Source organism: Humulus lupulus, chromosome 5 (assembly GCF_963169125.1).
Source record: "Humulus lupulus chromosome 5, drHumLupu1.1, whole genome shotgun sequence".
Classification (NCBI taxonomy): domain Eukaryota; kingdom Viridiplantae; phylum Streptophyta; class Magnoliopsida; order Rosales; family Cannabaceae; genus Humulus; species Humulus lupulus.
In genome coordinates, this window is record NC_084797.1 from 184,030,909 (window position 1) to 184,102,997 (window position 72,089).

The window sequence follows — 72,089 nt, forward strand, 5'->3', positions numbered from 1 at the left end:
TAGAAAATGCAAGTTGGGGTTCCCGTTGAGAAACAACCAGTTGGTTGGCCGAAGAAGAAAAAGGTGGGAAGAAGGAAGACAAACCGCACTCCATCGAATGGTGAAATCGTTCGCAAAGAGCGCAAGTGTAGTATGTGTGGTGGTATTGGCCACAATAGGGTTACATACAAAGCCAGACTATAAAATTTGCTTCCCATTTGGACTTGTTGTATTAATAACTTAGCTTGTTTTCCCTTCTTTTTTCTTTTATTTTTCTTATAATTTATGTTAAGCTCAATGTAAACTTGATGAACTCGATTGTAGCTTGACATGAACTCGATGTTAACTCGATATGAAATCAATAATATAGTTGTTAACTTAGCTTCTAAACTGACTTCAAATCTTAGCTCGATATTAGTTTGATAATGGTTCGATATAACTCGATAGTAGTTCGATAATGGTTCAATATGGCTCGATATTAGTTCGATAACAGCTAGATAATGGATATGAAAATGATATTGCTCGATTAAAGCTTGATATTAGTTTGATAACAGTTTAATATAGCTCGATATTAGTTCGATATAGCTCGATAACAACCATATGAAAGTTACAAAAAAAATGTGAACAACCGAACCCAAAAACAAAAAACTGCTCATGTACCCTGTATATATACAATCATCAAGGTAACAAATTTTGCTACCACAAGTCTGTGGTCCACTTATTCTTGAATAGCTCTATATTTTCATTGTAGATGGTTTCAAATAGAAGGTCGGCCATGAGATGCTCAATATGTTTGACAACATACACACCATAATCCCCACTGTAAAAAAAATATAAACATTAAGTGTACAATACTATAATTTTACTTAGAAACAAATATAGTATGAAGATGATGTTTGTTACATTCTCTTTGACTGAGTGAGCTCGTGTTTCTATTTGGGACGCCATGTGAACTGATGCGGCCTCTTTCCTACTGCAGGAATTGATAACTCCATTTTAGTGTTGTTTTAGGATGTGTTTTTGTGGTAATCTTGAGTATTTATGTTTGTTTTGTGCAAGATTATGCTTTTTTGTTGTCTATGTTGTAGGTTGGTGCGTTGAATCATGAGATAAATGTGAAAAGAAGAGGAAATGGTGAAAAAATGAGCTTTAAGTGGTCGCTTTAATCAAAGTGGCGCTAAGGACGAGTTATAATACGTTTTTGATGGAGGAAGGATGTTGAAAGGCTTAAATTTGAAAATAATGGAATTAGAGTCGCAGCATGGGCTTAATGGTCGCGACTCTAGTCAAGTCAGAAGCTCAAGGTTGCTGAAGGGAATTAGAGCCGCGACTTGCTCGTATAAGTCGTGGCGCTAGTGGAAGTCAAAGGCGAACCCAGGCGGGCATCAACTCACGGGCCACGACTAGGGTTTAGAGAGTCGCGGTGCCTGAAGACCTGAATCAGAATTTGAAGGGCCTTAAAAATGACATGGGCCGCGACCTAGGAAAGTCCAAGTCACAGCCCGCCTATAAAAAAAGAGGAATTCGTGTTTTCTTTAATATAAATTCAGACTTTATGTTTAAATTAGGGTTAGGTCAAATTTTAATTACGAGTTTAGAGATAAAATTTGATTATGAGATTAGTTTTTCTGCACTTTCATATTTTTTATTTCTTCTTTAAGTCTTTGAATTTTATGTTTATGAATAATTATTTTGTTGTTTTAGTCATGTCTAATATGAACTAAACACTTCTATCTAGGGTTTAATGTAGTCACTTGGATTTCTATTTAATCTTATTATGATGTTCTATTGATTCTTCTTCTTTGCTTTGATCTATATAATGTTTGCTTAATGCTAGTAAATACCTAATCAATATTTGCTTGATTTATGATTTTGATTCAAAATTCGAAAGATGAGAATTGAATATGCTATCTTTATATAGACATAGGTTACATATTGGACGAAAGTACCTGTATGGCTTATGTAGTAATTAGGTTTCTATGTTTAATGTCTGCTATATGTTTAAGTTTATCATAGAGATGTAGAAAACCTGCATATAGGTTGAGATCTTATATCTTGAAAAATAATAAGAATCGATTTTTGTTAACCTGCTATTAGAATAGGAAGAAAGAAATTTAGAACTGATTAATAAAATTAATAGAATGAAAAGTTGATGCAATTAACACCCTAGATTTTTAATTACTGAATCAATCTTTATTCTTGCAAAGTTTAATTTAATCTTAAGTCTTTGTTTAAAAATCACTCTATTTTCGACAGCCAAATAGAAATTTAAAAGCATTTATTGGTAACTGGTTGACAGTCCTTGTGGGAATGATCCTTTATTTACTATCTATATTACTTGAATCGATTACGTATACTTGCATATCATATTTTCACGATCAGGAATCTTCAACATCAAGCTATCAGTGAACAGTTTACTCTGCATCAACAGAGAAGGAAGCAAAAAGCACCATGTATTCATAATTTCCTCCATCTTTGTGTCACTAATCACCGAGATGTCATAATGATAAATAGTGAGAGTCAAACTAGAAATAGAAGCCTCAATGGCAAACCAATGTTGTTGTTCATAGTTCTGGCACCAATATACATTCTCAACTCCTCCTTAAGATGCCAGAAACTGATGCTCGATGCTAGTCAACATGGGCATAACGTCAGAATCCCACGTGTACTTTGTTTTGCCGAAAATTTTCTTGTACTAATCATATCGGGCATGTATCACTTGTGAGAAATAAATGTTCATCGTAACAGCATTCTGGCGATATGTGTTGGGAAAATACTTGCGACTCATAATAAGCATGTGTTGTGTTGCATCAATATGCTACAAAGAGAGTACGGTATGAAAAGTTAGCAAAGACCATCATAAATGGCTAAAAAATAGTGCATAAACGAATAAATTGAGTTATAATCGAGCACTATCGAGCTTATATTGAACTAAACATCGAGCTCATCAAGTCCATATCGAGCCTCATCGAGCTCATATCGAGCTATTCTCAGACAGTAAACAATAACTCTACAACACCCCCATCGATCTACTATCGAACTCCATCGAGTTCCCATCGAGCTAATCTCAAACAGTAAACAACAGCCCTAGTTTAACACCCCTATCGATCTACTATCAAGATCCATCGAGCTCCCATCGAGCTAATCTCAAACAGTAAACAACAACCCTAGTTCAACACCCCCATCGATCGACTATAGCTCCATCGAGCTCACATCGAGCTAATCTCAAACAGTAATCAAAAGCCCTAGTTTAACACCCCTATCGATCTACTATCGAGCTCCATTGAGCTCCTATCAAGCTAGTCCCAAACAATAAACAACAACCTTAGTTTAACACCCCATCGAGCCACTATCGAGCCATATCAATCCAATGTAACCCCCCATTGAGCTCCTATCGAGTCAATAAAAACAGAACTTGTAAAACTGAAAACAAAAATAATTTCTTAGCATTAGGTATAAATGGCTTCCCCATCATTGAGCCTGTTAGATTGGCTTATACAAGATCTTTATTTATTTTCATGTATATCTAATATTAAACAAATTAATACGAGATAGCCTAAAACATGTTTCTAAAATTGAATTCAAAGAGAAACAAAGAATAGAATACTTACAGTATACGCAGCGGAATTAAAGAGTCCTTCCTTCAGTTTCTCTAACTCTTGTATCCTCTCTGTCGCAAAGTATTATCAAGAAACTGAACCGATCTTCTATTTTCTTCACATTCTTCCAATGTAACCTTAGAACCACCTAGACTAGTGTGGGCAATTCTCAACACATGAGATAGAAATAGAGAGAAGAAGAGAAAATAACAAAGAGGCTTAGAAAATGACTTGTGTTTAGAGAGAATCTAAAACTATCAGAAAATCTAACTTGTGACTTATCAAACTTTTTTTTTTTACTTCTCTCTAAGCACTCATTTTATAGATTCAATTAGGCCATTTAATTTAATTAAAAAAACAATAAAATAACAGCCATTTTGAAGCCCTAGGTCGAAATAATCATGGGCTATATGCCCGTGAAATTTCCCATTTGATTATAAGCCCATTGGACTTAAAATCAAGGCCTGTATTATTTTCTATTGATTTAATTAATTAAATAATTATTTAAATCCTTTATCAAATTAATTATTTATAATTTGAACCTTGATTTAAACTTATTTATTAATTTAGATACCAATTTATCTTAATTAATAAATCTGCTATAATTTATCTTTTCTTCTCAAAATTACACAACTCTATGAAACTATCAAAAACTGACCTGGTCAACTTTGATAATTCTAATTGATGATTAAATCAATTAATTGAGACTATCTAGATGATTTTATCCAAGGTACAATGGGGACCATGGGCCTATGAAATCAAGCTTCAATAAGTTATCATAAATCTAACAAATAAATTTACTAACTTATTAATTCCTCGTGACTTCACTATAGACTTGGAATTGCACTCTTGAATTCATAGAACGCTCTATAACAAATATAGATACGCTATTAATTATCCATTGTTACAACCATAATTGTCAGTCAATCCTCTATAGACGGTCTACAATGAGATAGGACTAAAATACTGTTTTACCCCTCATTGTATTTTATCCTTAAAACACTTAGTTCCTTGTAAATGATATTTCAGTAAACTAATTTAATTACTGAAATGAGATCTCTATCATTTAACACCTTGAACCAAACTAAAAGGAAACCATCGTTTCACTTCTTCATCAGAAGCTATAGATGTTCATATCTATGATTAACACTCCCACTCAATTATACTACCGAGTTCCCAAGATGTAAGTATGAGCTAGTCCGTAGGGTAAGCTGGTAACGAACAAGTCAAAGAACTCAAATAATACAATCAGTTAGAATACTAACCACTCAGAATTGAGATTGAATTGACCTATGGTCAACTATATGATATGACTAGAATAGATAATAACGGTATGTTTACTTATCTTATCAACTGTCAATATCGGTCCAGTCCGATGTAACAAATACATCCGATCTTATCTACTTTGCTAATTTTCTGGAAAGAACATAACACTGTAATGTGTAAGTAAATCATATCGTAGATTGGCAAGTTAGTGTAAATCCTGTGCACTGACTAATCTTAGGACTAACTTATTTTGAACATATAATCATATTTATATTCTACTGTGATTACGTCACTATAAATAAGATTAGATATATGCTCGGGATTTAATAGAAGTTTATATTAAACAAATAATCATGAAAATAAAACATGTGAGCAAAGTGATTGACCAAGTCAAAAAATGATTTCTATTCTTTTATTGATAATAAAATGAGATTATCAATAAAATGAGATTTCTATTCTTTGGAATAGAGTACTGCTTGCTATATTCATCTGGGCAATCTCATCTAAACAGGATTTTCTTTGGGTTAAGTGGGTTAATTGTATTTACTTGAAGGGGACTCAGATTTGGGATTATAGTTTGCACCAAGATTCAAGTTGGTATTGGAAAAAACTGATCAAGATAAGCAAATCTCTGTCTATTTCTCTGCTGGACTTAGTTACAGTTTAGGGAAAGTTGAAATTAAATAGGCTTTATTATTTGTTCCTTCCTGACAATCCAAACCCAAGTATGAAATCTGTCTGGTGCAATATCTCTGTGCCTAAGCACAGATTCATTTTGTGGCAAGCTGTTCATCAAAAGTTGCCCACTAGAGATCTCTTGCACCACTGTCACATGTCTCTTCCTTCTCTGGTGTGCCCGATCTGTGAGCTTGAAGATGAAAGTCATTCTCATGTTTTCTTTGAGTGTGTCTTTTCTAAGAGAGTGGTTCAGTTTGTTTTTGAGTGGTTGCGCGGTCTCTGTTGGCCCTCAAATTTTATTGACTGGTGTAATTGGCTGTCTGCAGACAGGAAAAGCTTTAGGGACTGGATCATTGTAGCTGCTCTTGCTGCTTCTATTTATCACATTTGGTATACCCGAAATAGGTGTTATTTTGACAGTAGCTGCTTCACGGTTTGTACTGTTGTTAATATGATTAAAACCTCTGTAATAGCTAGAATTCTTGGTCTTAAACTTAGATCCAAGAATTTGTCTTCCAGAGCTAAACTCATGATTCAGTTTATTGTTAGCTTGTAATTGAGGGGGAGCTTTAGCTCTGGCCTGTTGATGTACTTGTTTGTTTGATCAATAAAATTTTCCTTTTCTTGATCAAAAAAATAAACATAAAATGAGATTACAAAGAATTTGGGTTTTAATTCGGGCATAGAACCCCAACAGAGCCATGACTGGGGTGTCTTCCACGTCAAAAACCATGCTGGATTGTGATTCCCAGTCTTTACATCCCTCGGGGTCTTGTTGGGGATGTCTCCAAGCAGCCACTTGGACATTGTCCTATACTATTTGTGATTTTGCTTGTTGAGAGGGTCCAACACATGTGTAGCCTCCTATGTAACCTCCTCTTCTGGTGCAGCTGCATCAGTGCGAGGCCTTTTCCTCGTGGGATCAGTGTAGTCCTCAAACCAATCTGGCTTGCGTCTTTGGCGTCTAGTCCTCTAAAACTGAACCCCAGCAACATCCTCAGGGTTGACTATAGCGACTCCCGGAGTCGCAACATCAGGTGTCACAATGATGGTAGGAGGTGTGGTTGGATCATCAACATAGTCTAGAGGAATATCCAGTGACTCTGAGTCTGAATCTTCCTTGGAGCCCCTCGGTCTCTCCTTAATAAACGCAGGATCTGACTGACTACGTCAAGGATCACTGATTGGTTCTTCAGAAGGGTCTTCTGTCGACCCTTGACTTTGTCCAACCGCTCGATCAACTCGGATAGCACAAGGGCTGAGGTTGGGGCTGTAGCTGGGGCAACAGGAGGGGTGGGACTTGCAACCTCCTCCTCCTTTGGGACAACACCATCAAATATCTTCCCTGCCTCGGCTGCCTGAGAAACAATCTCAGCGACTTTCTCAAAAGTCGCATCCTCCTCCTCATCAGCCTCCTCGGGATCTTGGCCAAGCCCAGGATAAAGGGGAAGATCTCCCTCTGTCAACGATAAATAATAGTCATTTTTTGTTGGTCGAGGCTTCAACATCGGAAGAACGATCAACTGCAAACAACATAAAACATTTGGTTAACTCAAATAATCATAAAAGAAAAGCATATACATAAAAATAATTGTTTAATGTCAATCAAATATAACTTACATTCTTCTTCGACAACATCGGTAAGAGGACAGACTTGGTGAAATCCTTGTTATTTCGATGCAACCGACTAAGCATCCTTGGGACCATGTTTCCCGAGCTTACAACAAACTCAGTCGCAAGCTGCTGAATAGCCTCATATTCCCAATAATGTAAGGTCGAGGCATAACCATACATATTGTACTTGGACTCTTGCTGCACCTTGGCATCATTCTTGTTCTCGTAGTTGGCATTTTGCTTCACCATGTCCTTATTACAAGATTGTAAAAGCCTCCCATAAGAGTACTTCCCCCATGGTTGGTTGAAGAAGTAGTCTATGTCCTCAACCATCTTTAGAATATCTCGCCATATATGCAACTTGCCCTCTATGGCATTCAGAACCCCCTCAACCAACAAACAAAGACCAAGCTTGTATACATCTTCCACAGCAATACAAGTCTTGAAAGCATTGTTCACCTGTGGGATCTGTACTTTCTTAGCATCATTGAAATACTCTGTTATCAAGCGGTCGCTAAGATTATGCTCCTCCAACTCTTCTGGTGATGGGAAGTGACTGAAATTCAACCGCGTCACCAGGGCAAACTCTCCCGTGCCGAATCTACAAGACTTCGACCTCAGAAAGAAATGCACCTCATCTTCTTTAGTACTGACAATTTTCCTCAAAAGTAGTTGATGCACCAAAACTCCTGAGAAATTTGACTCCTAAGCCAAAAAAAAAAAGTTTGAAAGGGGATCCTTAGCCCTTTCTATCAGCCTGAGCTACACAAACCTACTCTTAATGTCCTTTAAAGTGCTACTGCCCCGATATGTGACTCGACCAGGAAAGTGATCACTAATCAGAACAAGAAACTTAGGAATCTACAACAACACATGAAAAAAATTTGGTTAGAAAACATAATGTCAAATAGAATCTGGAAAAAATTAAAAAAAATTTCATCAAGCATCTGTAATAAACAGAGTTATTGAGCTTCTGTCGAGTTCTATCGAGCTATTATCGAGCTTATCGAGTACTATTATCAAGACACAATTGAGCTCATATCAAGCTAACTTATATAAAAAATTCTAATATGCCTTAATAAGAATAATTGAGCTTATATCGAGCTCCTAACTGTAGACCCCATCGAGCCTCCTATTGAGCCTAACCACCTACCCATCGAGCTTCCATCAAGCTATAGTGACCATCGAGCTGCAATCTATAGTGACCATCGAGCTATGTAGCCTCCTCTTCTGGTGCAGCTGCATCAGTGCGAGGTCTTTTCCTCGTGGGATCGGTGTAGTTCTCAAACCAATCTGGCTTATGTCTTTGGCTTCTAGTCCTCTGAAACCGAACCCCAGCAACATCCTCAGGGTTGACAATAATGACTCCCAGAGCCACATCATCAGGTGTCACAATGATGGTAGGAGGCATGGTTGGATCATCAACATAGTCCAGAGGAATATCCAGTGACTCCGAGTCTGAATCTTCCTTGGAGCCCCTCGATTTCTCCTTAATAAACATCAAGATCTGACTGACTGCGTCCAGGATCACTGACTGGTTCTTGAAGAGGGTCTCCTATTGACCCTCGACTCTGTCCAACCGCTCAATCAACTCAGCAAGCTCAGGGGTTGAGGCTAGGGCTGGGCTATGGCTGGTGCTGGGGCTGGGGCTGAGGCTGAGGCTAGGGCTAAGGCTGAGGCTGAGGCTAGGGCTAAGGCTGGGGCTGTAGCTGGGGCAACAGGAGGGGTGGGACTTGTAACCTCCTCCTCCTCCGGGATAGCATCATCAAATATGTTGGCTGCCTCAGCTGCCTGAGAAACTATCTCCGTGACTTTCTCAAAAGCCTCCTCATCAGCCTCCGAGGGATCCTGCTCAAGCCCAGGATAAAGGGGAAGATCTCCCTCTCTCAATGACAAATAATAGTCTTTTTCTGTTGGTCGAGGCTTCAACATCGGAAGGACGATCAACAACAAACAACATAAAACATTTTGTTAACTCAAATAATCATAAAAGATAAGCATATAGATAAAAAATAATTGTTTAATGTCAATCAAATATAACTTACATTCTTCTTCAATAACATCGGTGAGATGATAGACTTGGTGATATCCTTGTTCCTTCGATGCGACCAACTAAGCATCCTCGGGACCATGTTTCCCGAGCTCACAACAAACTCCGTTGCAAGCTGTTGGATAGCCTCATATGCCTAGTGCTGTAAGGTCGGGGCATAACCATACATACTGTACTTGGACTCTTGCTGCACATTGGCATCCTTCTTATTGTCATAGTTGGCCTTTTGCTCCACCATATCCCTCTTACAAGACTGCAATAGCCTTTTATAAGAGTACTTCCCCCATGGATCTCTGAAGAAGTAGTCTACGTCCTCAACCATCTTCAGAATATCTCGCCATATCTGCAACTTGCCCTCCATGGCATTCAGAACCCCCTCAACCAACAAACATAGACCAAGCTTGTACACATCTTCCACAACAATACAAGTCTTGAAAGCATGGTCCACCTGTGAGAGCTTTACTTTCTCAGCATCATTGAAATTCTCCTTTATCAATTGGTCGCTGAGATTACGCTCTTCCAACTCTTCTGGTGACGGGAAGGTACTGAAATTCAACCGCGTCACCAAGGCAAACTCTCCCATGTCGAATCTACAAGACTTCGACCCCAGAAAGAAATGCACCTCATCTTCTTTAGTACTGACAATTTTCCTCAAAAGTAGTTGATGCACCAAAACTCCGGAGAAATTAAACTCCGAAGCCAGAAAGAACTGCTTGAAAGGGGATTCCTTATCCCTTTCTATCAGCCCTAGATCCACAGACCTAGTCTTAATGTGATTTAAAGTGCTACTACCCTGATATGTCACTCAATCGGGAAAGTGATCAATAAATGGAACAAGCAACTTAGGCATCTGCAACATGAAAAAAAATTGGTAAGAAAACAGAATCAGGAGAAAATTAAAAAAAATTTCATAAAAAAACTGAAATAAGCTGTCATCGAGCTCTATCAAGCTATAATTAAGCTGCAACCTACCCTATCGAGCAACTATCGAGAAACTATCGAGCCTATTGAGCAATATCAACAACCTAAAACTATAGAGACTATCGAGTCAGTGTCGAGCCTATCGAGCTAAGCAAAATCTATCTACATAAATAACCATCGAGCTACAATCGAGTCTGATATCGAACCATTATCGAACCTATCGAGCCCTTTTAATCTAATACCACAGATCCATCGAGCCTACTATCGAACCATTATCGAACCCATCGAGCCCTTTTTATCTAATACCACAGATCCATCGAGCAATTTACACTCATCCTATCGAGCTCCTATCGATCCACCATCTAACCATTTAAACTACCCTATCAAGCCTACTATCAAACCATAATCGAGCCTATCGAGCTAGTTTCATATATTACCATAGATCAATCGAGCTTGTATCAAACCTTCATCGAACTTATCGACCTACTGGTTCAAACCCAAAAAAACCATAGAAAAACCCAAACCTAAGAATTGCCATACCCATTCCACACCACCAGATTCAAAGGGATCAAAAAAATAATAATCATCACGAGGGTTCAAGAATTTACCTTAATGAGAATATGAGTTCGATTGACGGGTTCGACGCCGTGGGTTTCGAGCTTCGTTGCCGCCGTTGGTTCAACAGGTTCTGGGTGGCCGACGTCGGAGAAGAGAAAGAGAGAAGGTGAGATCGATTTTGGGTTTTGCTTTTTGGGGATATGCTTTGGTTTGGGTTTTCGAGGATTGAGAGCAATAGAGAGATGGAGAGAGTGTGAGAGAGTTTGTGGGGAAAAATTTTGAATGGGAAAAAATGAAATGGTTATTTTTGGTACTTGGTGAAAGTTTAGAATCAATTTGAAAAACTAATTAGTACTGTTATTATTTAGTAAGTAACATAGAGATAGAGAGAGTGAGAGAGTTTGTGGGGGAAAAATTTTGAGTGGAAAAAAATAAAAGGATTATTGTTGGTACTTGGTGAAAGTTTAGCATCAATTTAAAAAACTAATTAATGCTGATATTATTTAGTAATTATACATTATTATTTATGAAATTTCTCTTTTAAAATTTAAGCAATATTGTCTATATTCTTCGTAATATATAAAGATATCGAGTTGAACACGTGCGAGGATAGCACGCCTGGGTGGGAAGGACTAAAAAGCCATTTCCGCTGACTGCAATTTATTGAGCGAGAAATAAAAACAAACCCAACTCAACTCATACTCCCAAACTTCAAAATTCTTCCATTTCTGTTTCGTAAATTTCTCCGTTGAAAAGGAGAGACCAAATAGGCCATCCATCTTTCAAATCCAACGGCCCAGATCGCAACGACTTAGCCTAGATCTGATTCCAGACACCACCTACTGGATCCGTCATGCCGGTGGCTGCTTCCGCCATTTACTTCTTGAATCTCCGAGGCGATGTTCTCATCAATCGTCTCTATCGCGATGATGTTGGGTATTCCTTTCTCTCGTTCTCTCTCTTGCTTTTGGATGTTTTGTTGATTAGGAATGTAACGCATTGCTTGATATACTGTATATAGTACAAAATTTATTGAGTGATGATTTGTGTGTGTGTATACATGTCTATATATTTAGATTTGTGTGTGTTTGTGTGGTTGCTTACCGGTTTTGGTATCTGGGTATGTCTTTATTTCTTCCATTTGTTTAGATTCGAGTGATGGGTTGTCTGAATTTTAGGTGATGTTATATTCAGTTAGTTTGATGGGCGGTGTTTTTCTTATGAGAATGTTTCACTGTAACGGGCACTTTATGCTTTGTGTTGAAATCTTAAGTTGGGTATGTGACATGTATTTTTCACGGGAAAAAATATATTGGAACTTGGATTTTTGTGAAAGATGGCACATGGATCCTTTCATTGACTGAAGAACTTTGGGCACCTTAGTTTTCACGTTTCACTTATTAAGTGTTACGACTACTAAGTGGTCACAGTTGATGTTTGTCGGAAATGTGTATTTAGCCGAGAAGAAATGAGGCGTTTTAGTGCTTTTAATAATTTGAACAATTTTATAGTCTTTGTTTTAGAAGTTTGTAATGATGCTACGCTTTTATAATGTTCAGTATTAGTACACAGTATAGCAACAATGACAACAATATTAGTATTAAAATTGATAACCTTCCACGTTCTGGTTTCCTATGTATCTTCCCGAAAATTGGGCCATCTTCCTAAGTGCGGGTTGAATTTAAGATCAGCCTTTGTCAAACACCTTGCCTTTATCAAACACCATGGCCCTTATAATACTTAAATTCAACATATATGTATGAGGAGGACTTTTGGTTTCTTTCTGTTTTGGTAAAGGAATTATTATGCAAATGGTTGATAATGGTTATGATTTATTGAGATGAAAATGATGCCACTCGAGTCTATCTCAAGTGGTTGGGTGTGTAAGAGATCTGGGGTTCAAACCTCAGCTGTGATAATTTAACAAACAGTAACTACTAACTGTTACTTAATAAAGAAAAACAGTGGTCACTGACTTCTATGTTGACAAAATTTTAGTATTACTATTCCTTTGACATTTTTATTTTAACACAAGCTAGAATAAGAGTACTGTTTTGTTTGCTATTACTGTAATGTGGTTTTGTTCCCTCTTCTAGTTCATTGTTCGCCATTTGCTGTCGGCTAAGCCATTTGAGGCTGCCTCAAGTGGTTGGTTAAGTTGAGTATAAGGGGTCTGGGGATTGAACCCCAACTTGGACCAAGTGCCAACTGTTTCTGATTAATAACAAAGTTGTCACTTATCAGCTATAGTTTGATGAGGTTTAAATTCATTTTTCTATCTACTTGTTTGGCACTTTTCATAATTTATCATTTCAATCTTTCAGGGGAAATATGGTGGATGCTTTTCGAACACATATAATGCAAACTAAAGAACTTGGTACATGTCCTGTACGACAAATAGGGGGCTGTTCTTTCTTCTACATGAGAATAAGCAACGTTTACATTGTGATTGTTGTCAGCAGCAATGCAAATGTAGCTTGTGCGTTCAAGTTTGTTGTTGAGGTTGATAAAATCTAATCTTTTAATTCTTTGCGGGGACCCAGACACTTTGTTGTTATCAACTTATTGGTAACTAATATTGTTTCTTTTTGTATGTAGGCGGTTGCGTTGTTCAAATCTTATTTTGGTGGGGCTTTTGACGAAGATGCAATTCGCAATAATTTTGTTCTGATTTATGAACTGTTAGATGGTACGTAGTCTGAATTCTGAAAAATAAATAATTGAACTTCAAACTCTTTGAAACATGCATATGGTTATTCTCTGGATTATACATGCACTATCTGGGTGACATCTAGGTAGTGGTTAAAAAATTTAGGGAAATTTGCGGCATAAATACCCATTTTGTTGATTTTGTTGCTAATAAGTACCCAATTTTTAAAAATTGCGGCATAAATACCCATTTTGTTCATTTTGTTGCTAATAAGTACCCAATTTTTAAAAATTGCTGCATTAATACTCAAAATTCCACTTTTTAGACTCTGCCGTTGGTACCCACTTAACAGAGTTACTATTAAGGACATGTGTACTGTCCTGATAATTCTTCTTTTTTTTCACCTAATTAATTAAGAAAATACATAAAACTAATTAAAATAAAAATTAGTACTCTAAAGTCTTACAGACAGATGACATCTGATAGTAAGTACTCTAAAGTTTCCTCTTGGACTTTTTATCGGGCTAAAAATAAAGCTAGACACATTATTGATGGTACTTATTGTATTTTCTTAATTAATTAGGTGAAAAAAAAGAAGAATTATCAGGACAGTACACGTGTCCTTAATAGTAACTCTGTTAAGTGGGTACCAACGGCAGAGTCTAAAAAGTGGAATTTTGAGTATTAATGCAGCAATTTTTAAAAATTGGGTACTTATTAGCAACAAAATGGGTATTTATGCCGCAATTTTTAAAAATTGGGTACTTATTAGCAACAAAATGAACAAAATGGGTATTTATGCCGCAAATTTCCCAAAAATTTATATACAGTAAGAACTTGATAAATGAATATTGGATAAATTAATACCCTTCATTAAATGATAAAATCTTTTGGTTTCGACTCAGTTTAATATATTAAGTTAATAACCTTTTCTAAGTAAATAAGATATTATATTTTTTTTCCTATTCTTTTATAGGGTCCAAGGAAAATATAAATTAAAAGTTGATCATATAAATATAAAAACATATAAAAAATTAATTTGATTTTTTTTTTGGATAACTTCTATTTTCTCTGTTTAGCTCTTTTTTATTTCTTTCAAAATATGCATATATGTTGTAGCAAATAGATTTTTTAAGGTTCCTATTATTTAATAAAAATGTTGCTGGAGAAATATTTGAGTTGTGTGTACATAGTATTTATTATTATTATTATTTTGTATACGTACGATAACTTTGAAATTTTTTACATATGTCAAATTATTAATCATTTCTATTACTATATCTCGTATATGAATTTTGGCTAAAAAAATAATAATGCAAGAATACTTTGTAAATTAATAAATCTTTCTTTATCGATAAATAATAAATTATTTATTGTATAATGCCAAAAAAAGTACTTGCAAAATCAATATATAGGTTGACTTGATTCCAAAACACTTCTCAAATTTAAATAAGAAGCTATGTGATACTTTGAGAAAAGAGTTTACCCTGGAGCATTACAATGCAAACACTAAAATAACTCTACCATCCACTCCTTGTTGTTGTGATTATGGGTTCTAGTTTACTATCGATTATGCATTACAATTATATAATTGTATGCTATACACATAAAATAGCTCTATCTGAAGTCAATGTGCTTTGCATGGTTTGGCATGCCAGCATTTTCATCCTTATGCAGAAGGCTTGTGTGGAGTATTTTCATACTATTAATGCTTAGTTTCTTACGTTTTCTTTTCTTTTGAATTCATTGAAATTTCCATAATATGTTCTGATGTTTGGGATTGTATGCTTATCTACGATTATCATGGGAGTATTTTTGGATTTTTACATGCCTATAAGCATGTGTGAGTATTTCATCCTTTCATACACAATGCTTGAGTACAAATCCAAGATATTTGAAGCTATATTTCTGATCTTTTGGATTGCAAATGTTTATCTATGAATATCATGGGAGTACAATGTACATATCTGAGAGTAGATGGAGTTTAGAAGAATTCCATAAATTAGATCTGAGTAAGCCAACGAGCTGAAAAAGTTTTTGAGACGGAATCGTGTTTTTCATTGGTGAGCCTGGTTTGTATTAAGGACCGATCGTCAATATTGAATTGAGGACTACTTAGTAGTTGGAAAGTAAGAGTTGAAACTGAAAATTAATAGAGTTTTTTTTGCTTGCATTCTCTATTCTCGAATAAAATACCACTTAGTCAAACACAAGGAAATTACATCAAATGTATTGATCCATGCATATTACAATTCAGCATGAGTATACAACTGCATTTCCTGTTACATGTTTTCATTTTGGTGTGTATTAAGCATCTTTGAGCGATGGCAATCTCCTATAGCTCTGCAGCTTGTTAGTATTTTGTTGATTATCCGTTGTTCAATACTGAATGGTCAATTGCACTAATTTAAATTATTGCAGAGTTGTAAATTTATAGATCATATTTTCATCCTCCTTTAAATTGCAGAAATTATGGATTTTGGTTACCCACAAAATCTTTCACCGGAAATTTTGAAGTTGTACATCACTCAAGAAGGGGTTCGTTCACCATTTTCTTCTAAGGTTAGTTCATTTTTTGTACTGCTATTTTACATTTTCGTCTGAATAAGTACTTTATGGGGGATAACCTTCTTGGAGACGCTCTTGTTAAAAGTGGTGCATGATAATTCTTTAGTATATTTTCTTTTTGCGTGAAATTATTCTTTATTTATTATCAGTAGTTTCTGAGAATTTTTTTCTGTTTGTTTGTTTGTTTTTATGTGCTAGCCCACGGATAAGCCTGTTCCTAATGCAACTCTACAAGTTACAGGTGCTGTTGGTTGGCGGAGAGAAGGCCTTGTTTATAAAAAGAATGAGGTGATTATGATTTTTTACTATCTTGAATTAACAATCGACTTTTGGACATGTTTTAACTCCTACTGGTTCAGGTGTTTTTGGATATTGTGGAAAGTGTAAATCTTCTTATGTCTTCAAAAGGTGGGTCATATATTTTAAGGGTGTTACTATTTTGTGTGAATCTCCGTTCTATCAACTTAATTACAATTTGGTGTTTACAGGTAGTGTTTTGCGTTGTGATGTAACTGGAAAGATCCTAATGAAGTGCTTTCTCTCTGGAATGCCTGATTTGAAGTTGGGTTTAAATGATAAGATTGGCCTTGAAAAAGAGTCGCAACTTAAATCTCGTCCAACAAAAAGGTTCATTCATGGCATAGTTATCTTATCCATTACATCGCTGCTATCTTTCCTATATAATATATTTTTTTCTATAGGTACTTTCTTTGGTTGGTAGTAGTTAACATTGGCTTTTCTCTTTGATATGGTTGTAGCTGCTTAGGCATTACTGTTAAGTATCATTACTATTTGTTTTGTTAAATCTGACAGAAGAGCGAATGGATATTTATTAGTGCTGGGTAACAGCTTTATGTTGAAATATTTGGTCCCTTGATTATTTTTTAGTTCTGACAATTTGGTCCCTGACTTTTCAATTTTGGCACATTTGGTCCCTTGACTGCTTAAGTTGGGGATTATCACAACTTTATTATTTTGTTTTAAAAACTTTTGTTTTCGTGTTTCAAAAAACTAAAAACTTCTGGGGTGATTGGTTCACAAGTTAAATGAATTTTTGTTGTACACAAAAATTGAGGGGATCAAATGAATCTTTGATTGGTATACCTTTTAAAAACAAGTTCAGAAACTGTTTTTTGAAATTGATGAAGTGCTAGGCAGAAAATAGGAAACCTTTAGGCAAAATATGAGGAGTCCACTTGAATTTTTAATCTTAAAAACAACTTGCCAATCAAGATTTGAAAACTAAGCATAATATTATTTTCAGAGTAAGCCTTTTCAAACTAGTTGGATTTAAACCAACAATTTAAATATACTGTATTTGAATGATAAATTCTAATTGTATATATGTATTAATTTTATTTCTAAAAGAGAAAACCTAGAGTGTAGCTTAAGTAATATAAGTAAGATGAAGTTGGTTTTTATGCTTTTTGTTCCTTAAAAAATGCATTTTAAGAAAATGGTGGTATAGCTGTCCGGCCATATTCTATGCTTTTGTTTTATGTCATTACCGCTGTCTAATTGTGGTTTGTAATGCAGTGGTAAAACTATTGAGCTTGACGATGTTACCTTTCATCAATGTGTGAACTTGACGAGGTTTAATTCAGAGAAGACTGTCAGTTTTGTGCCACCAGACGGTGAATTTGAATTGATGAAGTAAGCTTATTATACCTTTGAAAATTCTGTTTATTATTAATATGAGATATATACTGATTATATTTTTTTTATACTATACATCAGCCATTTAGTGCATAATTGTGTTTTCCTACTGCATCAAATTTAGTCACTTTTGGAATTTAGTCCTGTTTTCAGTGTAGGTCATGATGCTAAATATTTTTAGACAGCTAATATGTTCTCATGAAGAAAAAACTATATATACTGTATATATTTATATGTATATTGTTAAACAACTACATTGCTTGTATGCTTGGGCGCTCACTACATTTGCATATATATATGTATATATATATATAGAGAGAGAGAGAGAGAGAGAGAGAGAGAGAGAGAGGGAGGGAGAGAGAGATACATATCATATGGTTAGACAATCTGGAAAGAAAATTGGAATCTGAAAAAAAAAATCAACCCATAACATTTAGTTGCCTGCTTCGGAAGGAAAAAAACAAAAGAAAATTTGATGAAGATTAAAACTTTTTATGGGTTTTTCATGGTATCGGTATGCTGTGTTTACTGTTCACTTGATGGAAATTTTTTATCATCTTGAAGATTTTTTTACTTGCGTTTATTCGTCAGTACCATATAAACATGTCCTTAGGGATTCTCCTCTTTCTGTCTTATGTTGGGGCCTCATCTACATTGCATCGGTTCTTTATTTTCTTTCTAATTTGACTTGAAAGTTGTACCTTGAAATCATCTTTCTTATGCTACTTTGTTATGCTTGTTTCTTATGTCGCTTTCTTATTGTCCAGTGTTGTCTTTCTTGCCATGGTACCTCATCAATACTTGTATTCTGCACTGCTATTGTATAAACTGATATTGCACATGTATGAATGAACAAATGAATAGTTCTACCTAAAGATTAATGATTGCATGAGGGAGAAGCAGAGGTATGCCTCTCTCCTACAAAAACTGTAGTTGGAAAATAAACTGGCAGCAGATTTATGATTATACTTTACAATATCTGACAGCACTTTGTTATGCTCTCATCTGCATTTTTGTGTTTGTTTTCTCTAATGCTTCTACTTTTATCTTTGCTCATAGGTACCGTATTACTGAAGGTGTGAATCTTCCATTCCGAGTGTTGCCTACAATCAAGGAACTTGGTAGAACACGCATGGAAGTAAATGTGAAGGTTTGTATCTTGCAACCTTACATGTCATGTGGTACATGTTCTTCTCTGTTATTCTGCTATTAACTTGTTTTAGTGATCTGCAGGTGAAGAGTGTCTTTGGTGCAAAAATGTTTGCGCTTGGGGTTGTCATTAAAATACCTGTACCGAAACAAACAGCTAAAACAAGTTTTCAAGTTACATCTGGTCGGGCTAAATATAATGCAGCTATTGATTGCTTAGTCTGGAAGTGAGTGTTTTCCTAGACCCCCATGTTTTATTTGATGTGTTTTGCTGAAGATATAGATAGAGATATGAAATACCCTGTCATGCCTGCATCTTTGCTCATCTTCCATCTACTGTTTTCTATTTTTTTTTATTTTATTTTTGCTTTTTCTTCATCTATATGTTTGGAACTTTTTAGGATAAGAAAATTTCCTGGGCAAACTGAGCCAACAATGAGTGCAGAAGTTGAGCTGATTTCAACAATGACAGAAAAGAAGTCCTGGACAAGGCCACCAATTCAGATGGAGTTCCAGGTACCTGTTACTAGTTCAGTACTTGTATGCAAATGGATAGTGCTTATTTATTTATTTATTTTTTCCATTTTCTTATTTAAACTAAAGGTAATATTTGCCAGCAACATGATGTTACATAATAAAGTTAAATTGGGCATGAATATTAAATAGAGGTTTGCCGGGCCCAATGAAACTGCGGCAAGTTATTAGTACATACGTTTAAAGCTAAATCAGAAAAAACAATAGTCTAGGTTTTCTACTTTGTCAGCGGAAATTACCCGTACAAAAAGAGGATTGCTGATACAAATAAATCCCTAAAATCAAGGGATACTGATTTGAAGAGTAGTGCTAGGGCCACACCCAATTCACACGACACAATTTTGTAAGGGTCCCACAAAAATATTTAATGGTTGATATTAATGACACATAAATCGGGAGTGTTCCTAGGATTACTCCTGATTTGAATAAATGAATACAAATAAACAGAGACAAGGAAATCAAATTATCCTAGAATATCTTTAGAATAACCTCTCCTACAAAGTTTAATACTGCTAAATTTGGAACAGAAATCATGTCTCCAAATTACATGTCTCCTCTCTGTCATCATTTATGTATGGAAATGTGTATTTAAATAAATATGTCTATGCATGAATTTAAGTAAATAAGTGATTTGTCAATTTATGAGTAGTGGACAGAGAGGAGACGTGCAAATGACTTTTTTTCGAAATTAGTGCTACCCTCTGCCTGTCATTGATTTCCCATCTTCTCGATATCCTGTTTGTGGTACATGATTTTCCCAAGTGCTCAAGTATGTTTACCTTATCCTAGAATGAGATATTGCTTCACAGTAAAGGGCGGTGAGTTTACATCCTAAATAATTATACTAATAGAATTAGTGTTAGCTTACATCCAGAATAATTATAACAATGGAATAAATGTAAGTACCAAAAAAAGTTCTTAGCTACTGTTTTGTGTGATCCAATGGGTTTCTCAAACATGTCTCCATGTCACAAGAATCCATACCAGGTCAGGTTTGCAATCACTGTAGCTATTCTCCAGTCAAAATCGAGTCCCCATTCTTTTGAAAGGAATCTCACTGCTGTCTATGGTCATTATTGCATAGTGAGAAATTAGAATTTGTGACAAAAATCTCATGGTTGTCCAGAATCTAGATAATGTTGTTTTCTCTACAATTTTCTGCCTTCCTCGTTAAGGAAGAAGATTAACTCATCCAAATGTTGTTTTCCAGGTTCCAATGTTTACAGCATCCGGTCTACGTGTACGTTTTCTCAAGGTATTGACTTTGCAGATCAAATCTCATATACCATATAATATAATAAAATTGCGGCGCTAACCTTACTTCTGATGTAGGTATGGGAGAAGAGTGGATACAACACAGTTGAGTGGGTTCGCTATATCACGAAAGCTGGCTCATACGAAATTAGGTGCTAAAAAACTTCGGGGTATTGACGCAAGAATTGAGATATTTGAATTTGGAGATTTATAAATTTGTTATTCGATCAGAAAGTTGTTGCAAGACTGTCTTGTTAGCAATAAATCATTAGGGCATTTTTTGTTGTTGTTGGTTATAGTGTTATGTCGATATGATTGTTTGTGTTAATTACTTTTGTTTGATATCTTGTTGTAAATGCTAGCTATTTTTTCCCATCCTCTTACAACTGGCCATGTGAGAATTTCTTTGATCTGCCCATTTTGGAGACCAACTTCTTGGTTTGAATTTTGCCAAAATTCTGCTGTTGTAGTGACAAAAATTGCGAGTGAAGAATACTTGACTTGAGATATAGTTTGCCTTGAGTCAATTTTTATTGGTAAGAACATCCCACATCCTCCTTTCATTTTCATATTTAAATATATAAAAACAATTCTGGGTAAAAGAGAGGAATGACTTGTTCTAGTTTTTGAAGGCATCATCTAGTAAAGCTTAAAGCCCCTTGTGATTAATTTAAAACTAAACATAACGTTGCTGCTTGTTAAATGTATTTATATATATATATAAATATATATATATTATTTTTGAAGAGCAGGAATGTGACTACTCGTGCATCCCTGATCTTCAATTTGGGTTGAAGCAAAATCCACCACAAGGTGGTTTTCATAGTCCAGGCAATCTCGATCCTCGGTTCAAGTGGCTAACCACCAATGGCTAAACAAGACATTTTATGAGTTGTGAAATCCAATTAAAATTTGGTCCACCTTTTTTAATTTAAATTTAACCACTTGCTAGGATGCCACATCGGTACCCCATGTAACTATACTTGTCTGGGAAGAGGATGGGATCTAATCACCGTTGAATAACAAAAAAAAAAAAAAAAAGATTATAGCAGAATAATGTGTTCGGTAACGTTATTTTTAATTTAAAGTATGGATATTTTGACTATATTTTAAACACTCTTTTTCCTTTGTCTTAAGGACTTTCTATTCTAAAAATGGTTAATTCCGGTTTGGAATCATTTAACTAGTGAGCTTTACCATCTGCAACATCACCTTTGATGCTATTATCACCGGAAAAACACTTATAAATATATATGATACAAGAAGATAATGACAGTATTGTGGAAATGTTAGAGACTTTAACAATGACGATATTTCAGTCGGTCCCACAAAGAAGTCCTAATGTTGTAACTGCTTAGAGATCTCATCGACAATGATATAAAAAGTCTTCACAACCAACAAACATGATTTTTCGGGTGTTGATCGGTTCACCAATTTTTGGATCGACTATTATAAAATGGATATTTAAAAAATTAAATTGAACAACTCTAAACATAAATTTTATTTTAAAATCAATAAAGAAAAATAGAGAAGTGGATTTTTAAAAAATAAAAAACAAAAATATTTCGTAACAACCTGTAAGATTGCACTTTTTATTACATTTATTGGGAGTAAAAACCCATATAAAGCTGCTTTTTTTTTTAGAAACATATTATACTTGTTAAGATCACTTTAACTATTGGGTGAAATAGAATCAATATCTTTAGTAAAAAAAAGATCACACATGATATCGTACGGCCATAGATAGAAACTTACAACATTTATATCATTATAGAATTTGATGAAATTTTGTTTTATAAAAAACATAATCTTACTAGATAAATGAAATATTATATTTATTGTATATGTTTTTGATAAAAAAAAGTAATTATAATGTTAATATTGTAATAATATTAACCATTTCTTTTGTTAACTTTAATTATAATCTTACAAATATTTAATGAAATAGACTTTTAAAACTAATTAAAAAATACGGTATACTAAATATTTAATATTCATATTAATATAAATTTAAATATTAAAAAAATCATTATTATAATAATATTTAATCCTAATTTTTATTATTCTTTATCATTTATATATAAAAAAAACATTACTCTTTTATATTGTTACTTAATCTAACTTATATAGATATATATATTTATATAATTAAATAATAAAAAATATTATAAAAACATTATATATAGGTGTCGTGTGTACAAAGAATGTGATGATGTAACTACAAAAGAAAGTAGAATAACATCTATCTTCTATCAATAATAAACAAGTTTTTTCTCCAATCACTGAAGTGTGTTTTGAAGAATATTATGATCGAATGTTTTGTACCTTAACTAGAGGTAAGTAAGACAATTTGTGATATAAAAAGTTATCATATTATTTATTTTTCTAAAACTATAGACAATTTTTTTAATAAGTTTATGTTTATATGACTTCTGTTTATTTATTTAAAGTTTACATGACATTTAAAAAAACATAATAAAAATAAGGGATATTAGCGGCATAAATACCTAAGTCTATGCTTCTGTTGCACTTAAATACCTATGTTGACCAGCGTTTGATCAATGACACTGAGTTAATTTATACGACAAAATAAGAATTAAATGAATTGAAATCGACACAAATTTTTTTTATAATGGTTCGGTCTCAAGAGTTGGTAATGACCTACGTCCACTTGCACTTTTATTTATCGAAGAAGCGTCAAACTTAGGATCAAGAAGAAACATGCTTTAACTGAGTTTCTTAAGTTGACAAAAGAATACATTTCGAAGGGTTTTGTACGTAAAGTGCTTACAAAAGAACTCTCTAGCTCTTTCTCTCGTCTATTTCACTTAGGATTAATGATTGAATAAACCCTTTATTTATAGAGTCTTAGTGGGCTATGTGCCCTTAGAAGCAAATCTAGGCCCTACAAGTGTAGGTGTGGGATCAGTACATTCAGTTACATATTCAAATAATATAGGAATAATACAATTTAAATATCAGTTACTTAAATATCTTGGAATATTTGATAGTGTCTCGTGAAACCCAGATCTTTGGGTAAAGCGTGCTACTCATCGAGCAAGTCTTGTACTCCAAGTAGCTTCATGGGATGGCGCTAGTATGCTCCATCATCAAAGACATTATTGGCTCTTTGTGAAACAACCTTTTATATTCTGACATAGCCTCCTCGAGTAGCTACTCCTTCCGACCAACATTCTGAAATTAATGTGGTATGACGCCATGTGTCTTCTTCGTAGCAGTCACGTCATCCAATCAAAATTTGGTTAAACATTTGCGCCCAAGTTTTTCCTAGGGCGACCAACATTGGATAAACTTCCAATCTTCGACATCTAGTCACCTTCTTAATATCACTTTACACCTCATAGCTTTGCTTTTATATGCAATGTCCATGCCTCCTCGAATATGCATCTGACGACTTTTGGGTTTCCTATGCGTCTGTCACACTTTCCAAATCTGTCATTGTAATGCCCCAAATTTCCTAATAAGGTCTAGGACCTTGATTAGGAGGCCGGGAGGGCCATAGTTGCTTAATTACGCTATTTAATGATATTATGCATGTTTAGGTGTATTAAATATGCATGTGAACCCATTTGTGATTAATTGGGTGATTTTCATATTTTGGCCATTTCGGGCATTTTTGGCATATATGTGAAATGGGCGTGGTGCTTTGTTATTATCTGGTTATGCCAGGGTTACCCAGCACAAGACGATCCTAGGAGGTAAGCTAGTGGGAAAGTCACAACGGGATTTAAGCTTGACTTGGAGTAAGTCAAGGGGTATTTATAGCATTACCGGGTTATTGGGTAATGGGAATTAACATTTGGTGATAAATTGGGAGTTAGTAAGACCAGGGGGAAATTCTGGAAGTTTTGACTATAATGTCCCCGGGGGTGTTTTCGGGACCCCGAGCATTAGGTTTTATTGGAAGCTACTTAAGCTTGAAGTAACCTTTTAAGAAAAATAAAAAGAACGTTCTGTACGTTCTCTCTCCCTAAAGTTCCCTTTTCGTTCCTGATCGCATTTTCGAGGGTATCTTGAGTTCTAAGACTCGGAATCAAGCGAGGATCTAGGCATAGCAATCCTAAGGAGAATTAGAAGCTTATTAGCCGGAGGATTTAGTTGAAAACAACTCAATCGGAGGTAATTCAAGTTTAAGTTTTAAGTTTTTAAAAGTCTTTAAGCTTGAATTGGACTTTGTGAATCGTTGGGTTTCTAGTTTGTTTGAACCTTGGGTTTTGGTGGTTTTGGACCATTGGGGAGTTTGGGAACTTTGATTTAATGATTTGGGAATGTTTAGACATGTTTTTGGGAGGTTTTAAAAGGTTAAAACGAAGGGAAAATGGCTGCCCCGAAGTTGGGCCGCGGCCCTTGCTCGATGAAGCAGGTGCCCCAGTTTTGCCTTGTTGGGAGCCGCGGCCCTTGGTGTTGGGCACCGCGGCGCTTGCTTCTGGTGGTGCTAGGGGCCGCGGCTCAGGGTGCCAGGGCCGCGGCTCAGGCAGGCTTTTGAGCCGTTTGGGTGTTTTGACCCCGGGAACATGGTTTTAGGCCTCGGGATCATTCCTACTACCCGGATTAGTGAGGGTTGATGTCTTGGAGGCTAAGTTTTAGTTCAAGGGTTGGTTTTAGAACTTGAACTCATTGGATCACCATTTGTGGTTGTGACTAGGTTAACACTAGAGGCTTGGATCAGGATCGTGCTTGTGGCTCATTTGTTGGTAACCTGTGCTTGGACCTAAGGTAAGAAAACTGCACCCCATATGTGACATGCATGGTTATGATTGATGCATGTTGAATGTTTAAATGTAAACATTGATAGCATAATGAATGCTTGGCAATCTTGCCCATTTGCATATGGTTATTGAGGCATGCTGGATGATTAAGTGTGATGCATGTGATGCACGAGAAACATGTGATTAGGGCATGCCATGAATGATGAACATGAGATTGGTCAGAGTTTGAGTCTCTGAGTTTGTGCATGATCATAATTATGCCAGTAACTGTTTAGTAAGCATGCTGAATGCCCTATTCTTGGATAATTGGCATATGATACACATTGATAGCATTGCTTGCCTGTGCATGGTACTGACTAATTAGTCAGATTTGGCAAGGGTGCTAGTATCAATTGTGAAGCTGTGACTCATTAGTCAGGTTCGGCAATGGTACTGGGCACTAGTCATGTTGTACTGACTCATTAGTCAGAATGGTCTTAGCGTGTATCACGCAAGCCATCAAAGATGAGGTCTATTTGACTATCAGCATTGAATGACTCAAAGAGCATTAATGCCAGACCGACCCCGAGGGTCGATGAATGAAATAAGCGCTTGGAGGCTAGTGGCTTACTCAGCAGCCACTCTCCCATTTGAATTAGTGACGTGCTTGTCAGTCACTCAGTAAGGTTTACCAGAACCTATTGAAGGTTAGAGGCTTACCCAACAGCCACCCTTCCATTTGAATTAGTGACTTGCATGGCAGTCACTCAGTATGGTTACCAGAACCTATTGAAGGTTAGAGGCTTACCCAACAGCCACCCTTCCATTTGAATTAGTGACTCGCTTGTCGGTCACTCAGCGTGGTTTATCAGAACCTCAAGTGTTGTGACACTCACTTGATGAATATCATAAGCGCTTGAAGGCTAATGGCTAACCTAGCAGCCTCTCTTCCATTTGGTTAGTGACTTGTTTGGCAGTCACTCATCTGATTAGGAGTGACTTGATAGTCCTCCAATCAGAAGGCCAGGATTTCTTATCCTGGATACCCAGCATCTGTTTGAACTCATTTGCATGCTGAATAGAGCTATGATAGCTAGGCATGCCAGATATGATTCGATATCATGATATGACTGTTTATGAGCATATGAGTTTTCTTGCTGGGCTTTGGCTCACGGGTGCTTTGTGGTGCAGGTAAAGGAAAAGGGAAAGCTGGACCATCTTTGAGTTGGAGAGCTTAGGTGATGACGTGTACATATGCAGCTGCTCGACCAATACTTGGGCGTGGTTTGAAAGTGGAACTAGGGTTGAACCCTGTTTTGTCGCCTAGATCGGCTTGATGTAAATAACCTTTTGTAATGAACTCTGAAATTATATTTTTGGGAACCCAATGTATACAGTAAACGTTCTAGTGAAACGTTATACCTTAACCAAAGTTTTTAACCCTAAACCGCTAATCATACTTAGTTACACATTTATGGCCAAATGACTCGGTTAGCGAGTTTAGCACTATTTGCAATGTGCACTGTAGCGGTCCCTGGAGTTGGGGCGTTACAGTCATCATTGCACATTTTCAGCGAAAAACGAGGCACCTTTCCACCAACCCACACCATGACATCACATCACCCAGAAACTCATAATTAATTTTTTAAGATGATGTCATCTACTTGTTTTTGAGTCGTTACCTATAAATAGGTCTTCTCATAACCTTTCCTTCTTTACTTTTTCAAATTTTCCAAGCTTTCTTTTTCTCTGAAATCCTCTCAAACCGTGACCTTTCTCTTCATTTCCTCTTCCAAAAATCCTCTTTTTCTCCCAGTCTTTTAACCAATTTTTCATCACAGTAAATTTCTAACTTCATTTTTTGTATTTGCATGACCCTTTATTACTTGTCGCATAACTTCCATGCATCTTTTGGAGATTTCATATCTGTGTGTTCTTGAATGTTCTTGATTTTTTACGTAAAAATTTGTCTGTTTTTTTGTTGTTGCAAAAATCACTGATTTTCTAGGAAAATGTATGTTTAGGGAGTAATAAAAGGATTTTAGGTCTTGGATTACCCTTGATTGTGTTGTTGGCTTCGAGAGGATTTTTTTAAAAAAAAAAACTCAAAGAAGTATTGCTTGCCTTTTTAAATTTGTACTGGTTTCTGCTTGAAGGTAGAATAATGTTTCTCGAACAACTTACACTTAGTTAGGCACACACATAGGCTGGTTGAATAGCTCACCCCATCTACTTTTTACCAGATGTATTCCCACAATCACTAAGTGAATGATTATTCTATTGACCCGTACCTGCTACAGACACTGGTCGATGAAGTGGAACGTAGACAACAAGATATTGACCTCAATCGTGATATTCCAGAGCCATCTGATAAATCTGGTGAGCACTCTCATTATGATTTTCATTTTGTTGCCGATCAGAAATATTGCCGGATGATTGAGCAATTAGAACAAGGAATAAGGAAATTCCTTCCAAATAATTGGACTTTTATTGCTCATCCTGTCTCTATAGTGATCCACTCTCGGTCGGAATTCTGACTAGAGGGCGTGCAACGAGCAGGTCTTCGATTGTTGAAGAGGCCATAAATGTTGCTTTCTGTTTTTCAGATATGGCCAGGATCAAGTAGACAACCAGACACAGATCTGCTACAGATCCTCAGGTTGCTAGGTATGCGATCAGTGGGCAGAATGCTGAGAAACCCATACAACAACAGCAACAACAACAATAACAACAACCCGAGCAGCTAGAAAGAGAACAGACCGATCAACAAACACAACCACAAGAGCAAGCACACGACCCCAAGAGGTTCCATTTGACGAGATTGATTTTGACGACGAACAGTTAACCGATGTCATAAGACTCGTCGCAAAGAGAACAGCTCGCTCCAGGAGGCAGTTAATCTCATATTGGTATGAGAGGATCGAGATTAAGATAATAAACTTGAAACAATTCACAGTAAAATAAAGTTAAAAAATCTTTAGATTAATTACTACTAGTACTGTTTGCTAGTATTATGAATACAAGTGACCTAGATTCGGGTCACTAGTGTAGTAGGACACTTTAGTGAATGTATTTTATATATAGTAATATATAGAACTGAACCAGATGTGATTTGTTAATACTTGTTTAAACACCGTTTCATAGTATTAATCAAACACATCAAACGATGATCATATACACGATGATTTTAATACTGAGGTTACTATGAACTCCTATATATGTCATCTGATCCTTTGATTCATGCGTTAAGGTTCGTCAGATTGATCAGGCTATGAACAATTGTTTTAGGGACTCAATGATATATGTGACGCCCCACGTCACTATGGCTGCTTTCTGGAATGACGACTGGCCCTACAAACCAACACGAGTCTTTTCAGCGTGCTTTGTCCTCACTCACATGCTTCCTAGGAAAACTTCCCAGGAGGTCACCCATCCCTAGATTACCCCAGGTCAAACACACTTAACTTTGGAGTTCTCAAGTGATGGTCTACCGAAAAGAAGAAGCCATAGTGACGTGAGGCGTCACAAATGGTATCAGGGCCTTGACCCAGCCGGAAGTGTGGCCGATGGGGACGTCGGGCCCATAAGGTGGGGTGATTGTGACAGTCAAAATCCCGTGATCCGTAAGGCGAAAGACCGGGTAAGCTGTGCAATCCCACACCGTCTGGGGAAGGTCAAGTGTGATGATTCTAAGACTGTGTAGGTATGGGACTACACAGTTGAAGATGGCTTAAATGGATTGATGGGTACTACCTATATCAACAAGATGCATCTTCTTTTCGATAGCCCATCACTTGAGAACTCCAAAGTTAAGCATGCTTGACCTGGGATAATCTAGGGATGGGTGACCTCTTGGGAAGTTTTCCTAGGAAGCATGCGAGTGAGGACAAAGCATGCTGAAAAGACTCGTGTTGGTTTGTAGGGCTAGTCGTCATTCCAGAAAGCAGCCATAGTGACGTGGGGCATCACAATATATATAGTTGGGGACATAGTTTAACCGATATGTAATCTATACCTTTTTATAGATTGAATAATGGTTCCCTATGACTTTTGGAACTGAAAAGGTTATGAGTGCTCATGTCGCAAAATTGTTGTGACACAACCTTTACTAATAAAGTCAATGGTACTCTAGGAACAAGATATAGTTAAAAGGGTAAAATGATAATTTTATTCCTTTTTAATAATGAACCATTAATAGAGGATTAACTTTGTATGTAATGATTATATTAATGGACACCTTATTATTTAGTAAAGTACTCTGTAAATATATGTCTATAATTATCAAGAGTTCAATCTCATATTATATTGGAGTAATCATGAGATTAATAAATATGATTATTAAATCAAAGAGTTTTGATTAGTAATATAATATTTATTGGAGCTTGATATTATAGGTTCATAGGTCCCCAGGGTGACTCTATCAACACCATATCAATGTAAGAGTTGATATAAGGGTAAAACTGTAATTTAGAAATTTGAGAAGAATTTTATTCTTTGGGTCAAATATACAATTATATGATAATTGAGGTTGAATAATTAATTTGGAATTAATTATTAAATTTTTGAAAAATAATTATTTATTTAAATATAGAAATTTTGAAATACATATATATAAAAAAATTAATTAATTAATTAAAATTTGAAATTAATTTTTTTATTTGAGTGGGAGAAAATAAAATTAGTAAGTCAAATAGTTTTTGATTTATTGAATTTTAAAAGATGATGATAATGATGATCATCAATTTGAATTTTGAATTTTTATTGAAAATTTAGATATTGAAATATGGTTGTGATATTTTCCTTAAAAAGAAGATACCATATTTTGTGGAAGGATTTATTTTAATTAAATAAATAAATAAAAGAAAAATATAATATCTCTGAAAAGAGAATATTGCTACACGCATGGCACAGTCCACTGTGCCATGCGTGTAAGACAGTATAGATAAAGTATCAGTATTGTTTTTATTTTATTTATTTAATTAATTAATAATTTGAAAATAGCTTTTTTTTCTTTTCAAATTTGGTAAGTTAGATATTACCTAAATCAATTCCTATCATATTACTATTATTATTAGGAATAATAAGTTAATATATATATATTATATGAGAAGAAGAAGAAGAAGAAGAAGAAAAAATAGTAATTCAGAAAAAGTTTTAGAATTTGTCAGACAAGAAATTGTCATCTTCTTCTTTTATTCTAACATTTCTCAAGCCATAATCCAATTTCTCATGTGTTGAGATATACTTGTGATTTCTAAATTACAAACCCTTATTCTCTATATGTCCACACACATCTTGCAGTGTAGAGAACACTCTGGAAGATCGATAAATATACGAAAAGACTCAAGGACACTTGATAAGCTTCAAGAGGTAAATTTTTCTAAGCTTGAATATTTGTATATATGTGTATATGATATATATAAGTATATGTATAATTATATATATGTTACATGATTAATGATATTGCATATTAATGTTTCTGTCTGGATGTTTTCTTGAACATATAAAATGTTTATATGAGAGATGGAAATTTTTTGTGTTATCACACTGGGCCCACCACGCCATTTTTGTTGTGCACTCTAATTATTTTTCCAACACCGTTGATGTTCGAGCAATAGTTCGATATGACCATAAGACTTTCAACAAAATATCTGTAAAATGCCCTAAACTAATACTTTGTAAAACATCTATACGCTCATAAACTTACAGAAGAAAACCACTTATTATATGAAAATTTAAGTGGGGCCTTGCTAAAACATGCAAGTTGGACTCAATAGTTTAAAAAAAAATAAAACTTTTCATGCAACGTTTTAAAAATAAATATAGTTCAAGTCTCACTGACAAATTTGGAAATCAAAATAAAAACATAACACCGTCCTTTAAATTTTTGGCGTTTTAAGCTGATCGTTTGTTTGCCCATAGGATACCCCCATGTCATACACACCATGACGTCGGAACACCCCACATCACCATGCGTGCCAATGAGAAACCCTATTTTCTACCTAGAAGGAAAAGTAAGGGGGTGAGCTAAAAACCCATTAAGGAAGTACAAAAAACACACAAATAAACACAACAAAACATATTCATATTCATACATCATTATACATCATACTTAACTTCATCACCATATGTCATCATCATAAACATAATCATAAACATTTTCATCATAAACATTATCATCATAAGCATCATCACCATCATATCTTTGTGAACATGACCCCCTATCTTGTCCATGTCACATCTTGAGGTAAACAGGAGGCTCTGATCATTGAATAACCTCGACGCATCCGTCTTTTGAGTTACATCTTTATATCCTTAGCAACTCAGGTTACGTCTTAGATCCTTAGTAACCCATTTGTTGTGTCGTGTTCATCACGTTAACAACCATTTACATATCATACAACATAAAGACATACATGCAATCTAGTAGCATCAATACAAAAAGGATATACATGATTCATAAAATTTCACCATATCAATTAACAACAACATTTCATACTTCATATCACAAGGTATATCATCATACATAACATTTATCTTCATACAAACCAAACTTACCATTCATATCATAATTAAACAAAAATTCTATCTAACTTCCTTACCTCAAGTCCGAGCAAAGAAAAAATTGAACAACTTCACAACGGACCCATAACCATAATCAAATAGCATTCCTTAGTATCACATAAGAATTTCTTGTGCCCAACTTATATACCCCATGTCTGCATGGGCCATGCACATATGGTGAAATCTACACATATTTTCCAAGCAGACACATTTTATACATTAAAACCACAAAAAGAATAATGCAACTTCTACCTGTGATACATGCATGATTTTCAAGTAAAAATCATATGGTTGAATATTAGACATATTTTTTAACGTAAAAGTGCATTTGCATGCGACATGCATATGTGAGAACGTTGTTAAAAAGTGACGTTAAAAATTATAATTTCTACGTGTTTATTTCTATCATTTTCAAAATAAGGGTTTAGCAACATACTTTCTCACCCTTATTTATTTCTTTTAAATCCCTAGTTGATTAAACCTCTTAAGACATTATATTTTATTCCATAAAAATAATTTATTTAGCCATTAAAAAATACAATAAATCCATTTATTATTTTTATATTGCATAAGACTAACAAAAACTTGAAACTATTTAAAGTACTTATAAATATCATGTTCCCTTAGAAAAATTACAATTTTATTTAAATTAATAAAATTATAAAATTGATGTGAGGAAAATATAATCTTAGGTGTGAGAAAATATATTTTACTTGTATTAATTAAGACTTGATTTTATGTAATGAAAATTTATATGTAATAATCAAATAATTATTTTTAATTTATTAAACTAAACTTTCAGCCACCATGTAATTTATTTAAAAATCACAAGTGAATTTAATCTCAATATTTTTCTTAATAAAAATCAAGAAAATCATACTCATTAAAATGTGAACATTCAAGGTTATATTTTAAATACCATTTATATATATATATATATATATATATATCTATTTAGTTTATGGTGTTATATTATTTCAACAAACACACAAAATTTCTTTGATTTAAAAGACTCTTTATAATTTTTACCAAAAATTCCTGCAACAAAATAAACCTTCAAAAATCACCATCTTGGAATTAAAATTCATATTTTCTCTAAAAATATATAAAAAAACTGTAGATATTTATTTGAGTATAAATATTATTTTAATGTAAATTAAAATTCTCTTTTTATTTCTTAAAAACATCATGGCACTTGCAAAATCATTTAAGCATGCAAATCATTATTTTCATCATATTCTAAGTCATTTATACACAAAAATCAGCAAGCATAACAAGTCATGAAATTCATTTTTTACATCATGTTTCACAAAAATTTACACAATAATCATTCATGTTTAATTAACACAAATTTAAATACAGCCCTAGCATGCACCTATTATCATATTGTAAATCTAAGAAAATCCCTAACATCACATAGACATTCAAATCATAGGCATGCTTCAAGATCAATCATACACACATATGAAACAATAACCTAGGTCAAAACCCTCATGAATTAACCATAAAAATAAAACCAAAATTCTCATAAACATATTCATGGATTCAATTACAAGAAATCCAAATAAATTATCATGCCAATATTTACATAGGATCTTAGAACATGGATCTAACAAAATTAAAATAACAATCATACAAGGAGGATCCCTATACATGCATAAGCCAAAACCTATCATGAACATGAACATAGAATATCCAAAAATCAACATGTCCCAAACATTCAACCTCACAAGTATGTTTATCAAAAACATCATGAACCCTATATTAAGACTAGGCCGAAACCCCTCATCAAAACAATCCCTCAAAACCACAACCAACACAACATTTATAAGTCAAGATCCATCACCACAACAACCAAAAGGCTAGATTCACTACCTCCTTGATAGAAATCAATACCACAAGGTTGATTCTCCTCTTGAGCACCTATAATTTTTGAACCCTAACAAGAACAAGGAAGAAAACAAAAGAAAAAGAAGAACATCATTACTTTAGATTCAAGAAGAAGAGAATAAAAGAAAAAGAAACAACATAATTGAGTACCTACACCTAGGGATTTTGAATCCCTTCTTCTTCTTCCTCTCCTTGTTTCTTTCTTTCTTTCCTTCTTCCTTTCTCTCTCTAGCTCGTGCTCTTCCTCTCTATCTCTCTAGCTGTGCTCTTCCTCTCTCTCTCTCTCTCTCTCTAGCCGTGGGTTCCAATGAGAAAAAATGCTATTCTCTTCTTTCCTTCCCTCTTTATTCTAACCTAGCCCATAATAGCCTAATGAAAGAAAGGTAAGTTTCATATTTGTGTTTATTTTCATTTATTTTGTTTTTTATTTGATTTTTTCTTAATTATAGGAAAATAAGAGTGCATAAAGATGACAACATCTTTTCCTATTTTATCTAAAATCACCCAAATAAAAATGGTAATGAAATCCCTCATTTCCCACCATACTTCACACGTACACATCTTCCTTTCCCTTTCCTTTATTTATTTTTATTTAAATAAACAAGATAAATCTAATAAAAAGAAACAATAAAGTGTGTAGAAAACTCTATACAAGTGCACCATGTAACCATGCACATGCACACACTCAATCACTAGGATGCATCACTACCTACCATGCACCTTGGTGTATTCAACCAAAACTCAATTATTCACAAAATAAATAAATACATAAATAAACAATTAACAATTAAATTCACAAAATTCTACCAAACAATTCTAACAATTAATTTAAACAAATAAATAAAATAAATCACAACACTTAACAATTAGATAAAATAAAGCACACAATTTAATAAATAATAAAAAAAACTTGGTGCTCTACAATATACCCTCCTTAAAAGGAATTTCGTCCCGAAATTCTTTCTTACCAAATAATTCAGGGTATCTTTCTCCCATGTCCTCCTCCAGCTCCCATGTTGCTTCTCGTTCCGTACTATTCTTCCACATGATCTTAACTAATGGAATCATTTTGGATCTCAATTCATTGATTCCCCTTTCAACAACACGCTCTGGCTGTTCATCATAACTCAGATCATGCTTCAGCTGTAACGACTCGTAACTCAAAACATGAGAGGGATCTGACATGTACTTACACAACATCAAGATGTGAAAAAAATTATGCATTTCGGCTAATGCTGGGGGCAGTGTCAAATGATACGCAACTTGCCCTACTCTGTCCAAAATCTCAAATGGACCTATATATCTATGGCTTAACTTCCCTTTCTTTCCAAAACACATAACACCCTTCATCGGCGAGATTCTTAATAAATTAACTCGCCCATTGAAAACTCAATGTCCCTTCTCTTAAGGTCCGCATAACTCTTTTGCCTACTCTGCGCGGTAAGCATCCTTTGGCGAATCTTCTTGATTGCCTCACTGGCTTCCCTAACTGCCTCAGGGCCTAAAATCTATTTCTCCCCAACTTCATCCTAGTGTAAAGGAGATCTACACTTACGCCCATAAAGCATCTCATAGGGAGCCATCCCAATAGTGGATTGGTAACTGTTATTATAGGAGAACTCCATTAGGGATAGGTATCGGTTCCAAGACTCTGAAAATTCCAAGGCACCACATCTCAACATGTCCTCTAGAATCTGTATAGTTCTCTCAGACTGCCCATCGGTTTGAGGATGAAACGCAGTGCTAAACTTTAGCCTTGATCCCATAGCTCTCTATAGTCCCTTCCAAAAGTTCGATGCGAACACTGACCATCGATCGGAAATTATCGACTTTGGAACCCCATGAAGTCTCACTATCTCACTCACAAATAAATCCGCATACTGGTCCGCCGAGTAGGTGGTATTAACTGGTAGAAAATGGCGGACTTAGTGAGTCTATCCACTATTACCCAAACAGAATCATGCTGCTTTGTGGTCCTGGGTAACCCTACCACAAAATCCATTGCTATATTCTCCCATTTCATTCCGGAACATAAAGCAGTTGAAGTAACCCAGCTGGCCTTTGGTGTTCTGCCTTAACTTGCTGGCATGTCAAACATCTGGCAACAAACTCAGCAATATCCCTCTTCATACCAGGCCACCAATACAACGCCTTAAGGTCTTGGTACATCTTCCTCGACCCTGGGTGCATGGAGTAGGGTGTTGTATGCACCTCTTTCATAATACTTTCCTTAATCTCGCCATTATCAGGCACACAAATCCTATCCTTGTATCGCAGCAGTCCACCGTTGGACATGGTGAAATCACTGCTACCACCTTCTTGTACCAAAGCCTCTTGCTTCATTAGGGCTTCATCCACTTTTTGTCCTTCTCTAATTTGTTCCAGTAGGGAGGATTGTAACGTGAGGTTCTTTAGGCTTCTTGTCACAAGTTCGATTCCGACATTTATAATCTCCTTCTGAAGAGGAATCTCTATTACGTTTAGTGTTGAGACGCTCCCATGTCCCCGTCTACTTAATGCATCAGCAGCCACATTATCCTTGCCTGGGTGGTATAGAATTTCACAATCTTAGTCCTTCACTAATTCCAACCACCTTCGCTGCCTCATATTTAGTTCCTTTTGTGTGAAGAAGTATTTCAGACTTTTGTGGTCAGTGTAGATTTTGCACTTGTCCCCGTATATGTGATGTCTCCATATCTTTAGTGCGAACACCACTGCTGCCAACTCCAGATCATGAATGAGATATCGTTGCTCATAATCTTTGAGTTTTCTGGAAGCATAAGCTACCACCTTCACATCTTGCATCAACACACATCCTAAGCCGTTCTTTGACGCATCACAATACACCGCAAATTACTCACCCTTTGTGGGATCACAAAGGATAGGTGCGGAAATTAACTTATCCTTCATGGTCTAAAAAATTTCTTCACATTTCTCGGTCCATGCAAACTTTTGATGTTTGCGGGTTAAGTTGGTCAAGGGTGTGGCGATCTTTGAGAAACCCTCGACAAACTTCCGATAATAACTCGCCAATCCTAAGAAGCTTCGAACCTCTGAGGCATTCTTCGGCTGGGGCCAGTCTCTAATGGCCTCGATCTTGGATGGATCTACTGCTATCCCATTCTTGGACACTATATGCCCAAGGAAAGTTACTTGTTCCAACCAAAACTCACACTTAGAGAACTTAGCGTATAGTTGATGTTCTCGTAGTCTTTTCAGGGTCAACCTCAAATGCTCCTCATGCTCCTCCTTAGTCTTTGAGTAGATAAGGATATCGTCTATGAACACTACCACAAACTTGTCCAAATAGTCCTTAAATACCCTGTTCATCATGTCCATGAATGCTGCTGGGGCGTTAGTGAGTCCAAAAGACATCACTAGGAACTCATAGTGTCCGCAACGATTTCTAAAAGCTGTCTTCGGAATGTCACCCTCTTTCACTTTTAACTGATGCTACCCGAATCGTAGATCAATCTTTGAGAATACTGCTGCCCCTTGCAGTTGATCAAAAAGATCATCTATCCTAGGCAACATATATTTGTTCTTGATGGTGACCTTATTGAGTTCTCGGTAATCGATGCAAATTATCATGCTCCCGTCCTTCTTTTTCACAAATAGGATTGGTGCTCCCCATGGCGAATGACTAGGTCTTATGAACCCTTTGTCCAACAACTCCTATAGCTGGTTCTTAAGTTCCTTCAACTCAGCAGGTGCCACTCGATAGGGAGCTTTAGAGATCAGTGTTGTTTCTGGTGCAAGTTCGATCACAAATTAGATTTTTCTGTCCAGGGGTAATCCTGGTAACTCCTCGGGAAACACTTCCGGAAACTCACAAACGATATGGACATTTTCTGGTTTTAATTATGACTCCTTTGATTTATCTACCACACTAACCATAACCATGTTGCATCATATTCCGTGCCTCCAGTGCCGATATTATGGGCATAAGAAAACTCGCTAATTCTCCTTTAAAAGAAAAGAGTTCCCCTTCTTCTGGTCTGAACTCCACAGTTGTAACGACCCAAATTTACTAATAAGGCTTAAGGACCTTGATTAGTGTGTCGGGAGGGCATAACTGGATTATATGTGATTCAAATGATTAAAAGCATGTTTATATGACTATTTGGATATCTGTGATGCATGACTATGCGTATTAGTATGCATGTAGGCCCTGATTAGGTTAGAAGGGCATATTCATAATTTTGGCCCGTTGATGGCATAAATGTAAATATCTGTGATAAATTGTTAAGACCACATGATTATGTGGATATATTTGTAGCTTGTGACTCGAGGCGATCCTAGTGAGCGGTTTAGCAAAAAAGTCACGGCGGAGATTTATACCTGGCTCGGGGCGAACCTAGGGGTATCTCTGGGAATTTAGGAAATATATTGGAGATTATCTGATATTGAGGAATATAGTTGGGGATTAATTAGGTGTCGGGAAGTAAGCGGTAAATATTAGAGACATTCGAGGAATTAGCGGGAATTGGGTGTAATGACCAAAATGCTCTTAGAATGATTTAATGGCTTAGGATTTATGGGAGGGCAAATTGGTCATTTGAGTTAAAAGCAGAGATAAGTATTTTTTTGCTTTATTGCCTTAGTGGAATGTGTAGAGAGCAGTAGAAGTCTGAAAGAAGGATTGAGACAAAGGAAAAGAAAGAAAGAAGAAAGAAGGAAAAAGAAGAGGTCCTATTTTCTCTCTATCGGTTTAGGACTTCTTCCCCATTTCTTGAAGAAATTTGGAGCTAAAATTCAGAGAAGGGTTCTCGCTTTAAGTTTTGAGATTTCTGTTGTACTGTTGAGTTTTGAGCTTTAAGCTGAACTATGGTGATTTCTTTATTTTGGGGTGCATGTGATTGAGTTTTGTATGGTTGGGTCATATGGGGTGAGATATAGATGTTGGTAGGCTTGTTTTAGAGTTTGGTTGAGGTTTGGAAGAATTTTGAAGGGTTTTGGCTCGAGGAAGTTCGAAGAGGTGAAAATAGGGTGTTGCCTGGCTGTGACTAGCGCTGTAGCGCTAGCCTTAGGGTGCTACAGCGCTAGGCTAGGATGCATGGGGCATTTTTGGCTATGTTTGTAGTGCTATAGCGCCCACTTTAGGGTGCTGTAGTACTACCTTGTTTCCAGAAGGGGATTTTTGGGTTATTTTCTAGGGTTTTTGCTCGGGGGCTCGGGGTTTGATTCCACCACCCCGTTTGGTGGAATTAGGGCTTCCCGAGGGCTCGAGATTGGTCCCGAGATTAGGTTTTGGGATTGAAGTTTGGTGATGATTTTGATCTATGGCTGTGACTAGGTGTATGCTAGGGCTCGGATGGGATCGTGCTTGAGGGTTGAATTGAACAAAGCTATTGGAATCTAAAGGTAAGAGAACTGCACCCGGTTATGTGATTGTGTTGGGACTAAAAGCTCCCTATATCTGTATGATGTCATAGATGGTATTATGCCATGGGACATGTGATAAACGACCTAAGAGTGTCGTAAATAATATTTGCGCATAGGGCGCGACTCAGCCATTGGTAGCTGAGGACAACTTGATATTCACTGAGCTCGGTTTAAGCGGGCCGGAGTCAGTGGGATAAATAGAGGGTGCAGCCTAAGGGCGTTGACCCTGGTTATCATATGTGAATTGGTTATTAGTATGAAATGATGAACTTGGTATGCTGAATACTTGATTAATGTGAAAGTTTGGAATGTTGAGTATATGATTATACTGTATGAGTTATCTAGTTGTTTGTTTGATGATTATGCTCTGTTATTGTGTTTTCTTGCTGTGGATACCAAAAATCCATCAAAAAATAAAAATTGCCAAGGGTGCAAGGCACCCAAGAAGGAGACCTGTATCAACATGTATAAAGTCTTCATATAGACTTCATGGCACCCAAGGAACCGGGTGCCTTACACCATGAGACTTCATATAGGTAGCTAGCCAAGTGCACTCCCGCACCCCTCACAAGGCCAAGCACCTTGCATAAGCAAGGTCCCACGTGACTCGGCTAGCCAAGTGCCGAGGATAGCACGCCTGCATGAGCCTAGGTGTCCTGCCTAGCCAAGTGCTGAAGGTGGCACACCCATGAGGGTCGCACATGGGATTGGTGTCTCACCCTGAGCCTCGCCCAGCGAGGCCATGCATCTCGTGCAGCGAGGCCATGCGTCTCGCGCCTGGCATCTCACCTCGAGCCTCGCCCAGTGAGGCCATGCGTCTCGCCCCAAGCTTCGCGCAGCAAGGCCATGCGTCTCGTCCCGAGCCTCGTGTAGCGAGGCCATGCATCTCGCGCCACGAAGAGGCGCACCATGCGTCTCGCGCCATGAAGAGGTGCACCATACGCCTGGCATCTCGCCCCGAGCCTCGCCCAGCGAGGCCATGTGTCTCGCGTCTCGCTCCGAGCCTCGCGCAGCAAGGCCATGCGTCTCGCGCCACGAAGAGGCGCACCTTGCGCCTCGCTTCATACCTTACATCATACCTCGGACAGCCTCGTGCAGCGAGGCCAAGTGCCTCACGCAGGGAGCCCAAGTGCCTCATGCAGGGAGCCCAAGTGCCTCGCGCCTAGCACCCCATTGGCCACGCACCTAGGGCCTCGCGGCATGGGTATCGCGCCAAGCACCCCTTGACCACACACCTAGGGCCTCATGGCATGGTTCTCGTGCCAAGCACCCCTCGGCCATGCACTTAGGGCCTCGCGGCATGGGTCTCGCACCAAGCACCCCTCGCCCACACACCAAGGGCCTCACGACATGGGTCTCGCGCCAAGTGCCCCTCGCCAACACACTAAGGGCCTTGTGGCATGGGTCTCGTTCCTAGAACCCTTCGGCCACGCACCAAGGGCCTTGTGGCATAGGTCTCGCGAGGTGAGATCCTAATCTCATACACAGGCATCATGCCTCACCATACATGCAGCAGGCCTCGTTGAAGAGGCCTTACCTCTCTTCCTGAGGTAAGTGCCACCAACGGGGCACCACTCTCCCTGGGAGTCCCATGCGATGTAGGATTAAGGGCCTCTTGGACATGCAGTCGAGGAAGGTCAAAAAGGGCCTCACAACAATTCGACATGAAGTCAGAAGAGATACAGAATGAGCATACAGACCAAGAAGAGCCAGGGTACGGATACGATGTCCATGTCGGACAGGTAGTGGCAGTACATGAATGGTATATGGTTAGGACTCCATCAACATGCTTATGAGGTCCGTACCCGACAAGTGGTGGAGGCATAACGTGGTACCAAGACAGGAGTACTTTTGCAGACCCCTGACACGTACCAGAACAGACCACCACTCTTCCAACACCACTACCACTTGTGCCATTATCCTGACAGTGTACTCATGTACTATTTTGTCCAGAGGGACCACCATGTATAAGAGTCCATTAGAGCCCAGCTATAAATAGAGCTTTACCCCTCAGAATGAAGGGTTGGAAAATTCATTGTAGGCTGAAGCTATTAAGGAATATACAGTTTTTACTCCATTGTTGATCTATGTTTATCCTTCCATAAGTCCATTCTAAGTTCTTATCTAAATATCACCTTATTTACCTCTGAGTTTTCTGATCTAATTTCGTTGACGAGATTTCACCGTCAACAGTTTGGCGCCGTCTGTGGGAAGAACAAGCATCAAGCCAACGTTCTTTCATCACTTCCAACAAAGAAAGATGCTAAGACGTTCAAAATGCCTACGGAAAATACAAGATGATGTGGTTCGCCGGGACAGAGTAGAGCGGAGGGCTTCCAAGAGAGACCCCCCTCGCCTAAGCATGGAGGTAGACCAGAGGAACCTCTTCCCCCAAGGGAGGAGAAGGAAGCATCGTGCCCAGCTATCCGGCCAGACGGAGGTCATTCAGAGCTGCCAGTGCATCCACTTCACCGGCCCCCGGTGGCACCACGCTCAGGCCACCAAGACCCAGGTCCATCAATGCACGGGCCAGACAAGGATCCCGGGGTACGCTCGGTAAGTTCCAGCTCAAGGACTCGCTTCTACAAAGATGAGATTCACGAGTTACATAAAAAGACTCGAAGGCTAGAAACCATGATAGAGAACACGTAGGAGGTCTTAAACGACCTATTGCAAAGAAAGTCAAGCATAACCCTTCCTAAGCGTAAAGAAAAGGAGCATGAAAAAGGGGAAAACACTGTCCCCATATAGGATGGGGGAACTCAACTCTCCACCAATAAAACTCCCTCGAAAAGGTCCAATGGGGGACCTAGGCCGATGAAATGCCCCCAGGAGCAAAGGCGGAAGTAAGACGATGGTCGTAAGAATGAAGCAGAAGTCACCTCAAAAGAAGCGCCCCCCGCGGTTCCCCCGAGGAACACAACCAAAGCAAGGGTTCAGTTGAGGACCCGCGAGACTCCTAAAGCAAAAAGAGGAGGGGACTAGACACAAAAATGCGAAGCCCTCGAGGCAAGATTACCACTGCACTTGGGGGGCACAAAGATGGCGAAGAATTTGACAGTGATTCGCCCTTCACAAGGGAGGTCTAGGCTGAGCAAATGCCCACTGGTTTCAGAGAGCCTCTCATGACTCCGTACGAGGGTACTACAAAACCCAAAATATCACTTTAGACTCTTTCAATAACTTGATGAGGTTAAGAGGGGTCAACAACAGGGCAAAGTGCCATTGCTTTGTCGTTACATTTAAAGGAGTGGCTTACAAGTGGTTCAAGAGGTTAAGGCCAGGAACAATCAAGTCATGGCAGCAATTCTCTGACGATTTTCTTCAGCAACACCATGCAGCCTGTGATTACGTCATGCCAATTACCAGCCTTGCTAACATAAAATAAGGCGAGAATGAAAGTCTGAAGAGTTATATCCATAGGTTCAATATAGAAGCAACAAAGGTGGGAAGTTTAACTAAAGTGGAGCTCAAGATGGCTATTACAACTGGAGTTCGTCTAGGAAGCAAGTTATGGGGTAACATGCTCAAGAGAGAAGTTTCAAGTTTAGACGATTTCTTCGAGAGAGCACAGAAGTACATACGTGTGGAAGAGGGCCATAAGAACACGCAGGTTGAAGAAAGTGAACCTTCCTCCAGTCGCCCTACTACCGATACGTCTGAAGATTTCATATAGAAGGGGGCGTCGTGCTAGAGGGGTTGCTGACCAAGTTTAAGATTGAACGAGGACCATCTAGCCATGAAAGTCCCGACCCGAGGGGAGATCACCTCAGAAATCGTAAAAGGGTCTCAAAGTAGACGCTAGCAAAAAGGGTCTCAAAGTAGATGTTTGCAACAAGGGTCTCAAAATAGACGTTTGCAAAAAGGGTCTCAAAGTAGACACTTGCAAAAAGGGTCTCAAAGTAGACGCTAGCAAAAAGGGTCTCAAAGTAGATGCTTGCAACAAGGGTCTCAAAGTAGACGTTTGCAAAAAGGGTCTCAAAGTAGACGTTTGCAAAAAGGGTCTCAAAGTAGACGCTTCCAAAAAGGGTCTCAAAGAAGAGGCTTGCAAAAAGGGTCTCAAAGAAGACGCTTGCAAAAATAGTACTATGCCTAATGATGAGAAGGACGCTTCTCGCAAGAAATAACTCACACGTGCAAAAGTATGTAAAAGGATAACTTGAACCCAAGGGGTCAACATATCCTTATAGATACAATCAAGGTGCACCAAAGAGAGACCTACCGAACCCCCTTTCGCGTGGGTTCCAAAGGACCTCGAGCATTATAAATACAAAAAAAAAAAAAGATAATAAAAAAAAGAGAATAATAAAAAGGAAGAGAAGAGTCTACAAGAATGCCTAAAGGCCTCCTTATAGACTAGGGGGCAAGTGTGGATACCAAAAATCCATCAAAAAAGAAAAATCGTCAAGGGTGCAAGGCACCCAAGAAGGAGGCCTGTATTAACATGTATAAAGTCTTCATATAGACTTCAAGGCACCCGAGTCCTTTACACCATGAGACTTCATATAGGCAGCCAGTGAAGTGCACTCATGCACCCCTCACAAGGCCAAGCACCTCGCATAAGCGAGGTCCCACGCGACTCAGCTAGCCAAGTGCCGAGGATAGCACGCTCGTGTGAGCCTAGGTATCTCGCGCAGCCAAGTGCTCGCACATGGGATCGACATCTCACCCCGAGCCTCGCCCAGCAAGGCCATGCGTCTCGCGCCACGAAGAGGTGCACCATGCGCCTGAAATCTCTCCCCGAGCCTCGCGCAGAGAGGCCATGCGTCTCGCGCCTGGCGTCTCGCCCCGAGCCTCGCACAGCAAGGCCATGCGTCTCGCGCCTGGCGTCTCACCCTGAGCCTCGCGTAGCGAGGCCATGCATCTCACGCCACGAAGAGGTGCACCATGCGCCCGGCGTCTCGCCTAGAGCCTCGCCCAGCGAGGCCATGCGTTTCGCACCTTGTGTCTCGCCCCGAGCCTCGGGTAGCAAGGCCATGCATCTCGGGCCACGAAGAGGTGCATCATGCATCTCGCGCCATGAAGAGGCGCACCTTGCACCTCACTTCATACCTTGGACAGCATCGCACAGCGAGGCCAAGTGCCTCGCGCCTCACGCATAGCACCTTATTGGCCACGCACCTAGGGCCTCGCGGCATGGGTCTTGCACCAAGCACCCCTCGGCCACGCACCTAGGGCCTCGCAGCATGGGTCTCACTCCAAGCACCCCTCAGACATGCACCTAGGGCCTCGCGGCGTGGGTCTTGCACCAAGCGCCCCTTGCCCACACACCAAGGGCCTCGCGACATGGGTCTCGCGGCAAGTACCCCTCGCCCACACACCAAGGGCCTTGTGGCATGGGTCTCACGCCTAGAACCCTTCGGCCATGTACCTATGGCCTTGTGGCATAGGTCTCTCGAGGTGAGATCCTAATCTCATACGCAGGCATCATGGCTCACCACACAAGCAGCAAGCCTCGTTGAAGAGGCCTTACCTCTCTTCCTGAGGTAAGTGCCACCAACGGGGCACCACTCTCCCTATGAGTCCCATGAGATATAGGATTAAGGGCCTCTTGGAAATGCAGTGGGGGAAGGTCAAAAAGGGCGTCACAACAATTTGACATGAAGTCAGAAGAGATACGGAATGAGCCTACAGACCAAGAAGAGCCAGGGTACGGATACGGTGTCCATGCCGGACAGGTAGTGGCAGTACATGAATGGTATATGGTTAGGACTCCCTCAGCACGCTTATGAGGTTCGTACCCGACAAGTAGTGGAGGCATAATGTGGTACCAAGATAGGAGTACTTTTGCAGACCCCTGACACGTACTAGAACAGACCACCACTCTTCCAACACTACTACCACCTGTGCCATTATCCTGACAGTGTACTCATGTACTATTTTGTCCAGAGGGACCACCATGTATAAGAGGCCATTAGAGCCCAGCTATAAATAGAGCTTTACTCCCCAGAATGAAGGGTTGGAAAATTCATTGTAGGCTGAAGCTATTAAGGAATATACAGTTTTTACTCCATTGTTGATCTATGTTTATCCTCCATAAGTCCATTCTAAGTTCTTATCTAAATATCACCTTATTTACCTTTGAGTTTTTCGATCTAATTTCATTGATGAGATTTCACCGTCAACACTTACTGGGCCTTGGCTCACGGGTGCTACGTGGTGCAGGTAAAGGCAAGGGCAAAGTGGACCATTCCTAAGACGGAGAGCTTTAAGGCTGAATGTACATAGTCAGTTAATCAGCCGCCACGGCCGAGGAGTAGTACAGGACGAGAAAAGCCTAAATTTCTATTTTGCCCTTAGAGTGGCTAGTAGCTGTACTTTTATCCTGAAATTTTGTAAACCGTCTTTAAATGTTATTACTTTTGGGTTCCCATGTAAAAATGTTTGGTTATAAGGAATGTAGATTTTGTGGCCAAAATATTTTAACCCTAGTTCGACTACAGTTTTGGTAACACATTTCTAACTAAATGACTTGATTAGCAAGTCTTGCACCTTTATAAACACACAGTGTAACGGTCTTGGCTATCCAGGGCATTACAACAGTCTTTTTCCGACAGTCAATCGTTGCTCCATGTTTGGATAACCAATCCTTGCCAAGTATGGAATCATAATATGGTATACTTGGTTCTATAAGGTCTGCCAGGCACTCCCTGCGCTCTATTGTTATAGGTGCTGACTGCAACCACCTGGTTGACATCATCATGTCTCCTGACGGTAACATTGTACTAAAACTATGCTCTACCAATTTACAAGGCATACCCAACTTATCAATCATATTCATTGAAACATAGGAGTGAGCCACTCCAGAATCAATAAGGACTCTACACATCATACCAGTTATAGAGAGTTGACCTATGAATATGGTGTTGCTGTTGGCTGCTTCATTCCGAGTTAAGGCAAAAATCTGTGCTGGCACCAGATTGATGTTATTATTATGTCCCACTTTCCATTGTGGGAAATCCTTTCTTAGATGTCCTACTTGAACGCACTTGAAACATTTGTTGGTGCCAGCTTGAAATTCTCCCAGGTATCTTTTCGAGCATTTAGGACAAGTGGGGTGCTCTACTTTGTTGCTTTGGTGATTCCCATGGTTCCGATCATTATAGCGAAAGTTGCGGTTGTTAGGGTGGTTCTGAGTGTTGTAACTATTGTTATTCGTGGCCGGGGGTCTCAGTCTCTTATCAATGCCACTATTCTGCCCTTCATTAGCTTTCCTCTTGTTGCCCTCATTGGAGCCCTTGTTTCGATAGGCCTCTCTTCTGGCAGCATTGTCTTTGCATATTCAATCCTCCAAGTATTCTGCCTCAAGTGCCCTATCTAGTACTTTGGCATACCACTTCAGTACTGGTCATCTTAACGTCCCTAGCAATCATAGGTTTGAGTCCCCTCATGAACCTTTGGACTCACAGAGCTTCAGTTGGTACAACTTCAGGAGAAAATTTTGCCAACCTATTGAACTTCTGTGCATAATCAGTGACATATAGATTTCCCTGAACCAAAGTCACGAACTCATCTACTTTGGTTGCCAACACGGCCGCACTGTAATACTTCTTGCTAAAAGCCTGGAATTCTGCCCAAGTCATGGTATTCAGATCACAGGTATGTTTAACTACATCCCTGTTAGGAGTGTGTCCTAAAAGCATGTAAAGACATTTGTCTTTTTAATGAATAAATAAATACAATAGTTTATTATTATTGTTATATTTAGATTGTTAAATTATTGTTTGAATAATTTTGAAAATATCATAAAAATTCCATATTCATTATTGAGGATGTGATCTTGTATTGGTACGAGAGAATTAAGACCACATGAATGAATAAAAATAGTCAACAACAACAGATTAAAGTTATGGAATTCTATAATTGGAGTTGTAAGTACAGTTTACTGAGTATCATAATGATACAAATAATCTAGATTCGGATTATTGATGTGGAAAGACATCTCGGTAAAGGTACTTTATATAATATGATTATATATGACATGGACCGATATGAATTAGAGTCTTTATCCAAAAACCATTTAACAATAAATACATGTAATTCGTATCATAACTGATGATCATTTATAGATTAACCTAAATCCTGAGTGTTCATGAACTCCTGTTCATGTTTATTAAATCTTTTGATTCATTCGTCAAGGTCTCTTCAAAGAATGACGCTAATGAATTTTGTTTTGGAGATTTAATATCATGGATGGCTGGGAACATGTATCAACAATACGGAATCTAATCTTTCCTAACGGATCGTATATTAGTTCCCTTAAGGGTTAATTCTGGAACTAAATGATTTTGAGCTCAAATCTATAATTAGATTATAGATTAATTATTCACTAGTGAATTAATGGTACTTAAGGAATAAGAAGTAAATTAGAAAGGTTAAATGGTAATTCTTCCATTCTAATTTATGAACTAATTAATTAGAGGGTTGAACTATTGTAAGATGGTTATATCAATGGACGACTTAAGAAAAAGATTTCTGTAAAAGTATATCTATAACATAAAGAGTGCAATTATGAATTTATAGTGGAGTAATATCAGAATTACTAAATTAACTATTATAATTAAAGAGTTTAATTATTTAGTTTCAATTTATTGGAGCTTAATGTTATAGGTCCATGGTCCTCGAAATGGCTCAAACCATCACTGTCAAAGGCAAATACAAAAAATGGGCAAAAAGGACTTATGTGATAAGTAAAAATATTTTTCTATGTATCAAACATAATTATTGTTTAATTACGTGCAATTAATTAATTAAGAATTAATTAATTATTTGATTTAACAAAAATATAATTAATTTTGAATTAATTTATTTTTGGAAATTTTGGTATTTAAATAATAATAAAAATTGGAAAAAAATCACATGCCATCACAGGCATGTGGTACATGTGTGGCACAGTGCACAGGGACTGTGCTACACGCATAAGAGAGTTTACTCAGTCTCTTGATTCCACAATTTTAGTTATTTAAATATTAAATAAATAATGAGATATTTTAATATGATTAAAATATTATTATTTAAACAAAAATATGATAACTGATCAGTTATTTTGAATAATATCTAGGAATCTCTCTCAGAGAAAGAGAACAGTGACAAAAACTAAAGTCATTGTTCTTCACAAAACCTAGGTCCAAACTTTATCAGATCTCATGTGTTGAGAACATCTGATAAATAGTTTATTGCCTATTATTTATATAGCGAGCCCACACTCGTTCTTTGTGTGCCTGAGAACATTTTGGAAGATCTTGGTGTGAGATCTCGAGGATTTAGCCATACCAAAAGATAATAGCAAGGAAGGACCTGAGGTAATTTTTCTGTTCATGTCCTTGATTCAATATATATATATATGCATGTGAAGAAGTAGATCTAGAAATCTTATGGGATTAATCTAACAATTTGATTGTTGTTCCGCTGCGTATAATCTCTGATTTGATCAATAAAAACCAACAATCCCACCATATCCGTGCATTCAACTTGAGTAAATGGACTGCACATGAGATTCTCTAGCGATCATTTAACTCCATACGATCGAAGATGGCCTTGACCGACCTTAACCAATCCTCCGCCACCATGGGATCAACTTTCCCTTCAAAGGTTGTTGGGGCTTGTTTTTTAAAACGTTCATACATTGGCTCAAACCCATAAGTCACAGACAGTGGTGCAGGTGGTGGTGTTGGCAGCTGAGGCTGCACCACTGGTACTTGAGGCACTTGGGGCACTTGGGGCGCTTGCCTAGCATGTGCCAATTCCTCATCTCTCAGTCTTAGTTGTTCTCTCAACCTTGCTACCTCTACGGCCAAATCCACAGATGGTGTTGCTGGAGGTGCAGGTTGGACTGATGGCATTCCTATGTTAGGGGTTGTCGTGGCCTTAGACCTTATGGAGACACCCTTTCCTCGGCCTCTTCCTCTTCCCTTGCCTCCTCTTCCTCTAGTCGACATTATGAGATTATAAGGCACCTAAAGAAAATCATAAGGGAGGATAATCACATAATGGTTTGATAGATATTCGTGAAAATCATATATTTAAATCCATGTCATTTAGAGTTTGCAAGAGGAAAATATTAAACCATAGCATTCAAAGTGTTTTAAATTATTCCAAAATTCAAACAACTCATAAAGTGTTTATTAACCAAAAACATAAATCCTTAGGGTCTTAAAAAAATCCCATCTTATTCATTAATGTTTCATGGAACGATCTACGCGATAGACTCTAGTACTCAACTGTGGACTCGTCTCCCGAGCTGTAATCAAAGATGTCCTCTGGGATGTGGAAGTAGTCGGGAGTGCTCGCCATCACCCTCATCCTAGCAGTCACTTGTGGTATGGCATGAACTACTTCCTGACATGCCGAGACTCCTTCCAAATCGTGTGCCCTCTCCAAACGCTCCTCCATCTCTCCGTTATCCATCTTTACCATAACCAGCTCCTGATGACTAAATTCATAGTTTTCCATAAGATCGTATATCACATACTCTATGGTGCTCAAGTCTAGGTCGTCCTGAACGGCATTGTGCCATGCTACGTCTAACTGGATAAGGGCCTCAGAGTACATCGACAATGCTTCCCTTAACACCCAATATTCCTCTCTAGGCCATAGCAATTCTCCTCTTTTGTTCATGATTCCTTGCATACGATCGCAAACCACCGTCGTTGTTTTCAACACCACAATTATCCAATCGTAGGGGTCCTCCTCATGCTGGACCTTGGGTATTGCGCAGATTTCCTTAAGTAGCTATTTCTTAGTGGTTTTTATAACGGGAGGCATCTTACTATACTGCAGTAACAAAACTATAAAATTAAATACAACAAAAACAAATAATAGCACAAAAAACAAATACTTACGACGCGGTGATGTGAGATTTTCCCGTATTTAGCGTGTATGGGGAGAGTCCTTGGAAACATGGACGACCGTATTTGATACTATTTGTAAAATGCCCTAAACTAATACCTTGTAAAACATCTTCATCCTCATAAACTTATAGAAGAAAACCACTTATTATATGAAAATTTCAGTGGGGCCTTGCTAAAACATGCAAGTTGGGCCCAACAGTTTAAAATAAAATAAAACTTCTCATGCAATGTTTTAAAAATAAATATAGTTCACGTCCCAGTAACAAGTTTGGAAATCAAAATAAAAACATAACATCATCCTTTAAATTTTTGGCGTTTTAAGCTGATCGTTTGTTCGCCCATAGGATACCCCCACGTCATACACATACTGACATTGGAACTCCCCACATCACCACGCGTGCCAATGAGAAACCCTACTTTCTACCTGGAAGGAAAAGTAAGGGGGTGAGCTAAAAGCCCAGTAAGGAAGTACAAACAGCACACAAGTAAACACAACAAAACATATTCACATCCATACATCGTTATACATCAGACTTAACTTCATCATCATACGTCATCATCATAAGCATCGTCACCATAAACATCATCATAAGCATAAACATTATCATCATAAACATCATCATCATATCTTTGTGAACATGGACCCCTATCTTGTCCATGTCACATCTTGAGGTAAACAGGAGGCTCTGATCCTTGAATAACCTCAGCGCGTTTGCTCTATGAGTTACATCTTTATATCCTTAGTAACTCAGGTTACGTCTTAGATCCTTAGTAACCCATTTGTTGTGTCGCGTTCATCATGCTAACAACCATTTACATATCATACAATATAAAGACATACATGCAATCTAGTAGCATCAATACAAAAGGGATATACACGATTCATCAAATATCACCATATCAATTAACAACAACATTTCATACTTCATATCACAAGGTATATCATCATACATAACATTTATCTTCATACAAACCAACCTTACCATTCATATCATAATTAAAAAAAAAATCTATCTAACTTCCTTACCTCAAGTCCGAGCAAAGAAAAAATTGAACAACTTCACAACGGACCCATAACCATAATCAAATAGCATTCCTTAGTATCACATAAGAATTTCTTGTGCCCAACTTATATACCCCATGTCTGCATGGGCCATGCACACATGGTGAAATCTACACATATTTTCCAAGCAGACACATTTTATACATTAAAACCACAAAAAGAATAATGCAACTTCTACCGGTGAAACATGCATAGTTTTCAAGTAAAAATCATATGGTTGAATATTAGACATATTTTTTAACGTAAAAGTGCATTTGCATGCGACATGCATATGTGGGAATATTTTTAAAAAGTGACGGTAAAAACGATAATTTCTACGCGTTTATTTTTATCATTTTTCAAAATAAGGGTTTAGCAACATACTTTCTCACCATTATTTATTTCTTTTAAATTCCTAGTTGATTAAACCTCTTAAGACATTATATTTTATTCCATAAAAAATAATTTATTTAGCCATTTAAAAATACAATAAATCCATTTATTAATTTTAAATTGCATAGGACTAACAAAAACTCGAAACTATTTAAGGTACTTATAAATATCATATTCCCTTAGAAAAATAACAATTTTATTTAAATTAATAAAATTATAAAATTGTTGTGAGGAAAATATAATTTTAAGTGTGAGAAAATATATTTTGCTTGTATTAATGAAGACTTGATTTTATGTAATAAAAATTCATATGTAATAATCAAATAATTATTTTTAATTTATTATACTAAACTTTCTACCACCATTTAATTTATTTAAAAATCACAAGTGAATTTAATCTCAATATTTTTCTTAATAAAAATCAAGAAAACCATACTCATTAAAATGTGAACATTCAAGGTTACAAATAAAATACCATTTAAATATATATATATATAGTTTATGGTGTTATATTATTTCGACAAACACACAAACTTTCTTTTATTTGAAAGACTCTTCATAATTTTTACCAAAAATTCAGCAACAAAATAAAACTTCAAAAATCACCATCTTGGAATTAAAACTCATATTTTCTCTAAATATATATATACAAAAACTGTAGGTATTTATTTGAGTAAAAATATCATTTTAATGTAAATTAAAATTCCCTTTTAATTTCTTAAAAACATCATAGCACTTGCAAAATAATTTAAGCATGAAAATCATTATTTTCATCACATTCTAAGCCATTTATATACAAAAATCAGGAAGCATAAGAAGTCATGAAATTCATCTTTTACATCATGTTTCACAAAAATTTACACAATAATCATTCATGTTTAATTAACACAAATTTAAACACACCCCTAGCATGAGCTTATTATCATATTGTAAATCTAAGGAAATCCCTAACATCACATAGACATTCAAATCATAGGCATGCTTCAAGATCAATCATACACACATATGAAACAATAACCTAGGCTGAAACCCTCATGAATTAAACTTAAAATAAACCAAAATCCTCATAAACATATTCATCAACTTTCATGGATTCAATTACAAGAAATCCAAATAAATTATCATGCCAATATTTACATAGGATCCTAGAACATGGATCTAACAAAATTGAAATAACAATCATACAAGGAGCATCCCTATACATGCATAAGCCAAAACCTATCATGAAAATGAACATATTAATATCCAAAAATTAACATATCCCAAACATTCAACCTCACAAGTATGCTTATCAGCATAAACAAAAAAACATCATGAACCCTAGATTAAGACTAGGTCGAAACCCCTCATCAAAACAATCCCTCAAAACCACAACCAACATAACATTTATAAATCAAGATCCATCACTACAACAACCAAAAGGCTAGATTCACTACCTCATTGATAGAAACCAATACCACAAGGCTGATTCTCCTTTTGAGCAACTATAATTTTCGAACCCCAACAAGAACAAGGAAGAAAACAAAAGAAAAAGAAGAACATCATTACTTTAGATTCAAGAAGACGAGAATAAAAGAAAAAGAAACAACATAATTGAGTACCTACACCTAGGGATTACGAATCCCTTCTTCTTCTTCCTCTCCTTCTTTCTTTTCTTCTTCCTTTCTCTCTCTAGCTCGTGCTTTTCCTCTCACTCTCTCTAGCCGTGGGTTCCAATGAGCAAAAATGCTCTTCTCTTCTTTCCTTCCCTCTTTATTCTAACCTAGCTCATATTAGCCTAATGAAAGAAAAGGTAAGTTTCCTATTTGTGTTTATTTTCATTTATTTTGTTTTTTATTTGATTTTTTTTCTTAATTATAGGAAAATAAGATTGCATAAAGATGAAAACATCTTTTCCTATTTTATCTAAAATCACCCAAATAAAAATTGTAATGAAATCCCTCCTTTCCCACCATGCTTCACACGTCCACCTCTTCCTTTCCCTTTCTTTTATTTATTTTTACGTAAATAAACAAGATATATCTAATAAAAGGAAACAATAAAGTTTGTAGAAAATTCTATACTAGTGCACCGTGTAACCATGCACATGCACACACTCAATGACTAGGGTGCATCACTACCTACCATGCACTTTGGTGGATTCAACCAAAACTCAATTATTCACAAATTAAATAAATAAATAAATAATTGACAATTAAATTCACAAAATTCTGCCAAACAATTCTAACAATTAAGTTAAACAAATAAATAAAATAAATCACAACACTTAATAATTAATTAAAATAAAGCACACAATTTAATAAATAATAAAAAAAATTTGGTGTGCTACAATATCTGACCAATTTCCTTTGTCTTGCTCAAGATGCTTTTTCAGTGTGTCCTTTAAGGTCTTGTTGACAACTTCTACTTGTCTGTTTGCTTGGGTATGAGCAACTGTGGAAAAGCTTTAGTTGATACCATGCCTTACACAAAATCTGTAAATGTGTCGCTGTCAAATTGAGTGCCATTATTTGAAACGATCTTCCTTGGTAGCCCATATTTGCATATGATGTTTTTGACTACGAAATTGAGCACCTTTTTAGAAGTAATCATAGGCAGTGGTTCGACTTCGATCCACTTTGTAAAGTAATCTATCGCGACCACCACAAATTTCACTCCACCCTTTCCTGTCGGGAGTTTCCCGATCAAATCAATGCTCCATACTGTGAAGGACCATAGGCTCTGCATTTGTTTGAGTTCATTAGACGTTGCTCAAGGAATTTTGGAGAATCTTTGACACTCAACACATTTTCAGAAGTACTCCATGGAATCTTCATTCATCGTGGGCCAAAAATATCCTTGTCGCAGCATCTTCTTGGGTATACTTTGCCCCCTGCATGGTTTCCACATAATCCTTCATGCACTTCTATCATTAGTAGTCTAGCTTCCATTTTTGTAACACATCGGAGCAAAGGCATAGAATACCCTCTTCTGTACCTTACTCCATCAATAATCAGGTACCTAACAACCTGCCTTGAAATCTGCCGGCCTTCATTTCTTTCTTGAAGCAATGTGTCGTACTCCAGGTACATAGGTATAGGAGTCATTTAGGAGGGAGTATTATTGAGCAGTAGTGTTTAATCCATTTTGTTAATACTTGGTTAGGCCAGATGCTCTACTACGTTTAGGGTGTCTGCATCCTTGGGACTTGCAAGTTTCTATAGGGCATCTGCATTGGAATTTTGGTCACGGGGCACTTGTGTTAGGAAAAAATAGATTACCTCAATGGAAATGGTAAGATAATACAACTCTATGCAAGAATATTACAAATAAATATTGATTGATTAAATAAAGCTACAACCCTATAACTGAAAATTACAAATAAACAAAGAAAAGGAAGAAGATGATTAAGAAGAAGAGAATAGTAAGAATACAACTCTGAGCAAAAGATTACAAGTAAAATAAAGGTTTTTGAAACAAAAGAAAGGAAGATTACAACTCTAAACAAAAGTTACAAGTAAATAGAACAAGAGAATAAGAAGAAAGTAATAGAATAAAATGTAAGAACAGAAACAAAAGTAAACTCTCACTTACACAACCTAAGTGAAGAGGGTTGGGGATCACCAACTTGAACAAGGTTTAAAACCTTTGTCCAAAAGCTTATTTCCCCCTAACTCAAGCACTAAGGGATCTCTCTCAGATATTGGAAATGCTTTCTGGAATTATCAAGCCTCAAGGTGTTTCTAGCCAAGTGCTCTAATGGATAGAAAATGTTGTGTCTTTCAAGTGAGCTATATGCTCCTATTTATAGAGTTTAGAGACACCCTTTGAATTTCAAATTCCACCAACCCCCATGGCTGTTACCGATGTTTAATTGGATTAATATGGAATTAAAAATGAGATTTGGAAGTTATTTGAGTTTTTTGAGCCGTTCAACAAAGATTGAAAAAACTGAAAAAATGGTTAGGTTTGGTCTGTGGCCGCGGCCACTGACCATTTTCAGCACTTAAAAATGTGTTGTTTTTCCAAACGGTTCCAAACCCTCCCAAATGATTTTGTAACTCCCAAAACACATTATTAGGGTTAAAATCATATCTCTAACAGCCATTTCACATATGGCTTTATGAAAATTATCTCAATATTGTGTAACACCAAATTTACACAATAAATGGTAATATTTGGAAGTTACAAATTTGTAATACCAAATATGTTACATTATTTGGATATATCTCATATATCTAAATATTGTAACTCTCTATTATATGTTACTGTTTATCCAAAAAACAGCTGTGGATGACGTGGCAAGAATTTTCAACACGTGGCCGACATGTGGCAGAGATGCTGCTTGCCTATCGACCAGAGATACTTCCATATGCAGAGTTCAAGTTTTATATACGACCAGCCTGGTCGTATACTTCATTTATTTATGTGTAAATTTTTATAGTTGTAATGATATCCGAGAATATCTCTTCATTATAACTTGAATATTCATTTATTAAGGAAAGATATGATTATTTGACTCATGTAATCCTCCTTGAGCCTACAAATATACAAGAAATAGCTCAAGGGGGGATTTTTTGATCTTTTTCCGAATTGTATTGCTATTATCCATCATCTGTATTGTTTCTCCTTCTAAGGTTTGTGAAACTCAGGAACCCTAGTTCTTGGATCACACCTTTGAAGCTCAACATTAAAAATAGTATCAAGTGGACGTAGGTCATTACCAATCACTGGGGCCGAACAACTATATTCTTGGTGTTCTTTACTTTCCATTAGATTGTATTCTCAAGCATCGTACTAATTTCCTATTGTGTATTTGACTCCGTGTCGTTGGCCAAAATAAGGGTCAACATTCTAGTGCTTTCATTGAGAGCTTGTGAAAGAATCTAATGGCAAAAACTTCCAAGAAGACCGGACAGGCTGCTGCCGCTGCATCATCCCAGCCTCCTCCCCCAAATGTGGCTAAGGACGAACCTCATTTGGAGTTTGATGAGGAGGAGTTAGATTCTGAGACCCTGAAGGCAACACTGGGGGTGTTGCAAGATGAGTTGGCCAATCTGAGGGCCAATCAAGAGAATGTTGCAGAGATAATGGCGTCGCAGCAAAGGGAAATAGAACGCCAGCATCAGGAGCTGAGCGAGTGATAGGCTGAGAAGGACCGTCGATAAAGGGATGCCATGGACGCCCTTGAAGCAGCCCTCCAGCTGGCTAGGAATCAGGCTACGCCAGCCTCCCAGCCAGATTAGCCATCAAATGGGCCACCTCAAAGGGGTCCCAATCCTAGTCCTCCGCTCTAGCCAGTAAGCCCTCAGAGGCCGGAGCAGCCACCTATGCCTCAGGATGATGTCCCACCTAGGGATCTTGAGCAGTAGCCTCCGTCTCAGGCTGGTCGAGGCAATCCCCCGCGCCCGAGGCAGAATAGAGCCGGGCAACCGCTCCGCAGCCCTAGACGCCCAGGGGATGAAGAGCCGCATCCACCGAGCAGGGGGCAGTGTCCTTCTGACAACAGGAGGAACTCAGAGACAGGCTATGTGGTCAGGGCCCCCCCACGGAATAACAATGCACGGGGACCCACCGAACAGCGCAGGCCTCCCCCTAACGCTCGGGAAATGCCAGCCCATGGAGGCAACAGAGGGAATAGTCAGTCACACAATAGCCAGCCACGATTCAGAGATGGCCACGACTACAATGAAGCCAACTCTGGCAGAGGAAATGCTGGTCGAAGGAAGTGGAGGCAGGAGCCCCCCACCTAGAGAAGACTGACCTGCAGGTCATAACGCTGGGGGGCAGCCCAGGCAAAATAACATCTTTAGTCGGCTCAGAGCCAGCGAGCAATGGAGAAGAGACGATGATTTGAGGGATGTACTTAACGACCGTCGAGAAAGGAACGATGAGCATATTCCCCTAGCACCAGAGGCCCCAGCAATCCCATAAGCTGTTCAGGCTCAAATCGATGCCCTGAACCAAGCTGTGCAGCAGTTGGTTGGGGGGCGAACATCCCACATTGAGTACGATCGGAGGAGAGGCACCCCATTCGTACAAAGGATTGCTGTGGCTGAAACCCCCAGTAAGTTCAAGATGCCAACACTGCCAAATTTCGATGGGTATGGAGACCCAGTATCTCATTTCAAAAATTTGAGATACAAATGGATATTCAGAAAGTCTCTGAAGACGCTCGCTGTAGGATCTTCCTAGCAACACTTTCTGATGCCGCCTAGGAGTGGTTCTTTAAGTTCCCTCCTGCGAGTATAGTATCCTGGGAAATGTTCGTGAAGGATTTTTACGGAAAATTCTATGCGGGTCGTGTGCACCCCACTGAGGCGAACCAACTGGTTGAGATACGCCAGAAAGAGGGGGAGCCCTTGAAGGAATACGTTCAATGCTTCATGCGAGCTGCAACTGGAGCCAAGACTGTGGGCGATGAAGGTAAGATGATGGCCCTAACTGCTGGGGTTAGGCACCATTCACCCCTCTGGAGTAGCCTCAGAAAGCATGGGGTTAAAAGTACCCAGGAGTTCTTAGATCGAGCTGATCAGTACATCAAGCTTGAGGACACGATTGCCAACGAAGGGAAATTGCCAACAAAAGACAAGGGGCCCAAGGAAGAACCCGCCAAAGCCACCAACAGGTCGAAGCCCAATGGCAACGGGAATGGAAATGGTAAGAATGGTGGAAAGCGGGCGAGCAATGAACCCTCAACCTCTGAGAGTAAGCGCCCCAAAGGTAATTGGTATGAACCGAGATTCACCAACTACACAACCCTTGTTGAAAGCCAAGCTGAGGTCTACCAGGCGACCAGCTCAAGCATGCCCTACAAACGACCTGCACCAATAAGGAAAGATATCTCCAAGAGAGATGCAACAAAGTTCTGTCATTTTCACAACAACTACGGGCACGACACTAATGAATGTAACCAGCTGAAGGACGAAATTGAGTTCCTGATAAGGCAGGGACATTCAAGAGATAGTGGGAAAGCGAGGGAATGATATGCTCGAACCCTAGACCACGACCAGGACATCGAGATGATGAGTGTTGAGGATCGAGCACCAAAAAAGGCTCGAATAGAGGAGGAACTGATCACCTTCTCTGACGACGACGCCTAACACGTGCGATTCCCACACTCCGATCCGTTGGTCGTGGACGTACAGATCGCAAACATGATGGTGAAAAGGGTGTTGGTTGATACAGGAAGTTCGGTCAACATCCTATACAAGTCTTTGCTAGAAAGGATGACGTTGTCCGTGAAAGACCTAGAGCCATGCCAAACCATTTATGGTTTTTCCGGAGAAGGGCTCGCCCCAACAGGGTCGATTAGACTCCCAGTCACAGTAGGCACTGCACCTGCTAATAGGACATTACTCACTACTTTTATAGTAGTTGATTGTCCTTTAGTGTACAACGCTGTGATAGGGAATCCAATCTTGGTCGACTTACGAGCCGTTACCTCTATATGGCACCTTGCTGTGAAATTCCCAACGAACGCAGGGGTAGGATGCATGTTGGGAAACCAGAGGGAAACGAGGGAGTGCTACAACACCTCGATCACCAAGGCAAAGAAGAGTGTATTGAGAGATGCCACCGGAAAGGAGTTGCAAATGGCGACTGATGTTAAGGCCTACTCGGGTGATAATCTCACCAAATAGGGCGTTGCCCAAAGTGAGGATAGGGAGTTAGATCCTCACTTTGGGGATTTTGAAGAAGAAGTAGGACCCATCGAGGACCTTGAAGAGGTCCAACTCGATGAGGAAAATTCGACCAGAGTTGTGAAAGTCGATAAAAACTTAGAAACAACAACAAAACAAGCACTGGTGGAGTTCTTAAGGAGGAACCAGGAGGTCTTTTCCTGGTCGCACAAAGACATGGTCGGGATAGATCCTGCAGTCATCATCCATGTCCTGAATGTCGACAAAAGCTTTCCACCAGTGCAACAAAAAAAAAGGCTGCTCGACAAAGATAGATCAAAGGCCTTGAAAGAGGAAGTCGAGAAGCTGAAGGAGAATGGGTTCATCAGGGTGGCATTTTATCCATCGTAGGTCTCTAATCCCGTATTAGTGCCCAAGCTGAATGGCAAGTGGCGTACGTGCATGGATTTTACAGACCTAAATAAAGCCTGCCCCAAAGATTGTTTCCCATTCTCAAGGATCGACCAGCTGGTTGATGCCACTGCAGGGCATGAGATCCTCTCATTCATGGATGCATACTCCGGGTATAATCAAATTAGTATGCATCCCCTTGATGAGGATCGCACTAGCTTTTGAATTGATACAGGGCTCTCTGTTACAAGGTGATGCCCTTCGGTTTGAAAAACGCTGGTGCGACTTACCAGAGACTCTTCAACCACATGTTCAAGGAGCTAATCAGCACAAACATGGAGGTTTATGTCGACGACATGCTAGTCAAGTCGAAGAAAGAAGAAGGACATATAAGGGATTAGCAAGAATGCTTCAATGTCCTGAATAAATATCGGATGAAGTTGAATCCCCTTAAATGCTTTTTCGGAGTAGGATCAGGGAAGTTCTTGGGATTTATAGTTAACTCAAGAGGAATTGAAGCCAATCCCGAGAAAATAAAAGCCCTGATCGAGATGAAATCACCAGTAAAGATTAAAGATGTCCAAAGCCTGACCGGGAGGATTGCTGCTCTCAGTAGATTCATTTCGAAATCAACAGACAAGTGTGTCCCATTTTTTAATCTACTAAGAGGCAATAAGAAATTTGAATGGACAGATGAGTGTGAACAGGCCTTTCAAGCACTAAAAACACATATGGTGCAACCACCCATCCTGTCAAAGCCGGTCGATAAAGAAACTTTGTTCATCTACCTGGCAATCATGGAATACGCTGCTAGTGCTGTTCTAGTAAGAGAAGAAGAAGGCATGCAGAAGGCTGTCTACTACGTGAGCAAAAGGCTGATTGGAGCAGAACAACGGTACCTGCCCATCGAGAAGCTAGCCTACTACCTAGTTTTGGTCTCTAGGAAGCTGCGGCCTTACTTCCAAGCTCATCCAATTACGGTCTTGACCGACTAGCCTCTTCGACAAGTCCTGCAAAAGCCAGAGGCTACAGGTAGATTGCTAAAGTGGGCTATCGAAATCGGGCAGTTCGACATATCTTACTTGCCGCGAGCAGCGATAAAAGGACAAGCCTTGGATGACTTCATCGCCGAATTCATAGAGCTTGCGGGTGGCGAACAGACTGAAGAACCCAGCGAGCCTGAGTGTCAAATCCAAGCACCCTCGTGGAAATTGTTCACAGACAGTTCATCCAATGAATCCCACGCAGGAGCAGGAGTGATATTGATAATGCCAGAAGGGCATCGATTTCACTGTGCAATCAGATTTGACTTCACTGCTTCTAACAATGAGGTCGAATGTGAAGCATTACTCGTCGGATCGCGGTTAGCCAAGGATATGAACATAATAGTGCTTGACATCTATAGTGATTCTCAGCTGGTGGTGAATCAGGTCTTGGGAGAGTACTAAGCGCGAGGCTTAAAGATGGTTGCCTATCTGAAAAAAACAAAGGATCTGTTAGCCCAGTTTGACAGATACAGTCTCCAGCAAGTACCTCGTGATCAGAATTCCAACACGGACGCTTTGGAAAAATTGGCAAGTGCAAAGGATGCTGATACTCTGAACATAGTGCCAGTTGAACGACTATCAGTACCAAGAATCCAAGTAGCAGAAACCACTCTGGTAATCCAGATGGCGGATACGTGGATGGTACCATATGTAGAGTATCTGACAAGCGGCGTGCTACCAGTGGACAGAAACAAAGCCAGGACCTTTCAACGGCAAGCTGCTAGGTATATCCTGGTCGATGGAATCTTGTACCGAAGGGGATACTCATTGCCACTCCTCAGATGTATTACAAAGGAGAAAGCCAAAGAGTTGATGAAAGAGGTGCACGAAGGTTTTTGCGGGGACCACGCTGGGGGGAAAAGTTTGTCAAAAAAGATCCTAAGGCAAGGATATTTCTGGTCAACCATGAATGAAGACTCAATGGAGTTCGTGCGGAGATGTGACAAGTGTCAAAGATTTTCCAAATTCCCACGAGCAGCCCCCAACAAGTTAAAGCAAATGCAGAGTCCATGGCCCTTCACAGTTTGGGGAATAGATCTAATCGGATCTTTGCCTACAGGAAAAGGTGGTGTAAAGTATGCAGTGGTTGCCGTTGATTACTTCACCAAATGGGCCTAAGCTGAACCGCTGGCAACCATAACGACCAAGAAAGTGCTTGAATTCGTAGTCAAGAACATCGTTTGTCGATATGGATTGCCAAGGAAGATCGTCTCGGATAACGACACCTAATTTGACAGTGATCTATTCACGGACTTCTGCAAATGGCATGGTATTATCAAAAGCTTTTCTTCAGTCGCTCATCCCCAAGTGAATGGGAAGGTCGAAGTAGTTAATAAAACGCTGAAGGATACACTGAAGAAAAGGCTAGAAGAAGCTAAGGGAGTATGGCCAGAGCAGTTGCCTGAAGTTCTTTGGTCATATAGGACTTCCCACCGAACAGCAACAGGTCATACCCCATTTTTCTTGGCATACGGGTATGAAGCTATGTTGCCTGTCGAGTTGGATCCGCCTTCGCATTGCAGATTAACATACGACCAAGACTCTAATAGCTAGCTATTGATGGAATCCCTGGACTCAATCGATGAGAAGCGTGAACAAGCCCAACTCCGAGTAGCTGCGTACCAGTACAAGGTCGCCTGGTATTTCAACTCTAAAGTGCGAGAAAGAAAATTCAATGTTGGAGATCTTGTACTCCAAAGAGTTTTTCTAAACACCCGTGACCAAGCTGCTGGAGTACTCGGGCCTAATTAGGAAGGGCCATACCAGATCGATGAGGTCCTTCACCCAGGAACTTATAAGCTTGCACGCTTAAACGGAGATCTCATTCCTCGCTATTGGAATGGAGAACACCTGCACAATTATTACCAATGAACAATTCTTCTTAAAGAATTGGCCTGTATTAATTTTACTTTTTACAAGTTTTGAAAAAGGGTTGGTCATTTTATGTGACTGATCGCTTATAAGTGTAAGAACTTATTGATCACTCGTACAGGCATGTTTAGTCCATTTATTATGAGAAATAAAAGGGACTGTGCGCAGCCAGTCATTTCTTGCCAATTATTGTATTTATTACAAGTATTTGCTCATTACATGTGTTGTTTTGTTGTATTATAATGCTAATCATATTGCTACGAGCAGTAATGTTCGAACAGGTTCTGTTCAAGGCAAGTGACCAAGGACCTAAAGCTCCTCGATCACTTGGGGGGCATATAAGGTGCAAGTAAGAAAAGCATATCGTTAAAAGGTATGTAAACACATGAGAAAAATAAGTGAAAGCATGCTAGGGCACTTAGAGTATTTTTCAAAATTTTGTTATTTTGTTAAATCAAACCAAAGTGCTATGCTAAGTTCGGTCATGCGAGCAGATGTTATAATAAGATGCAAATATATTATAATATCAAAATGTATCCTTTTACACCGCGAGCAGTCGCTGCTCGGATGTAATTGTTCAAATAAAAGTAAAAGCTGCCCATGCAGCAATAAAAAATATATTGTCTTTACATCACGACCCGTAGGACGTGCAGTTAAAAAGATGAAAATAAAAACTGAAAAAGACTAAGGAGCCAGAGGATCTTGAGGAGGGCCCTGATCGACGACGTCTGCAGCCTCATTGTCTGCCCCATCCATCCCAGTGGCCAGCGAGATCTCAGGGGAAGTAGGAATCCTTGCTCTTTCTTCCTCTGCCAGTCGAGCAGCACAGCAAGCGAGTGGCATTCTTATACCTTTCCAAGTTGCTAACATTGGCTTTCTCAAGCTCCTCGATCCGGCCCTCCAAGGTAGTATTCTCCTGTCTACTCGCAGCCAAGTTCTCCTCGAGCTGTTTAGCCGCGCGGTAATTGACGCGGTTAGAATCCTTGAACTGGTCCCTCTGATTGATGGCTTTGTCCAAAGAATTTTGCTTCTCCTTCAACTCCTCAGCCAGTTTACTCTTCTCCTCAAGCACCACTGCAAGCTGTTCGACATATTTCTCTGTGGCAGCTTTGAGTTCATCAGCGTGCCATTGCTCCAAAGATTTGGCCTACTCGGTAACAGCACCCAAGCGAAGACGGCCGACAGTAAGGGTCAGCATTGCCTGCAGTCAGAGTAGAAGTTAAACTAACTGTAGAATATAGAAGGGCTGTCTCTACAGAAAAAGATGACTTACACTGGTAAACTCGTTTAAGGCGTGGTTTAAGATCAGATCGACGTCCATCGCCTCTATCGCGGCCATCGCCTCTCGCCAGCGGTCGTGCTTTACAATTTTTGCGACCCTGTCCTTGACCGATTTGAAGGTACGACTAGTTATGTCGCCCCCAGTCGAGGCAGGACTGACCTACTGAGTCTGGTCGGTTGGGGCCGCTGGAGGTGGAGTCAATCCGGCTGGAGCAAGGGGAGTCTGCTGCTCGCGAGGAGAGGGTGGAGTTGCATTGGCTGAGGGCCTATCCTCTAAGAGGCCTGCATTGCGAGGCTTCTTAGCCTGAGGCGCTTTGCTGCTTTCCCCAGGATGCCTCTTACTTGCCTTCTTTTTGCTCGAGGGAGTCGCGAGAGTCTCGGGAGTGCTGTAAATGTCGATCACGTTCACGGAGTCCATGTCTGGAAAAGAAGCAAAATGTCGAATAGTGAGATAGCATAAATGACTAAGTATATTACATCAGGAAAAGAAATAAAGAATGATTGCAAAGTCAAATACCCGAGCTATTATTACTGGTCGCTATGCTATAGACTCTACTAGTCTTATACTCACTCTCTGACATGAAGAAGTATGGACCTAAATTTGGAGCATATTTAAAATTGCTGTCCCCGTCGAATAGGTGATAGGGAATTGGCAAGCTATCTAAAAGTGAAATAACTGTACCATTCTCGTCTGAAGACTCGTCCAAGTGTTCGACAGGCTCAGTGGCCTTCTTTTTCCCCTTCCCCAAGGGGGCGGAGGGCCTCTCCCTCTCTGCTGGTGGTGTGCCAACAGGTTCCCTGATTGTGACCCCGGTTGGTCTCCTACGTGGAGGCGACACTGGTGGTTGCTACTCGGGTTCCTCCTCGGCTGTGGCACTCCCTGCTGTTGACTCCCTCATGTCCTGATGAGGGGCCAAGAGGCCAACCAACCTAAGGTTAGCCTCTGTGACCAGATGTTTGACGCTTTTTTCTACGTCAGTCATGCTGGCCAAGAGAGCTGATCTCAACTCCATGTCTGGAGTTGGGTCTGGTCGCAGCCATGGGCCTGATGGCATTAAAAGTTTAAGAGAATGTGGAGAAGAACACTAAATAAAGAGTAACAGCCAGTGATACAAAGGTTTTACCTCCTTGAGCAAAGGCCAGATTGTCCGCGATCATGTCGGTCGTGAGGAAATACTCCTGGTAGTACCTCCCCACATTCGATATATGGGTGGTGTCAGTCAGGAAGGTGCGCCCAGTTTCTTGATGACAGAAATGAAAAAACCCCGTGCCTTCTTGGTTGGGGTTAGACTTGAGGTCGAACAAGTAGTTAACCTCATGAGGAGTTGGCATGGGCCATTTTTGTGGTTGTACAGGATATAGAGTGCTGCGAGAATTCTATATCCATTTGGAGTTATTTGAAAATGGGCAACTCTGAAATAGTTGGCCACCCCTTGGAAAAATGAATGAAGAGGCAAGGTAGCCCCTGCCTCATTGTGGAACCTAGACCAGGCGCTGAAGGTGCCTCCGGGCAGGTTCGCCCATTGGTCTTGGTTAGGTCGGACTAAGGTCACCCTCGTGAGACCATACTTCCTGATGTAGTTGGCGATCATCTTGATCGTCACTCGGCTCTCAGGTACTAAATACAACTCAACATCTGGCTGAATGGCATGTCGGGGCTGAGCGTGTCTTTGGATATTGGGGTCAGGAACATTTTCAGCTCGACCACTGGTCGAGGGAATTTTAGCCCGAGGAGCAGGTTGATGTGAAGGATTGGGGGTTTTCTTTGTCTGGGCTTTGGTTTTGGCACGAGCCATATTTTGAGCAAGGACAGGTGAAGTGTTTGAAGTGACACGAGAAAATGGAATGTCAGGTATAAGTGACGATGGTTGCTCCTCGTCCTCAAGCAATTGAGCCAATAAGTCGTTATCGATAGGTCATTCTCCTCCCCACGGATCTTGCAAGTAAGCTGTGAACAAATAAAGGAGGAGATAAGCCTGCAACCTCTCTACTTCTATTGACGTTTCTAGAACGTCAGCATACGTAGTATTCCCCGTGTTTGCTAGCTTAACCCCCATCTCAATCTTCGGTCGAAGTCCCCTAACGAACTTATTCACCCTCAGAAAATCAGTTGGAACCATCTCAGATGCGAACTTTGCTAGGCGGTCAAACTGACGAGCATACTTTGCCACTGATAAACTACCTTGCTTCAAGTTGGTGAACTCCTCAACTCTTGACGCGAGTACAACCGAATTGTAATACTTCTTGTGGAACAGCTCCACAAATCGAGTCCATGTCATGGTGGCAACATCATGCGATTGCTGGACCAAGTCCCACCATATCCTGGCATCCTTCTTGAGTAATGACGAGACACAGGATATTCGGTCTGTATTACTGAGATTCATGTGCGTCAGAATTGGCTCCACGTTCCTTATCCACTCTTCTGCCTTAAAGGGGTTTGTAGTTTCTTTGAAGTTTGGAGCGTGCTGTTTGCGGAACCTCTCATACACTGGCTCCATGTGCTATACTGGATACGGTGCGTAGTTTTCCACTGGCCATCCCCCATATGGACCAACTTGTTGGGGTGCTGAGGCCATTTGCTGTGGCTGCGGCTGCGGCTGAGGCGGAGATTGAGTCTGGGGCTAAGCCTGTTGTCGTTGCTGCTGGAAGAGTTCCTCGACTTGTTGTCGCAGTTTGGCGATCTCCGTAGTGTTGTCAGCTGGCGGTGCCGATGCGTTGCGGCTAGCAGTAGCACGCACTCCCCTTCTGCGAACTGGATGGGCTTCATTGTTCACTGGAACAGCGTTGGAGGCGTTTCCACTGGTGCGTGCAGATCTTCAGAGCGACATCATAGCAGAGTTCTAACAGTTGAAAGAAACATGTTAGAACTTTACCTAATAGGCTCTAGGGAAAAACTTATTCTAAAACAAACATATCTCAGACCTATTGATTATGACTTCTTATGAAAATTTTATAAGTCTTCTTTATTATTTAGAGTGGGTTTCTATACTTAGAAAAACAAGCCATCTTTATTTTCTAAGTTTGTTTCTAATCATCCTATATGACTTAATTCTCAGGCTCGAAACTCATCTTTGTTCCAAAGTTAACCATATTGAGAGAGGGCTGGGATCAGTAAAATCGTTCCCACTACTATGACCTCTATCTCTCAATATAGAAACTTGGTTCATTGATTTGTATCCACCCTCACCGAACTTAGTCATTATTTATTTTATTTATTATTTATTATGATTGCAAAATAAAAATCAAACTCATACGTGATAACAAAATAACATGATATTAATTTGGAAAAGAGTTTTTCACTTATTACAACCATAAAACAAACAATGAAAACTAACTATTCTAAAAATCAAGATCTTCTACATCCGATCCTTCATCTATCATATCATCATCTAGCTCTTCATAATCTTCATTATCATGTGCCTCAAAATGTCCTCTAGGAAGGTTCGTAAAAATCCTATGTTTTTGCTCATTTGTAAACTGAAATTCTGATTTTGCAGTGAACCTAACTAAGAGAAAGTAATATCGCATTGCTACTGGCAGTTCGTCTTCATCATCCAATGTTTCCCATATTTCCTCTAAGGCTGCAATTATGGGATGAAAATCTCTAAATAGTCTAATTATTAAAACATATTGTTTCGTTGCTCTCATCATAATTTGCTTAGACTCTTGAAGGTGACCTATTTCTTTGTGGAACAAAAGCAGTCTTCGAGTGATTCTCTCTAGTGCTCCTACGGTGTTTCTTGGTTCTCTTATTCTTTTTAAAGCCTTAATGGCTCGGATATCCTCATAGGTTAATGCTCCGTTCATACTTAACTGAAAACATAAATGCTAAAATCGTTAGCTATACATATAAGAATAATAACTATAACTTAAATACTTACTTGGCGGTCAGATTCGGAGCTTTGAGTGTGTGTATCGAGGAGAACCTCATGCGAATGAACTATTGCTCTAATACCAACTGTAATGACCTAACTACTCTAGACTCTGGACCATTAACGACTACTATACATAGACACTAATTTTTAATAAAACTTACAAGTGAAATAATCATAATCTTCATTAAAAACTTGTAAAACAAATGTTAAATTACATAAAATTTAAAGTAGGATATGGGATCCCATTGTTTTTAAAATAAAACATAACATAATTTTAAATAAATGGATTACATAATAAAGTGCGGAAAATACATATAAAATTTAAAGAGACTTCATCCTCGAATTGAACGCTCGGTCCCTCGATTCCATCCCGCCTCAATACACATCCCCAAGCTTCCAAGAACCTTTCCCGCCACCAAAGCTATTTTCCTGCACATATAAACATAAAGGAGTGAGCCTAATGCCCAGCAAGGAAAACCTAACATGTAAATCATATACATAAAATTCATATCGCAACATATACTAAAACATATCATAAACATATGTCACACATACTATAATGGCCATTATTACTTGGGGCTCGTAAACTAAACAAGTCATATGCCCATTAGATTTGTGGGGCTTGCTAGCTAAGCAAGTCATATGCCCATAAATTTATCGGGGCTTGTTAGTTATACAAGTCATATGCCCAAGTCTACACATACATAACATAACACATAAATCATAAGTTAACATACCACATAAATCATAAGATAACATATAGCATAACATATAATATCCTATCCTATTTTCCTTACCACAAATATCGGGATATGAGAACAGGATTGGGACTATGGAACACTCCTAAAAACCATCAAAACAAGGTGAGTATACTAATGAAAAAGGGATGAAAATAATGAAAGAACTATTCCATCGAAAGATACTTACCAAGAACCTTATGTTCAAGATCTTAGATTTCCTAACCAAGAATAAAGAATAAAGTTAGGATGTTGAGTAGAAAACTATAAGAACTTAAGGAAAAAAAAATACCAAAATGAACTAGAGTTTGGAATACCTTGAATGCTTCTATGACCGATCTAAAACTCGAACCGAAATGTGCTATAAACCTTACTTCCCAAGTGTTTGGTAAGCTTATAATGATTAAGCTTATAATCCCCAACCCAAGTGTTTAAGTACTCAAAAATAACCTAGCAGCTTACAGCCTCTGAACTTTGCTTGATGAATGAATAAATGGCTGGGTACTAGGTCCTATTTATAGAGTTCAAGAATGAAAAGATCTTTATTTAACTTGAATAAAATAATGGCTTTTTAAGTGAAAATATTTGAATTATCATTCAGCAGAGGCTGAAGACTCGGTCAGAAAGATGCTGGAATTATCAAGAGGTTAAAGATTATAATGACAACGTTTTCAAAAACATTCAAAAATCCATCAAAGGAGCCGATATATCGCCCCTAGTAGACGATATATCGCCTGGGTGTAGAGTCCAAGAACTTTACTTAGCTAAGTTAGATAGTAGTATAATAGTAATAATAGTATTATCTTTATGACTGTGGATTTTTGGTTCAGACCGGGATTTATTTGGACACTCATAGTAATACTTGTAGATTTTCTAAGTTTAACCTATAGTCTAGGAATATTAATTTTAACCTAAGGTTTGATTAATATGACTGATAATATTTATTATACTATAAGGTTTAGATAAGACCCAATAAGATAATAACACATGTCATGTATAGGTTTAATAATGATTAAGTATTTTGAGGAATAAATTTATTAAGGTTAAAATTTGAATATCCTAGAGTCAGTCAGCAGCTCTGAAAACGTTAGAGGGCTTAGTCAAGGCTATTTACTCAATTCAAATTAAGCTAAAAATGTGTAATTTCGTGTTTAAATATTCAGCGTATGCCGATATATCGCAGCTATAGGGGGCGATATATCGCAGTACGAAGATACGAAAAACACGAAACGTTGCACGATTGCCTCGGGCATAATGGCCCAGGCGATATATCGCCTCCTTCAGTGTGTTTTTGAAAGTTTTCAAAAACATTCTCATTTAAATCCTTAACCTCTTGATAAGTCCAACATCTTTCTGAACGATTCTTCAGCCTCTGCTGAACGATAATTCAAATGATTTTCACTTAAAAAGCCATTATTTTTATTCAAGTTAAATGGAGATCTTTTCATTCCTAAACTCTATAAATAGGACCTAGTGCCCAGCCATTTATTCATTCTTCAAGCTAAGTTCAGAGGCTGCAAGTTGCTAGGTTATTGAGAGAGTGTAAACACTTGGGTTGGGGATCATAAGCTTGATCACTATAAGCTTAACAAACACTTGGGGAAGTAAGGTTTATTCACATTTCGGCTCAAGGTTTAGATTGGTCATATAAGTCTTCAAGGTATTTCCAAACTCTAGTCCATTTCTGTATTATTTTCTTTAAAGTTCTCATAGTCTTCTACTCAGTATTCTAACCTTATTCCTATTCTTGGTTAGGAAATCTAAGTTCTTGAGCACAAGGTTTTTGGTAAGTATATTTTGATAGTATAGTTCCTTCATCACTTTCATCCCTTTTCTTCAATATACTCACCCTATTATAAATGGTTTTTAGGAGTGTTCCAAGGTCCCAAGTCAGTTCTCATATCCCGGTTATTTTGGTAAGGAAAATAGGATAGGATTTATGTGTTATATGACTTTATATGTTATCTTATGATTTTATGTTATGTAATATGTTATGCTAAGTATGTTTGTAGACTTGGGCATATGACCTATACAACTAACAAGCCCCAAATAGATTATGGGCATATGACTTGCTTAGCTAGCAAGCCCCACTAATCTAAATGGGCATATGACTTGTTTAGTTTATGGGACCCCAAGTAATAATGGCCATTATAGTATGTATGTGACATAAGTGTTATGATATGTTTCATGTTTCTTTATGAAATTTATGTATATGGTCTATGTGTTAGATTTTCCTTGCTAGGCATTAGGCTCACTCCTTTTATGTTTATATGTGCAGGAAAATAGCTTAGTGGCGGGAAAGGTTCTTGGAAGCTTGGGGAATGTGTATTGAGGCGGAATGGATTCAAAGAGCCGAGAGTTTCGATTCGAGGATGAAGTCTTTACTTATGTTTTTATGTGTATTTTTTCCGCACTTATTTATGTAATCTCTTTTAATTACAATTATGTTATGTTTTGATTTTTAAAACAATGGGAACCCATATCCTACTTGAGGTTTTATGTAAGTTTAACGTTTGTTTTTACAAGTTTTAATAAAGTTATGATCTTTTCACTTGTAAGTTTTGTTAAGGAATAGGGTCTATGTGTAGTTTTCATTAATGGTCCAAATTCTAGAGTAGTTGGGTCATTACACTGGGCCAGTATGCCCGAGCCTCGTCGAGGTGATTGTGCGAAGTTACGTGTTTTTCGTATCCCCGTATTGCGATATATCGCCCCCTATAGCTGAGATATATCGGCATACGCTGAATATTTAAACACGAAATTGCACATTTTCAGCCTAATTTGAATTGAGTAAACAACCTTGACTAAGTCCTCTAACGATTTAAAAGCTGCTGACAGACCCTAGGATATTCAAATATTACTCTTAATAAACTTATTCCTCAAAAATACTTAATTATCATTAAAAATACACAAGACAAGTGTTACTATCTTATTGGGTCTATCTAAACCTTATAATATAAAAATTTTCACCATCAATATCAGTCATATTAATCAAACCTTAGGTTAAAATTAATATTCTTAAACTATAGGTTAAACTTAGAAAATCTACAAGTGTTACTACGAGTGTCCAATTAAATCCCGGTCTGAACCAAAATCCACAGTCATAAAAATACTACTACTATTACTATTATTACTACTATCTAACTAGCTAAGTAAAGTTCTTGGACTCTACATCACATCACAAACTTGTTGTGGCATAACCTTCACTAGTAAAGTCAATGGTACACTAGGAACTAGATATAGTTAGAAGGACAAAACGATAATTTTATTCCCTTTTAATTATGAGAAATTAGTAGAGGATTAAGGTTGTATGTAATGATTATATCAATGGATACTTTATTCTTTAATAAAGTACTCTGTAAATATATGTCTATAATTATCAAGAGTTCAATCTCATAATTATAGTGGAGTAATCATGAGATCAATAAATATGATTATTTAATCAAAGAGCTTTGATTAATATTCTAATATTTATTGGAGCTTGATATTATAGGCCCATTGGTCCCTAGGGTGGCTCTAACAACACCATATCAAGGTAAGAGTTGATACAAGGGTAAAATTGTAATTTGAAAATTTGAGAAGAATTTTATTCTCACGTCAAATATACAATTATATGATAATTGAGGTTGAATAATTAATTTGGAATTAATTATTAAATTTCAAAAATATATTTATTTATTTAAATGTACAATTTTCTAAATATATATAATAATAAATAAATAAAAATTTGAAATTAATTATTTTATTTGAATGAGGGAAAATAAAAATGGTAAGTCAAAATAGTTTTGATTTATTAATTTTTAAAAAGATGATGATAATGATGGTCATTAATTTGAATGTTGAATTTAAAATTTGAATTTGAATTATGGTTGTGATCTTTTTCTTAAAAAGATAATACCATATTTTGTGGGGAAGATTTATTTAATTAAATAAATAAAAGCAAATAGGAAAAATGCA

General features: G+C 38.2%; 2 protein-coding genes and 1 long non-coding RNA gene across 3 annotated transcripts; 1 reads left to right on the forward strand and 2 right to left on the reverse strand.

Moving 5' to 3' along the window:
• The first annotated feature begins 11,339 nt into the window (after positions 1-11,339).
• Positions 11,340-20,987, forward strand: LOC133777912 (AP-2 complex subunit mu). Its single transcript, XM_062217669.1, has 13 exons — positions 11,340-11,601; positions 12,990-13,167; positions 13,264-13,354; positions 15,783-15,877; positions 16,082-16,171; positions 16,243-16,291; positions 16,372-16,510; positions 17,420-17,536; positions 18,599-18,689; positions 18,773-18,915; positions 19,090-19,204; positions 20,433-20,477; positions 20,555-20,987. The coding sequence occupies exons 1-13, from the start codon at positions 11,519-11,521 to the stop codon at positions 20,633-20,635; spliced, it is 1,317 nt and encodes a 438-aa protein (XP_062073653.1). The 5' UTR covers positions 11,340-11,518; the 3' UTR covers positions 20,636-20,987.
• A 9,441-nt stretch (positions 20,988-30,428) lies between these two features.
• On the reverse strand, positions 30,429-34,046 carry LOC133833876 (uncharacterized). The gene is made up of 3 exons (XR_009893187.1): positions 33,790-34,046; positions 33,625-33,688; positions 30,429-31,187 (listed from the first exon to the last, which is right to left on the reverse strand). It is a non-coding gene; the product is annotated as an uncharacterized LOC133833876 (long non-coding RNA).
• Positions 34,047-45,344: 11,298 nt separating this feature from the next.
• LOC133779754 (uncharacterized) lies at positions 45,345-46,607 on the reverse strand. Its single transcript, XM_062219671.1, has 3 exons — positions 46,432-46,607; positions 45,646-46,283; positions 45,345-45,349 (listed from the first exon to the last, which is right to left on the reverse strand). The coding sequence occupies exons 1-3, from the start codon at positions 46,605-46,607 to the stop codon at positions 45,345-45,347; spliced, it is 819 nt and encodes a 272-aa protein (XP_062075655.1).
• Positions 46,608-72,089: the final 25,482 nt, after the last annotated feature.

Bases quoted from the DNA above. Each gene is read 5' to 3' on its own strand.
- LOC133777912 (XM_062217669.1), top strand. From the start codon at position 11,519: ATGCCGGTGGCTGCTTCCGCCATTTACTTCTTGAATCTCCGAGGCGAT. The intron at 15,878-16,081 runs GTTAGTTCATTT...TTTATGTGCTAG, and splicing joins GTTCACCATTTTCTTCTAAG to CCCACGGATAAGCCTGTTCC. The intron at 17,537-18,598 runs GTAAGCTTATTA...CTTTGCTCATAG, and splicing joins GGTGAATTTGAATTGATGAA to GTACCGTATTACTGAAGGTG.
- LOC133779754 (XM_062219671.1), bottom strand. From the start codon at position 46,607: ATGACTTGGGCAGAATTCCAGGCTTTTAGCAAGAAGTATTACAGTGCG. The intron at 46,284-46,431 runs GTGAGTCCAAAG...CAATGCTGCCAG, and splicing joins GTTGTACCAACTGAAGCTCT to AAGAGAGGCCTATCGAAACA.